Genomic DNA, 72,089 nt, shown 5'->3' on the forward strand with positions numbered 1-72,089 from the left:
AAACGACTGCCCGAATGTATTGGATTCATTCGGACGTAAAATGCAGCCGGCAGTGACCCACGGCAACCCGACGCGCCGCCACGTTCACGTAGCCGCTGAGGCCGGCATTGAGCAGAGTTTTTCATCCTACCAACGCCTGGGACCGCTGCGATCGCAGCGCGTGCATACGCTACCATAAGGCTTTCATATTCCTCGCGTTTTCATTATAACGTGGAAGAAATATTTACGCGACACGTAACACACTGGTAAATGAATGCGGTGTTAGAAAGTAACGTTCTTGTCTATAAAAATTCCCGCCCTCCAATGAGGGAATGGAAAAGGTACGTTAATTATGCTGATGTATAGTTAATAATTGAATTGGAAATTCTCCTGGGGACCTAATATCTTTGGTTGTATCCTAGATATTGCATATCTTATTTTTGGAGCTTGACCAACGTTACTTGGTACTCCCTAAAAAAAAAAGAACACTTAGCATATTTGACTGGGTTAATTTTGGCAGAATTACAGGGGGCACGAAGATAACATTTTCCATAAAGAGGCTTATCAGTAGTTGAAGTGATGGACCAGTTGGTAGCGAGGATTGTAGAGTTACATACTGAGGCTTTCTTATGCAGACAATTGGGGAGACAAAAATGGCAATAAAGGCATAAGTGATGCGTACTGATCCGTGAAAATAAAAGCATAAAGGACAGATTACGGGCTTGTTTTATTAGCTGGGTTGTAGATTACACAACATTCACACACTACTTGCACCATTCATTTGCTCTGCCGTGTCTCCCGATTTATTCTATTCTTCCTTGTCTCCCGATTTAATTGACTCTTCCTTGTCTCCCGATTTAATTGACTCTTCCTTGTCTCCCGATTTAATTGACTCTTCCTTGTCTCCCGATTTAATTGACTCTTCCTTGTCTCCCGATTTAATTGACTCTTCCTTGTCTCCCGATTTAATTGACTCTTCCTGTGCCATTTCTTCTTCCTGGTCGTCCGATGTCATTTGTTCTTCTGTTGCCATTGGCTCTTCGCCTTTCGATTCTTCAGAGATTGGAGGAGATTGAATGAGCTGCTCCCAGCGCAGCTGAATGATTTTGACGGCGTCTGTGAATACTTCAAAGAAGTAGGGAAGCGCCTCTGAGACCCGACCGTAATAACCTAGCAAGGCGGGAAACTTGGCTATGTCGATGAAGCCGTTCTGGAAAAGAGTAAAAATTGTAAGAGAACAACGCCGTTCGCACTTCCCCTCATATCAGCGAAGTAGTTCATCGCGCGTGGAATCGCATTTTCTATAACAAACATTCACTGGCCGGAACATGGCTTCGTTGCGCGGACGTTTTCCCCGTAAAAAATCTACGCCTCTAAACGGTAGTAACAAGCAATGGAGCAAAGTGTAAGGACCGTCTGAGTGAGTTATAGTTGCATACCTGTAGGTACTAGCGAACGCAAGGAAGTATTCTACACGAGGGAACGGAAGGTAGAAATCGTGCGAAGGAAAGCTGGGAAAATGCGCATTGGAACCGGCTTTGGAAGTTTCTCGGCCATAGAGTGCAACGCTCCGTTTTGACTGCTGCATAGAAGATCGTTATGCTAAAACGCATAGATCGAAAGAGCACCGTTAAGCCGAATGTGCCGTAGGCAAGAAACAATGCTGCACCCACATCAGTGTGAATGACAATGCAGGACGAATGCGCAAGTTGTACTTACTGTGAAAGCCACAGTAAGGTTGGCGATGATGTACAGATCGGCGAGCGTAAGGTTGTCACCGGTTGCGAACGTTCCTTCGCCAACGAGATGATCTAGCCCTTTAATGACGGTCTCCTCGAACGCGGCTATTTCCATTGTGGTGGGCTCGCTGTTGTCGCAGAAGATGCGGCGCTGCATAAAGACATCAAACACTACGAATGAACAGATTACGTAAAGAAAGGCTACCGGTACTTAAAGGGAAGCTGAAGAGTGACGAATTCAATAAGACGCTCATATAAACGGATGCGGGAACCTTATAAACCATGTAGGTAAAATTTGTTGTTTTTTTTCAATTAGGAGCGAAGTAATCGTCGGTTGAAATTGCGCTGTAGCTCCACCCCCCGTTGAGTGTGCCAGCGGAGCGGAGACCGGAAACCGCGGTGTTGTGACGTCAACTCTGTTTCGTTCCTTCGCAGCGTCCGCGACCGTGCCTGACCACGCTTGTTTCTGCGTGCGTGCCATCGTAATCTGCTTCGATCGACCCTGCATTCCTTTGTTGGTGCGTCTGCGTGTATGCAGAGTGGTAATCAACGTGAGCGGTAGTCAACAGATGGTCACTACACGTACTGCATGAACCGGGAAGCTTTTCACGCGTTTATACCGTCTTTGTAGATTGCCGACAGCTTTGGACAGCGCACAAATGCTGGCGATCGCATCCCCGCTTACGTTCCACGAGGAGGCATGCAGGAACACAACACTACAGTTGCTTGACCGGAAACGAGCTCACTAGATCGCTTTGCAAAAAACACTCACCAAAGAGCATTTCCAACACGAGGAGATCCCAAGACTTTGCTTTCGTTGGCGTCGAAAGCACTGCTCGCACCAGCATGGTTTGCTTCTTCGAGAGGCCGGCTCTTCGCAATCGGCTCGTACATGTAGGGAGTAACGCCGAACTCCTCAGAAAAACGCAGTCTCTCTAAATTTTCCATTACCGTCGCAGAAAAACAGCACCAAACTACCTGGCATCGCGCTTCATGTGTAACGGCAGCGGTCGGTTACTGGAGTTGACGTCACGAGGCGCACCGACCAATCACAGGCGGAAACGAGACGCGCCAGCTGGGCGTGTCCGCTGGCATCGCGCTTCATGTGTAACGGCAGCGGTCGGTTACTGGAGTTGACGTCACGAGGCGCACCGACCAATCACAGGCGGAAACGAGACGCGCGAGCTGGGCGTGTCCGCTCCTGCACTTTTCGTCGAAATAAAATATATTTGCGCTTTCTTTCGCTCAATTTCGATACGATATTCGAATTCGGAGGGTTGAAAACCATTATGTACAGATGTTCACTCATTTTTTCTGGAAAATCTTGCAGCTTCCCTTTAAGAGCACACGGAACGTGCAACGATAATCGCCCGCAGCGTACCCGAAGATGTTGGAACTTCAAGCATATCGATTCAGGCCATATTAAGGACCGAGTCTAGACTGGAAGCTTAGTAATATTACCTGACCAAGTTTCGTTATTTTACAAGGAAAATACCACACAGTGAATACTGCTTCAGCTACTTCGTGGTGTCGACAAGCACAGTGATTTTATTTGTCAATGCTGTAGGCCCCACCAGGCCTATACAGGACAGGGCACAGAAGCATACATATATCAGAAGGTACCATTCAACTTAACGACTAGTCATCAAAATAAAAGAAAACTTAGATTATCAGACAATGACTAACAATCAGATGTAATCAATGGTATATCAACTTGAACATATTGAAGCACAGTACAGAAGACTGAAAAGGCAACTTCAAAGTAGGTGAGACGAGCAGTGATGCAACGCGGAGAACAAATGTGACCATAGGTATTGTTACATTACAGCAATGTCACTTGCTCATCTGGAATAGACAAAAATGAGCACGCTTAACAATTAATGGTTGGTGTAAGGTATTGTCACCTACAACGTGCACCAAACGCTCGTCAACACAGGAATTACTCCAACTGAAAATAGGGTTCTAAACGTGATACGAACGTATCGACCGTTCCGACGCTCACTAAATCATTGGCATGGTATTTGACGCTTCCAAGGATGCTTGAATGTGTTACGACATGAAAAAAAAAACAATGGACGAATGCATTTTCTGTGATTAGTCCTAAATATTCCTACACGAGTGACGATTCATAAAATTGAAGTATCCGTCCTTATTCATTGAAGCCATGATGCGGAAGCAATTAAAAGAAACGGTAGAGTATTTTAGTTCTTGACGGGTTCCGGTGGTTCTAACTGAAAGCTCTTTTCAAACGTAATAAAATGGATGCCTTCACCTGTAAGGTGCGTGAGCAACCGACAGTCAAAGTAAATCGGCGAGGGTGCTCCGAAACTTCTGTTGGAAAAATCCGTAGGTTGCGTGTTCCAGCTGAAGAGCATACTTACTAGAATAACTTGGCCTAACGTTAGAACCTCTTGAAGCGACTCTCAACGAATCGAAAAACTGCTCTTGCAATAAAAGCATACCAATGAATAACTTTCAACCCCTAAGCTTCCCTTCAGAATATTTACACACTGAGCCGACTGTGGGCGCTGAAGCTCTGACAAAAGTGACGAATTGGCATTACTGTAAAAAATTGCGCAAAGTAGGAAGACAGGGCGGACACACGCTTTGGTGTGACCTACATGCTGGCTGGTCAATGAAAAACAACGCGCTAACGAATGGAAAACTCGCAAGCACTCGCTTCAAAATGACACACAAGGATAAGAAAAAGCAACAAAACTCATGCGCAAGCTCTAGATGTCGGGGGGGGGGGGGGGCAGGATTAACACTGCGTTTTCCAGCACATTCACTTAATTATTTCACAGAATTAGCGAACGGAGGTTAACGCACGTGTTGCCATTGATCGGTATTATGTTTTCTTTCTCAATTTACGTATCTTTTGTACTCGTGTGTCAAATTTCTGAAGTGAACGCTCGTATGACCCTTTTCTCACCGTTTGCTCGTTTCTTCTTTCCCGGCCGCTCTCTGAAGCTATCCCATGAGGATGAATAGTATTCAAAAGTAATGTTCTTTCAAACCGCCATTCTGTGTGCACATAACTTTTTGCTATGCTCCCTACTGCAAAAGAACTGCGTCTTCCAGTGCGAAACCAGCGCGTATTTTTTTGACACTAGAGATGCTGACGATCGCTGCGGGACTCGCTAGGACACCAGTGAGAACGGTGGGTAAGAGTTGGGTCACACTGAACGAGACGCTGGTTCCACTGCCATGACGCTGGGGCGGACTGGTTTGTGTTCTACAGGCGCTGGTTCGCACTGGGAACTGCGCTGGTTGTATTTGTGCCGCGCTGGTTCCAGTGTGAAAGGACGAGCGCTGCTGAATATTAAACGCTTTATACAATTTCATCGCGTGATACTAGTCTCTTGTCCTAAATAACGCTATATCTTGGGGTCATAAAACTATTTCGTGTCGAAGATTGGAATAAAGGTGAGTGAGCTGCCCTGTTTATGCATGCACATTTGACACTGAAGATCACTTTCGCTATTGGCACTTTCCCTTTTGAGTGGGTGGATATCTAAATTCTTCAACAAAACCACGCAACCGCAGAGAATGCCTCGCTTTTTAGTAGTTTGGAAGTAACCGATCACTGCTTCTTGTTGCCGCTGCCGCAGTGTTGTGGAGTGAACATGAAATCCAGAAGTCGTTCAGACGCGCTCGAACTGACCCCGAGTTCGAAGGGTACCGCTGATTGATATTACCGCTCTAATAACGAAGCTGAGGCGATTCTTGCGCTACCACTTTCCCTATTGCACTGAAGGTTCTGAGGCTCAAATACACATTTTAGCTTTCGCAAGCTGCCCGCGCCGAGATTTAAGGCTAAACCCCGTGAGCGCGATTGTGTGCGCGACAGCGACGGATCGGGCCGTCGTGTGAACAGATCGCTCGGTCTTGTCGTGCGATCGCTCGGTTCTGCAAATCTAGAATTCGTCGCCCGGAAGTGCTATGAGCGTCGAGCCAATAACGCGAAGCCGGAACTGGATATATATAACTCAAGTACTTCCGATTGTCGCACAAAACTAGCAAACGATTGAATTTTTATACCTGGATAAGAACCTACTGCAAGACTTTCAGAAATATGTTGTGCTGCTTTTTACAATGAAATATATCAACTTAAGTTAACGAAGTACGCGGCACGCTAGTTTCGGCGCCTATATTGCTGCGCTCATACTGGCAACACTGGGGAGACGTCGCTCGAAGTCATCGCTCGCATAGGGTGTACAAGACTTGTAGGCGACGAGCGAACGCGACAGCCATCTCCATCGCGTCGCTTGTCGCGCGACAAATCGCCTGCATGGGGTGTATACTTAACACGAATAAATCACTATATTTCCAGCCACGACCACCAGACCCAGCTCCGGGCCGTCCAGAGGGCTCGCGAAAGGGCGGAGGTTCACGGGCTTCCCGTCCCAACGTGGGTGCGGCCCGCGACCCCTGCCGACCACTAAACCAAGAATGGGTGGGGAGGGGTTACTCAGGACCCAATAAAGTTCTTTCCTCCTTCAGCTTTCGCTTTGGTGGTCTTAAACCATTTTTCCTCGTCTATAGTGCCAGCACAAGTGATGAGCGCCGATGTGACGCGTCATATATGTGTGTTGTCGCCGAACGCTGCCAGCAGTAGCCTGCGCTTCTGAAGGAGAAATGACTAGACAGACGTGTGGATTGAAAGGCATCACTGAACTAAGAAAACGGTACGTATTCCTTCGTGAAGAGCAAGAATCGGCTATCGAAATCGGCAGTAACAGCCTATACAGCTTCTCCTGGGTGGGCGGTTCATTTAGTACATTTTTCGAAGTTGAAGTACTAATCGTAAGTGTAAAATCAATGTTGTGGCACATCCAAGCACACTACTGAATACAGACAGCAACTTTTTCTTTGTGGTACAGGCGTGAGTTTTGGCTGCTGGGTGATAGCTCATCTACCATCTCTGTGCGAGACTTATCTGCGATACCAAAATTGTTTTGGCCCGTCCACGTTACCGGCACGCCAACTCGCCGGACGCCGTTTCTCTTCGCGGGCCGCCGTTCGACGGTGGTTTTGCTAGCGAACGGCAAGATTTGTTTGCCGTAGAGAGGATGGGCCGGGACCCATTTGTGCGGCAGCCGTACAGCGAAGTGCCCAATCAGCGACCGACTCTGGCACCGGCGGCAGCCTCACCGCGGCTGATGGCTCGGCCGCGCCGATATCGTCGATAGGCCTTGTCTTCACTTCAAAGCTAAAGCGGATGGCGCTTCGGAATGAATCACCGACGATTACAAGCCGCAAGAATACAAAAAAATGCGCTAATATTAGCGGTGCCGTCACCGGCTGCGACATGGCTGCGATGGGAGCACAGCCGAGCCGGTCGTCTGCCGTCGGTGGCCGCGCACTGCAGCCGAGCTCGAGAAGTAGTACCCGAGCTCTCGTTCGTGTTTAACGTCTGACAGTGAATATCGCGTTTCATAAAATGTACAATTTGCGCATCACTTTACCTGGCGGAAATTTTGCTTGGAGCAGAAGCAAAATGTTTGCGACGCCGGTATCGGAGGCGCGCATCTTCGCGGCCGTCGATTGGCCCGTCCGTGCGGCCGGCGGTGCTCCGGACAAACTCCCGTCTACTTTGGCCACCTCTCGCACGGCAGACGTTTTACAGCACGAAGACTGATGCGCCGTTACGGCTTGTTTGCCGCTGGCGTGGACGTGCCTTTTCTCGATCGTGACATAACAAGTTACCCATGTATGCCCATATGTTAGCGTTCGTTCCTCTCAAAAATATAGCCAGTAAAACATACGATTTGTTTGCGAAATTGGGAATTTAGTAATTACGCGGAAGTCGGATGACCGACAGACATGCCCAGCCACCTCGCTCTACAAGGTCTATCTATCGAGAAGAGACTGCTCAAATGTGTAGTTTGGTTGCTACCTTTGATCCTGTACCTGAATGGATTTCGCGTCTGGGCGCATGTGTTTGCCAGAAGCTGGAACTTTCATTGGACAGCATGCCATGTGTGCATTTGGTTCTCATGTATGTTCAAATGTAATCCAACTGGCTTGACACTGCTCGTAATTCCATGCAATAAAGCAAAATAAAAGCTGGCTTGGCGTAGTGGTAAAGTACCGGCTTGGATCTGTAGGTCCGACAATCGAATACCTGGTAGAGGCATTTTTATTTTGACTTTTTTTTATTGAACTAAAACGCTGCTGCTTTCAGTATTCAAAAATTATATACGGTGGCCAGGCACCGCGTATTTAACGCGCTAGAGCTGTTGTTCACACGAGTACCCAGCGCCTCCCAGTACTCCAGCGCACGACGCTGGGCCCAATAATCCGGCGCGGCACTGGAGACTGGGTTTTGCAATAGGGCTACCCTCGACAAGAGTCCAAGATCGCCGTCGCGTCATCCCAGAATCGAAATCCCTCAGGGAGCATCTGTCTGCGTAGCTTGTGAATGGTGAAGTGCAGAACGAACATTGGGCGAAAGACCACGTCTAAGATTTACGACGGAAATACGGATGTGCATCGCATTTGCTTGTGTACTAATTTAAGGGCTGCACGATTGCTTCGCTTCACGCAGATTAGGAAATGTATGCGGATTTTTTTTTTTTGGGGGGGGGGGGGGTTCTACAACGTTACTCGTGCCTGCAGCTTCGATACTTGCATTGGACTTGTCAGCCAGGAGGCTACCTCTGTACTATTTTAGAGATTGCTGGCATATTCCGAGTTTTAGAGCCTGATGTACAGACAACACAATAATTGTAGGGGAGCGAGCGCTTCCGAAAATTTTGCGAATGTGTACAGCGTAAGAGGTCAGATACAAGAGGACCGTGCCAAAAGGACTTTAGGCCGAAATACCTGAAGGGCACCGGCCGCGTCAGAAGGGAAGTTTCTTTCCGCGGTTTAACAGACAGTACGATGTGAAAAAAAAGGGGGGGGAGAGAGTTCGTGGGAGAATTCACACGACGCGTACGCCATTTTGTAGTCCTATTCACGCATTTCGCCCATGCTGCTAGAGATAAGAGGATTTAAGTAACACCGGGCTTTTCACCGCGCCAGCCGTAGTACAATCTGGCGATCTGGATGACGTCAGCGCAGATCTGCCAGTGGCGCCCTGAAAACGCCGAATTTGCGAAACTCCAAGACAGATCTTAACAAAGTCGAATAAGACTGCTGAACTAGGAAGCCAACGCGCATTCTCAAGTAACTCGTGCTCGTGGCGGCAATTCCAGAAGCAACCTCCGGCATCTCGTGCGATGGGCCTTTCAACTTAGAAGAGAGGGACAGTGCCATCGTAAACATTGGAAAAATAAGGAAAAAATTCCAAGCCCAGGCGGCGTAGAAACGCAACGTTGCATGCACGTAAGAGCCTTGACAACGAGTGGGTCACGGGGGTAAGGCGAACGTGCCACACGTACGAGTGAACGACAGCGTACATTTCTGTAATAACTGGGGTGTCAGAAATTTTGTCGGGTAGTAAGCGCAGAAGGGTGTACGAGGATATTTTGAGTGCTTACGAAAAATTCCACAACATGAGGCCGGATAGAGCTGGCGATTGTGGCGAGGATCTGGTCGATACGGGCGCGCAGTCTCGGGCTCGGGGGGTACAGCTGGGACTGAGGAGCATACTTGCTGAGCAGGTAGTAGGCGATAGCAGTGCTGTGGAAGAAGTGTTGACATGAGGTATAGGTGTCCGCCATAGAGAAAGCGTGCATCAGTGAGTACCAAATGCCGAACACTTCGCAGCAGCAGGCGCGTACAATTCATTTTAGTAAATAAAATTCTTGGCTATCATAGCCAGGAGTGGAAGAAATATTCATTAGGTAGGACAAAAAATCTAATAAAGTGATAGCGCACAGAGGGGCATGTTGTCTCACCCTCGTCCGTGATGTGCGAGTACATTTTTAAACACTGAAAAAGCCACTAATGAGAGTACAAATACGCAGTGCCTGGCGAAGACAGGAAGAACAAAACGCCGGGCGCATCCTGTGGGCTATGTTTTTGGAATCTCATTTCCATCTGGCGATTTGAATCGGGAATCCGCACCAATTCTGCAACATTGCAGCCAGTTTACATGAAAGCAAGGCTTGGAAATACATTTTATAATAGTCGCCCTGTAGAGTACGAAATAGGTATAACCACGCGAAAGATTGCCTGAATAATAATCCCATCAAGAGAGCTTGCGATTGAGTTTGCGATTGTTACAGGAATAGAACAAGTCCTCGAGGGCGACATTTCTATATTTTTTTTTATTGTAATGGCATGCCGACAGGACTTGCCCGGGATGCGGCGGTCCCTTCCGTGCGGCAACTATTGAAAAAATGTGGAATTTAGGTGATGGCAAACCATACGAGTTACCTCTCGTGAACGACGAACCCACCATCCTCTAGAGTGGGCACCTTGAGGAAGGGATTAAGCTGCAAGAAAAAAAAAGTCAATGCGATCGCCATAGAATGGGAAGTAAACAAATATGTTGTGAATACCACTCGGAAACACCTCGCTCAACGTGAAATTGTGCCGCTCCAACACATTTGACAGAAAGCCGTCTATGGCACATGTCGCATACCGAGAAGTGCAAACGACGCGCTTTGAAAGTACTTGTGTGCATAAAAACACGACTTGACGTGGTTCCACTGCCGAGTCGCCAGTGCATATCAACGCAATCTGCATTCGCTTTTACGAGAAATTGCGTACTCACGTTCTAAGCAGCTACTGGGCGAAATGTTCACCGCGCTTACTGCGCTCATGAGAGCCACGAAGCGTTGACGCCGTGTTTATGGCCAGCATGTGCTCGCGTTCTAAACTGCGCTTCGTGGCCTATTGACGACGTTCCCACTCTGCTCGACGATTATGCGCAGCCTTTGCATTCTACGCAGGCGGAAGGTGGTGCTAAAAACTTTATTTCGTCAACAGAAAGGAGTTGGTTGGCTTAAGTGGGCTTCCAATGTGCGTGAGGTGGCCGCCCGAGGAGTTCTTCCACTGCCACCTGGTATGGTCGTGAGACCCTGTCTGTCGGCGACTTGCAAAGGCTGCGGTTGAACCACTGGGTCCGAGCCGGACACTGCATTATCTACTGTCACAGAGAGCGGTCCATCGTGAAAGATAGGAGGCAACCCTCGGAAACAAGGCGCAAAATGAAGGTCCGCTTCAAAGTGGTGCGAGCGCACAGGCGCAACGAGCCAGCTAAGCACCGCGACATCTGAAGGCATGACGGAAGGCGTACTCTGCGGCTGGGTGATCACGCAACAGCCCCTCCAAAACCGCTAAGAAAAAAAAAATAATCGTGCAGTGTGGAGAAGAAATCGCATAGAAAAACAATACCGACTTGCGCGATATTAAAGTAACACAACCGTCGAAAGCTCGTAGTTAACGCACGCTCGTTATGCGCTTCGTGAAACGCATAGAACGGTTTCAAGCGCGTCTATCAGTGATTTTCTATGAAGCACCAAGGATCGAGGCAGCTTTAATTTGCCCGCAAAAAATTATACATACTCGTAATGACATTGCAAAATGAAAGCCTTTGCTATATTTAGTTCTACCTTGATAACGCAGAACTTCACATCCTTCGCGTAATGCCACGCAAGAGAAGAATTAGTGCTTAGCAATTAAATACATTTGGTAATTGAAAACAGCCCTTGTAATCCCGCTGCCCGGTTCAGTTCCGGAAGAAAGGAAAAACCAGCCCGCCTGGCTTTCGAGCACCTCTATTTGAAGTAACAGTACAGTCGTGAAAGGCAAGGATACATCTATATGCATAGTAGTGAGCCAGCTAGCTAGCTTTTACAGCAGAAAACAGTCAGGAACATTGGTACTGAAGACAAAAACTGGGGCGCTATTCTGGACATTCCGCCATTTTCTTCGGTGCGTGACGTAGGCGCGACGCAAACAAAATGGCGCTGGTGGCCCAGTTTTGCTTACGTAACGTGACTCCAACTTGACGTTTCGCCTAAGAAACTGAAATGAAGACACTGAATGTAGCGTTATCGGTAAAGCAAAACAGTTTTGCGCCGCAGTAAAAATAAAGCGGCTATCTCAAAGCGTATGATTGTTCCGTCGAAAACGCTTCGCGCTTCCGTCGTCTGCTACGTACAAGCCGTCGTCTGCTTCAATAGCTAGGATGCGTGTCCCCGGAAAATGCAATGAGTCATCGCATGTTGGCGCCAACGCGCTTGTTTTCTTGCTTGAGACAACATACGCGACCTACCAGTGGTGATGCGCGCACGTTCTAGGCCACGTTATCGCTATTTCGTGAAATGTAAGTGACTCAGCCCGACTCGGCTGGCTGAGAAACGGCCGAATATCACCGATAGCGTTGCGGGCGCCAGAGATAACCACTAGCGCGAAGCAAGCGCCGGCGCTGCCATCTCTTGTTCATTTCGCTGGTTACTCGCACCGCGGGAGGAAACTTCAAGGCGCCGCCTTGCGTACATTTCTTTTTATAAATTAGAAAGAGGTCGTTGTCATAACGTCTGATTGTGCGAAAAGGCATTAATCTCGATTACAATACAAATGCAGCAGTGAAAAGTGGACAACATTGCTGAAAGTTTGCTATGTTCAACAAATATTATTTTGTATAAACGCGTTCTTTAAAAAAACGATGGCCCAAAACACAAATGCCAGCACCAACCGAGAGCGATGCAAATACTATGAGCACGCGTTATGAACAAATGATTTTCGTGGTGCCAAACGACGGGGAAAATGTGGCAATACGCATTCCTCTGGGCTGCCACTGCATATGGCTGCCCATTAGCATAATTCGCGCGGCTCGTTGCAGCAAAAATTATGGCGGAAAATCTCAGCAATGGCGGCCCTGCGCAACGTCACGCATCGTCGAAATGACGTTTACGAAACAGCCCTTCCTGTGACGCTCCTCACGAGATATTCCTTCAGCCAATCAGCAAGCTGGCATGGCGCATATCTTGAATCGCCACCACATATTCGCGCAATTGCAGATGTATTGCACTGGCTTCTGCACGCTACCGCTCACATTCTTTTTGAAGCCCTAACATCACGATATATCTGCCAAGGACCAAAAAAATGTATTAGTCCATAAAATTTGCAGCTCCACGTCACGTTTCGTCATCTTGATGAAAACACAAAATTGCATTTTGCAATACTTCCGCTTCCCAGCACAAATTTCAAAACACGTGACCTTTCGACAGCCAATCAGAGAGTAAACATGGCGGATAATGGCGGCCGTGCAGCCGCCATGCGTGTCCAGAATAGAGCCCCTGAATGCTAGACGTATATAAGTGATAAGAGATGTACGATACAGGCGAAGCGCTATTACTCGCTGGGATGAAGTTGTAGACTAAAATGCTTGAACTGTAACGTAATCGCGAAGGACATGGAAGCTGTACGTATTCCATATAGCGGAAACGTCGATCCTGTGGCATCTTTGTCGAGTCCAGGCGAGTACGGCTGCAGTACGCGCAAGCGCACAAAGCACAGGAATGCAAACGCAGCGTGCTACGCTTGGTGTTTAAGAAATGCACCCGCCTTGCGTTTTCCGTGAGGCCCCATCGACCACATGAATTCGTTACTACAACATGCGTGCGAATAAACTCCATGGCAGACGCAAATGCAGAGAGACGATAGAAGAATGTAAAGTGCATTGCATATGACACCTCTTTCCTGCATGTACTCTGCAAATTTCTGTGAAGAGTAACGTTTGCTGTCGGACTAGTTGGTACATAGTTTTCAGAAATGGTTTTAGGTGGAAAAGAAATGAGACGCCTGTCCGTCTCTTCCATTCTGTTGTCCGTGTCCTTTTTGCGCCTAAAACCATGTCTAATAATATTCTGCCAACAGGACCCCGCATAGTGCTGGCAGGGACTTTGAAGTCCCTAACCGAACCGCTAAGCAAAAGACGTTCACTTGGGATGGAGGTGTACGCGACTGCGTGGGCAATCACCAATGTCGCGGGTTGCGGCCTGTGGAAGGCGCCGACATGTGCGGTCGATGTTCCCAAGCTAAGAAAAATTCGTTAGTCCCGTATTGTATCCATTGGACTAAGTGCAAGTATTCACGGTGATGTAGACGTCTTCCGCGTCAAGGTGAAAGTGATGAAACAAGGAGCGACGTGTGGCATCGATCAGCCTAAAATAAATGAAGCATGCGATACTCGTAAAGCAAGGCTGTGCTTTCATGACGACAACATAGTCTGCGGAACCCTGGCTTGGCTAGTTGTACATTAAGGACTAATTTAGTTGAAATGATGGGGAACCGAAGTACCCGATCTATTTAGCGTTGATGGAGTTGCACAACGAAGCGCAAGAACGCTCGTGTACCGTACATGGGGTGTACGTTAAAGAACCCCAGGTGGTCAATGTGAATCGGTAGTCCACCACCAAGACTTTCCTCATAATCAGGTCGTCGATTTGGCACGTAATATCACTGAATTTAATTTGTAAATTGAACGCCAGGTCACAAGGAAATCAAGTGTACTGAAGCTGCAAACAAACAGGTGGCATCGTACGGAGATAAAACAGTCAGGCAATAGTAAAACGTCGTTCATCTTCTGAATAGCCTCGAGACTACAGAGGTTCAGCTTGACAATACAAATGAAAGCAGTTTAAGCCTAGAGAGTGTTGCAGCCTTTACTGGAAGTTCGCAAATGCAGATAAAGTGAGCGAGACCTACCGCAACTGCAAACAAATGAATAAATTAAGAACCGAATGGTATCGACTGCCGAAGTGGTACAGAAGCCGTTGGTGTTTGACCTTCTAAATACGCTAGCAAAGGGTGCCACAAATAATTGGCGGATAGCATGCAGATGCAGGGAAGAATTTACCCTGCTGATACAAGTCCGTTGCTAATGGCAATGACGCCGAGGAGAAAATGTTCACGCAGAAAAATCGAGTCCAGTGTGAAAAATCGATGGGTGAAGGAAGAAAGCACGACACTGAACCATTTCAGAAGAGCACTTCTGAGCGATTTTGCAGAGGCGACCATAGCAATGTTGTTGGCCAACGTCCCTTGGGAACGACAGCATCACAAAATTTTCGGGCTACGGCCAAGGTTACCGAGCAGCAACAGTCTACCGTGAACGTGCCAGTTTTATACGCGAAAAGTAAGGAAAATGCAACCGGAAAATCACGTGCACATTTGCCATTCGATTTACAGCGTGGAACTAACTTATGCGGAGTCTATCACCTGATCAGTACATTCTGCTAACCACCCCGCTAGCGAACGGTTCCCGGATGTACTACAGTGCTCAGCGATCGAAACGCGATAGCCGAAACGTATGGCTCCCGGCACTGTTTGCGCTACCAGATGAAGCTGGGGCCCGCCGAGTCCATGCATTTGGCATACAACTAAAGCGTGAACCTTTACGATGCATTGCGAGCGTAGTTGGTCCCCCAGCAACCATCAAGCGCTCACTGTTGCGCAAAGAGCGGCAGTCATCGTGCGGCCCGATTGCCGCGTTTGACTCGCTGAGCACTGCGCGCGGCACCACCTTGAACGCCAACAATTAATAAAACATGAACAAGACGCGCCATGTAAGAGTACAGCGGTAAACAGTAACGAAAGCGGCCACAAACCTTCACGTATTCGTCGTCGAGGTGTTCTTCTTTAGAGAAATCCAGATTCCTGACACATAGATCGATGTTAATATGTTTCGCAACTGAACGGACAAAGCCGCAGGACGGGCTTGTGGGAACGCTGTACAGGTTGGCAGACATTGCGGAGGAACGAAAAAGCACAGCACACCTTCGCGTACTACGTCCACAAAACTAAGTGTGAAGCTAAGACAGGGCGCGCGCTTCTCTTTAAGGGAGCGTGTGAGGGGGCGTTTACAGCGGAGCCGCGCGTGGTGCGCGCCCTCCTGTGTCGCCGAATGATTGGCTTAGCTACGTGAGAGGATGATCCTGTGCTATTTGCTGTGACGTGCGGCATATGTCATTCAAGCTGTGGACATGATGGCAGCAATAAGGCGTGATAAACACGGGAAAGTGTACATTGTGCATTTTTGAAATAGAATGGCGTGATAACGGTTTAGCGAGCTATTCGGGAAATTTTTGTTTTGAAACAGCATCAGTGCACTTCAAAAGAGACTAATCATTCAACTCATATGCTGAAATCGTGTCTGCAATAATGACAGATTGAGAGGCGCAGCCGTTTAAACAAAGCAGACTCATTCACCCTGCATTATTGCTCTAAAGAGGCTGTGACATCATCAGTTTGCTATCGCTCTTGAATATACGCATGAAGCATGCTCACAAGTGTCGATTCAATAAAATGAAGCCTCAGAAAAAAAAGTTGATAGTCACTTTCGCAAACAGTAAAAAGTGTGAAGCCTACACGCTCACGAGGCGTTCATTAAGTTACATTGATATTCTCATTCGGATGCGTTGTTACTTCCTATCACTTGTTTTCTCTTTACTTGTTTCTATCTTTTTTGGTCGCCTAAACATAACCACTGCTTGTGCGTTAGTAATGACACGTTATAACGGTCGTGACAAAAACATGAAGACGATTAAGACACATTAGCAGGTTCACTGAATGTCCTTTTTTTTTTTTTAGCAGTTTCATCGACATCGACGGGTTAGCGACATTGGCTTGTGTATATGGAGCCCTCTACTTTCTTGTAGCACAGGCAGAATGAGAGGGACACGGAAAGGCAAATTAGACAAACACACTGCGCTAACTTTCAGCATCTTTATTTCCAGTCCTCGCAGGCTACTTATACTCCTCAAAACGTCCTAAGACAAGTGTACATTGCTCGGCAAACAACAAGACCGGGAAAACCACATGCAGACACCTTTGTGGCTGCACTGATTGTTAAAGCACGGCTTTCTTTGCCACTACCTTTCTCGCGTCACGTCTTCATATGGAAAAGTGGACGTGAGTGGGCAAGGAAACGCTACTACTAATACACGACAGTGGTTGTGTGGAAGCGGCATAAATTTAAGTCCAACGCACGGTACGGTACGTTTCTGCTATTTCTGAAAAATAAACACCATGCGCATTCGTCAAGCGGTCAACTTGTACGCGGCGCGCAGAAGCAGAGCCGCATTAAAGCGCATCGTAGGGTCTCGGCGACACTACGGAAGCGGTCATATGTAGAATCAACACTTTTGTGCCCGCCGCGGTAGCTTTGCGGCTGTGGGACTGCTGGAGCTCGCGGGTTTGATCCTTACCGCGGCAGCCGGATTTAGAGGAGGGCAACAGAAAAAAAACAACGCTCGTACACTTAGATTTAAGGCCAAGTTAAAGAAACGTTGTCAAAATTAATTATAAAATAATTATGAGTCTGCGACTACGGCGTGCCTCATATTCCGATTGTGCTTTTGGCACATACATCCCAATAATTCAATTAAAGTTTACTGCTTCTGCCACGATGCGATTTCGCATGTTAGGCAATGAATATGCCCAACCCTGTCTGAGGTTAGGAAGTGTGGCGCTCAACAACGCCTCAAGCGGCCACCTGCGTATGTGTGCGACGCAAAAAGCACACTGTCAGCCGCACGAACGCCGTACCTGCCGCGTCCTGTAACGCGCTTCAGCGGCTACGCACCCGTTTCACAATGGAATCGAGGGCGCTGCGAGCGTGCAAGTGAGTAGTCGCATGTTCGCAACGCTCCGTCAATTTTTCCTAATTTTCTGAAAACGCTTTCGGAACTGGGTTCTTGGACCGGCCAGTCTACTTCACCCTGCCTCCAACATTCGTAGCAACTTTCCAACAGTTTTTGATCGCCAGATTGTCACTGACAGGCACCGAAAGGCAAGCGTAGCCGCCGTTTCGGCGATAAGCCTAACGGTGGCGGTGATCGCGGAGATGAACGGCGAACAGAGCCCCGCCGGCCCCGCTCGCCTTCCGGTTTCGGTGCCCCTCTCGCTGTCGTATGCTCCCGAGCCATCCTCTGCCGCCCTACCACCGCCTGCTGAGCCGGATGCATGCCGCCAGCAGCAATTTCTTCTCAACCCAAACATCAGCTGCGATGCCATAGAACCAGCCATTCCGCGCATCCCGGATCAGTCCCTCAACTCGGCAATCAAGCCAACCCAAGTGTGAATGGATACTACGCAAACCAAGGACCAGCCAGTGCCCAGACCTAATTCTCCCGAACTCGTAGTGGCACAGGTGATGATGGACATCACGGTCTCGCCACTAACAATCGCGCAATGAACGCTGCAACTAACTGCCTTCGAATTAACAGACACGCATGGCACATTGGTCAGTCGATTTTGTTATCCTAACCCATTCGATGTACTCAAACCCAGAAACACCACATTAGCGACAACAATTCTGCGCCGACAATCGCGCCACAATTCAAAGCAGTGTGGAGCTCCCGCGCAGCAGAAGCTGAGAACCGCCCATGGCAGCATCAGCGAAAACGCACCAAAATTCAAGCATCAAGTTTGAATGCTGCTCTGCCACCTAGGACTCGCACATGCCAAAAGGTTCTGCTCCGACCTGCTGAGCGTTTCGCTGTGTCGGAAATACCTGACGGAGCGCTGCAGGATCGTGTCATGGCCATCGGAGGCACTCAAACACAAGATTACCGCCTCCGCGCTCAGCCCAAGGCAACTCTTATCGCCATTGACGCATCAAACCCCTTACTCATACCCCGTTTTCTCGTGCTAGCAGCCATTAAAGACGGAGTTCGAACTTTCGCATTCTATGCGTACGAAGCAACGCCGCTAAACCATGCAAGGGGCATATTTCATGGTTTCGACGTTAAAGACCATGGCCCTACGCTCCTCGCACAAATTGCTTGCTGTACTCACAAGCTGGCTGCCGCACGTCCGCTCGACAAACAAGGCCGGCACGTACTGGTTACATTCGCCAAGCCCACAGTCCCGCGTATGGTCACTTACCGCCTACATAACAGGAACATTACCTGTTTTCGCCGTATGACGAGGGTCTGCACCCGTTTCCACCTGCTCGGACATACCCACGACGTGCGCCCGTCAGAGACACCGTGCTGCACCACATGTGGCCGTCCACCTCACCGTGTTGAGATAGATGGTTGCCATGAGCCTCCTATATGCAGAAATTGCCAAGGCGGGCCACATTGCCACCGATAACTCTTGCCCTTTAAAGAAACAGCTTATGAAACAGCGTCGCTCTCAGCACGAGGTACGCATCGCTCGGCATCGCCAGACATCCCCACCCACTCGCTCCCGTGCTCCCAAAGTACCCACAAATAATAACAATGAAATAATTGTTAACACATCTCCACTAGGAGACGACAGCTCTCAGTATCCACCTCCATTGAGCCGCCATACCGTCGACTCACCGGAGTGGCCAAGACTCCCTTATCATCCACACCTTGATAAGGCAGCAGCCTCGACTTCAACAGTAACCAATAAATCTCAGCCAGTTTATTCTCACAATAAACTGGCTAAGAAACCAAACTCACCAAACTTGCGTGCACAGACACCTGCAGTCTCTAGGCCTGGTGCATCAACGTCATCCGTAGCGGAACCAAAACCAATACTGATGGCTCCTATGCGCGAGTCCCACCGAGCAGGCCTGGCATCGCTTGAGGAAAGGCTAAACCATCGCCTACAAGACAAACTCATTCGCCTAACCACCCAGCTCACTCAAACAGTGGAAAATGTTTTGCCCAGGATGATGAGCATGATTTCCCCTCTCCTAAACGTCGCGGCACAACATGGCTTCAGAACCTAAGGGGAATACCTTACACTATCATTCAAAGAGACTGTCGTGGCAAAATTCTCAATTTGGATCGCTCAAGACCCCAGTCCCGGATATATATATTGCTGCAAGAAGCTGACCTCTCGCCCCTCACCTTGAGGGGTCACCGCGTGTTCAAGCAGCCTATACCACCCCGCTATGCTCGCCAACAAACTCTGCCTCCTCCAGGTCTTCCTCACGTTCTGGTGAAACGCTCAATACCAGCAACGCAAGTATGAACGTCTCACCTAAACACAGTGACTCGCGAAATCACAACAGTGCTTGTGTAACTTGGCTCCCATCCACTGTCTGTGTCGTCGTCGGTGGGCTAGAAACCTGCTCCCGGTGACACGGACGTGTCATGGCTTGCCTAAATTTCAAACCTCATTCCCATGTCTGTGTCATTGGAGGTGATTTCAATACTGCACATTGCGCGTGGAGCTATGGAGACGATAGTGCGCGCCGTTCATCGACTTTACAAGCTGCAAAGCGAGTTCACCGTTCATTACTCAATTCGCCAGACAGGCCCACCTGTTATCCTCTACATGCGGGTCAATCAGCTACCACACCAGAACTTACGTTGCTCTCCCAGAAATTTTCGGGTACCTGGAATGTCCTTGCAGACTCCAGGGGCAGCGACCAATTCCCTATTCGAATACAACTCACGTCTTTGAGCCGCGCAACGGCACGCTCACCTGTTTCCATTGATAAGTGGGACGCATTCAGAGCTGCACTCAGGGATCTCTGGCCCGAGTGACCATTGTTTCACCGCTTGCAATAGGCCAGATGATCTGCCACACGGACTTTGCAACACACCGACTCCACGCCAGTCCCCGACCAATATACCTTCCACATTCGGGTGGCCAGACAAGAAGCCCAAGATATCTTTCTAGCCCGCGGAAAAACCATGCTTGACAGAATTCGCCGTTACCGCGCAACTGCCGACTCAACCGCATAGGCCAACCAACTGGCTAGTGAAAATTGCCAACGGCATTTCGAATTCTTCGACAGACACACAGGAGCCGACCGCGTTTGTCGCACCTTCAGAGGACTATCCCAACGCAGCCACCTTCGTACAGCAGGAGAAGACATAGCTCTTTCCCTGCGAATCACCGCACAGGAAGTTGGAGACGTCGCCGGAACCGCTTTTTTCCCAGTGAATCACCATTCTCCTACGATCCTTCGAATATTACTTAAAACGCAAGCCAACGTACGATGTATCTCACCTTTCACCAAACCTGAAATTCGCGCTGCACTGCTTTCCACTAAGACGTCCAGCGCACCAGGCCCGGACGGCGTCCGAGCCTGGTGCGACAATACCCTGGAGGAACCTCTTCATCTTTTTACTCAGGTTTGGGACAGTGGAAGCTGCACAATTTGTGACAGCTATCAACGATCATCCCCATTCTGAGGCCTGGAAAATCGCCCTTTGTTCTGAGAAACCTTCGGCCTACATCATTGACTTGCCAGGCTGGAAAACTTATGGAAAAAATGTCATTGCGTCGCCTTGACTGGCACGTCGAAAGCAACATGCAGCATCCTCCATGCCTGCCAAACTGGCCTCCGCCATCGGCACAGCACGCAAGACAGTTTGGCACTACTCTCGCAGGACTTTATACACACGCCATCGCTTGGATGTGAATCTTTTGGTTGCGGTCGGCATACGCAAGGCGTTTCATTCCGTACCTCACCCCTCAATCCTCGCTTCCGCAGCTGGCGCCGGTATCACAGCAAACCCTGGCCATACATACGCGGCTTTCTCTATGACCAAGATTTTCCAGCTGGCGTAGGGCAGACTCTCTCCGCACTGAAGGAATCACGAGTGGGAGTGCTGCAATGCGCAGTCCTCTCACCATTACTATTCAACTTGGTGTTGTTGTTATCACCTGGCCGAGATACCTGGACTTCGCTTTAGTGTGTATGTGGGACGACGTCACAATATGGACCAACGGGGGCTCCGACGGCGAGCAGTCCGATGCCCGTTCAAGCCGGACTCGACACCATTGCCACGTTTCTGAAGGAGGTCGAACTCATGCCTTCTGCTGACAAAACTAAGTTCGTGGTACTAGCCGCGAAAGCAGCCTTTTCTGCCTCGCAATTTTCGTTCACCTGTGACGGCGAGCAAATATTTCCGTAAGACAGTGTTCGACTTCTAGGCATCTACGTCGATGTAGATGGTGGCGCAGGAACATGATTGCACAACATCACTCAGACCTGTCATCAGATACTCCACCTAATCCGCCGCATCGTGTCCAATAACTGAGGAATTGAGGAGCGAACTCTCCGTCGCTTCGTGACTGCTCTACTAGTAGATATGTTCCCCGTTTCTCTGAGCGCATGTTTGTTTATGCTTTTCTGATTTTTCACTGTGTTATACAATATGATCACTTTATTGGGTTTTTTTAACCCCCAATGTAATGCCCGTAAAGGGCCCCTAGGGTATGTGAATAAAAAAAATTCACGCGCTGTATACGGCTATAACTTCTACAGCCTTACTCAAAAGCAACTACGAAAACTCGAATCGCTCCATCACAAAGCCATGAGGGCTGTCACGGCCTGCCGCGTTTCCGCCCCTTATACCGCCTTGCCCAAATGGCCCAGATGAATCCGATCGATGCAATAGCCTAGGCTGCCGAGAATTCACATCTGTTCCGACTAAGATCCACGATATCTTGGTCGCAGCATCCTCTCGCTCCTTCATCTGCCAGTCCCCTCAATGCCTCGGCCCTACTGCCCTGCTCCGTGGGACTGTCCCTTGACCGGGTACTTTGCACCGATTCCCCAAAACGTGAATGCCGATCACGCAGAGAGGCAGATTACGCAAGGCGGCATGAAGCAGAAGTTGGCGACGCTGCTCCCCATCATTACGCTGTCTACACCGACGCCACCTTCAGCGACGAAGCTCCAGCCATAGCGTACTATTGTCCATGTACCGCCACGGGCAACTGCTCCTGCTGCCCTGCCTGCAATGACCCATTAGCGGTGAAACTAGCTGCGATATCCGCTGCATGTGACACCGTCCTTAAGCCTCCTTTTGCAGCCTTCACGCTTCACTCTGTTTACACAGACTCCATGGCTTCCATAAAGGCCTGCGCCCGGCTGGCCTCGCGCAATGGTGCTGTTCACTCGATACAACGGGCCATACGAATCGCCGACGAGGCTGGCCACACTGTCCGCCTCGCATGGGTGCCACGTCACGCTGGGGTCGCTAGCAATCGAATGGCCGACTCTCTGGCAAGGGAGCTTCTTTCCTGCCCCCCAGGGACTCGACCACAATTGCCTGACGACTCATACCCCATCGACCCGGACACAGGCCTGGCAGAGGCGAAGGTGGCTCGAAGCGCCGCGCTCCGGAACATCCTCCCAGAAAACGCTAAGCCTCTGCCACACGCCTGCCATGCACCGTCACAGAGACAGCAGTGACACGAGCGCGCCGCGCCAGGATGCGCCTCCAGACCTGGCAATCAGCCACTGGCCGTTCCTGCAGAGGGAGCCAACTGGTGGATCAGCAACATATACTCTGTGGCTACTCGGCTCTTGCCGAGCACCGTAGAAGAGCGATAGCCACCCTCCAGCCTACTCTGAGGCCTCCGGATTTGCACGCCTGGTCCCCCCGAGAGCCAGCGCCTCATATTCAGGTCATTACTTCGATTTCTACATGACTCAAGAATGGTCGATTATATCTGAACTGACCGCCGCCTTCGTCCCCGTCCCCCCGCCCTCACGGATCCACTTCGTGGGGGCGCAAACCTCTTTTGGTTATTTTAATAAATCTTTTAACAACACAATGGAATCCTATTTTCGGGTATGATAAGTATTTTGTTCAGTGTGACTGATGTGCTGAGTACCATTATTGTCTCCAATTTCCTGGAGACCCGTCCTATATCAGTTTCGCAAATGCAGCATCAAAACTTCAGTGGAAGTATCTTTTTGCTCATGGTCAGGTGGTCAGGCAGGCCTGGTCAGGCAGGTCATGTTCAGAACATGGTCAGGCGCACGCAGGCCTGGTTTCTGTGTTGGTTTAGGATGTGCGAGCAGCGGCGAATTCTTCCTGGTTTTCATCATTTCCCGCGTTTTTTTGCTGCTGCCAGGTCTAAATGTGCACCCTTGTGTATTCTCGGGCTCCTGACAAAGTATTGCACGTTAAATTCGAATTAACTTGAATTCTTCGTTGTGTCAGAAGGCTGTTCATCTACGGATCACTGATCCACTTCCTGCCCCTTCGCTTGCCTTCCTATATGGCACGCTTCTATGGTACAGACATTCTTTTCATGTTTTTCAAGCGAAGCTTGTATTGCGTCACTCGTGTCGGTGTTGCTGTACGAAAAGAACTGAAGCCACGCGAAAATTAAAACTGCTTGTCAGGATGCGCATTCGAACCACTCACCTCTGGGTTGCAAGACGACTACGCTAACGGATTCAGTCACTGTCAGCTTTTTTTTCCTTCTTTCATGGGATTTATTATAATAGCAATCCACCCTACATCGACCAGTTGTTCATAGTCAGAGAAAGGAGGGCACAATGAAAGTCACAAAGAGAAAAGGCATCGTTCATACTGTGGGTAGGGTTCAACATATGCTTCCTTTACATGGAGGTTTTATATGCATGAAGAAGTAGAGAAAGCGTAAGGCGCGAGCCAATTAAGGCGTCCCCTCCCTTCGCTACTTCGCCCTAGTTCAGGCCCGGCTGTCAGATGGGTATGGACGCCGCCGGGAACTTGCTCGAGAAAGGGCTCGTTTTCGACGTGCCGACTTCGCCGTGAGGGAGCGCGAAGCCGAGGCTTTACGAAAACGAAGAGCCGCGCATCCTGAGCTTCGCCTGCACCCCTTCTCACAGTAGTGGGAGGGCGGTCCCTTTTTAATATTTACCTGAAATTAAAAACTGCGTATTCGCAACAAAGGGCCAGTGGTGTCAGTTGTACACAGAGGCAAGCATATGGGCTTTCGCACCCCCAGACAACAGTAAGCAAGCGCGAACTCTCGGTTGCGCATAGCGTCAGATTTTTTGCCGAGCATAGCTGTTCACTTTCTGTTAAACTGTGAGCAGTATCTTCTCAAGAGATCAAAACAATGAAATCGTTATTGCAAGGGCTGCTTCCGTAATGACACGTAATGACTTCGTTTAATGACAAACAAAAGGAAACTGAGCTGCTTCCTGCACTTCAGATTGCTAGGCAAAGCGATGCCATTTCTGAACGACATTAAGTTAGCCTAATGTAAGACAAACCACACAATTAATTGTCTTCGGTGCGGCTTTTGGTATAGAATTAAGCTAAACGTGAAGTCTTAGGACCTCTACAGTTGAAACTGTATTGTAGTTATGCAATTGTCTTTGCAAGCAGTCGTTTAGCAGCGCTAGTAAGCCCAACGCTTATTCACGTTGTTGGTGCTCTCAACGCAGAAACGACGAGAGTAGGTATTTTTGTTCTTAATGCGCAAATATTTGCAAGAGGTTAAAATATTCTAACCACGAATCCTGGTATATTGGTCATGGTCCAAAAAACGAAAAAGAAACAGTTCGATAATTCACTTAGAAAAATAAATAAAACATGTTGGTGCAAGAACATCACACAAGCCCGATCATTTATTTATTATGTAATGTAAACGAAATACCGAACATAAAGAGGCCTCCGGCTACTAATGCTCCACCATTCTCAATGCAAGACGTTTGTTAAAAGCATGACAGAAAGAAAGAACACCAAAACATGGAAGATATGCATTGGAGCGCAGGAAATACCAGCTAACGAATACCAATAAATACAGAATGCATAATAGATTGTCTTTATACACAAGAACACGCAAAGCATAAGCATTTTATAACTAATGCCAAGTCAACTCTTCAACGAACGCAAGTTGCCACAGCACCAATACCGCAGCTTTTTCTTGCCGAGACAATTAAAAAAAAAACATGGCGTTCTTCAATTGTGCCCGACGACTCAGGTGGTTTTTTTGCATAGCGGTTGAACTGTCGAAAAGCGGGACTGAGGTTCAGGCTTCATGAGATACGCTGAAAAGCCTAAAAAATCGTTGAGACCGGGGTAGGCTCCAGCGTCGGCTTTCAACGCCCGAGGGACACGGCGTCGCAGTGTATAAGAAATTGTAGGCAGTGATGATATCCGAGGCATCGAAGCGTTCCGCATACAAACGCATATATTTTCATTCAAAGGTAGAACCACCACTTTCCTGCAGCGGTATGGCCCGCTTCCATTTCTAGCGCTGTTGTCTTCCACAGCTGGCGCCGATGCCGCTCATTATACAAAAAAGGCAAAGTTAATTGAGATAGAGTTAATTCTGGCACTCGAACTTTCGAGCTTATGTGGAAGTCGAACCCCCGCCGTTTGGCGTTAAGGCGAAGGCAAGTAGGGCACTGCTAATTAATATATATTGATTACTGCAATCAAGCACGTGACCTGTGGTGTTAATTAGAGCGACGGTAATTAAGGCACATATCATTAGGTTGCGTCAATTACGACACTCAAACCCATGACTCTTGATGGGAGAAAAGCAATAAGAAGTAATAACCCATTCGAATGGGAATGTCATTTAATGAATGCCTCTTCAGTGTGCAGGCTTTCGCATTCATCCTCTTGGGCGTGTGCTAAAGTGACTGGCAAGTTTTCGTTGTTTCCAGTTATCGTGGGGCTGCATAAAGAGGCTTCAGCCAGATCGAGGCGAAATCGAGATTGGTATTCTAACACACGTACAAAAATGACTGTTGATTAACCATTGATATATTATCGGGTAATTGTTGAAACAACGGACTTCAACAAATTTTCAAGAGCAATTAAGTTCACTCAACCCTTGCACAACAATATTACCGTTGAGTGTTCTCAATGAACAATTTATTGGGTAATTTCTGTTGATTTTTCGAGTTGTTTTTTTGTTGTGTAGCAATTGAGTCCAGTATACAATAATTAGGACTCGCATAAGAAGACATTCCAAAAATTTATTGCGAAGCGTTCCAAACTCATTCCTGTCACTTTGCGGCAGGTAGGTTCTTCTTTCGCCTCACTTTCATTAAACGAAATAATGTGTGACCGATGGGGTGGAATCGAACGTCGGCCGTCGAGCCCGGTACTCTAACCAATAGGCCACGAGCGCGCGCATACTCTTCTCATTCGAAAGCCAGTAAGTTCTTAAATGCTTGGCGCGTGCGCCGCGTGCCACTTCCTCGTGCTGTCGCTACATCTGGTGCTTTGAAGCGCCTATCTCCAGGACCACCCCACTTTCGTAACCGTTTTCGCTACGTAAAAACTGCAACGTTAGACTAGATTCATGACCACCCAAGTTCATGACGATCCATTTCTTCGCCGGTGTACAAATGCCATCGTCGTATTAAAATACACCAAATGACATAGCCATTGGTACGATCCAAAATGAGCACGTTTAGGGGAGGAGAAGAATGCGAAATTCACTTGCAAACACGGTGACTAAGGGCATGTGCAGTTCCCCAAAAGTAGACACGGCGGCAGCGCGGCCGGCGATAAGACAGGCGCCGACACGCGACGACGCTACCTTCGAGCATCGGACACGCTGTGGAAACCGTAGGATGCAAGCCCGCACAGGCTACAAACACACACGTGTGAGGTCTTCGAATTTCTTGCGACGTACCCTCTGTCCGTAAAGCTAATATAGTTTTTTTTATCCAATGGCCGTGGTACTAGAGATCAAAGAAAGAACGCGCTTTGAGATCGCAGCGCGTAAGCGCTATAACCATTAGAGAGTTTTAGTGTAGGGGACGCAAGCGGCTTCCGTACGCAATAACTAGGGGCGACGTTACTTCGCATGCGCAGGCCGCTACGTCTACTTGCGTCCTTGGGCTGTTGGAGCGGCCGAAAACATCGCTGCTCCTAAGAGGTCACGTTACCCACGTGACTCTCGCGGTGTACGAGAACTTACGAGAAGCGAGACGAGCCGAGTCAAACCGTGCTCCATGCGCATCTCGCCAGACAGACGGAGAACATGACTGCACCAACTGCGCCGGCGAGGACGGGTGCGCGTGTGCACTTCACAGCCGACGTGGACGTCCAAGTTCTGCGCGAAGTCAGGGCGGTCAACCCATTCGAGGAAGTGTCGCGGTGGGCGGTGATCGCAAATAACCTCCTGCTGGCGATTCGACTGAATTTGTCAGCCCGGAGCCTGCGGGACCGCATAGACCTGCTTCTCGCGCAGTTCCCCGCACGTGACTGAGCGAACCTAAGAAACTAAGTGTGCTGTTCACTCCGCTGCTTCCAGCAATTCTTCTCCGAGTTTGTGTTGCCAAGTTGCAACCTTACCTGTGGAACCGTCTTTTAGGTCCGGAACCGAGGAGGACTGTGACGACAAGGCACAACTTCTGGCGGAGGTCTATGAACTCGCACAAGAGAGTGCCTACAAACTCAAGCACTCCGCTGTGTGCAAAGTTGCGGCGACACGGCGGCAACAGCAGCAGCAGGGACAGTCCCGGCGGCCGGCCACGCATAAAAGCATAGCGTCGGCTGTCCGGGACCATGCTGCCTCGGAAGTACGCACCGAGTCTGATGATGGGGCCACCTCTTGTGACGACGACAACCTTGTAAGTTTTTCGTTAATCACCAAGAAATAATGCTTGTGTTAGTAACCCTAGTATTACTAGTATAGTATCTAACGGTTGTTTAGCTTATATGCTGGCAGTTAAAGGCCTGTATTTGTTGAGGCTAAAATATCGGGATGAAACGGCCGTGCTGTGCACAAGTGTCGCGGTGTTACATACATTTTGAACGTATTAGCCTACCTTTCCGTCGTGCTCCATGTGAAACCAAGATTGTACTGCCACTATTGCAGCAGTCTTTTCCTTTTCCTTAATTAGTGAACAAGGTCGAGCCATTGTTTTCTCCTGATTATAGAGCTAGTGGCAGCTCATCCTCCATGCTCCCATTGACGGAAAAGAAAATATTGTGGTAAAGCCTTCATATGGTCAGTATGGATGGAAGCTTGGGCTAGTTGGTTTGCCATTGGAAACGATTAAGTAGCGCAAAAAACAAACGAAGGCATATGTGCATTCACATTGCCTGCTTGTGTCTGTAGGTCACATTTTATATCTGTGTCAATTGCTGAACGCCCTATTCATTACATATATATGTACCGTCTCTTTCAGGGTCTGCAAGTGGCAATGATGCAGCAGTGGTGTCCGAGGCAGAGCCCCTTCACGGTGACTACGAAATGCTGGCCATAGCTACAGAGCTACATGCCAATGCTTCAGTACGTATGTCACCGTGGAGGGCAACCTCTACAACCTCTTTTTGCCCCATGCGAGGCTCCACCACTAGCCCGACACCTGGCACTACCCCTGGACCCACACCTGACGCTACCCCTGGACCCAGCCCAGGCCCTATTCGTAACCTCAGCCCAGGCCCTATCCATAACCCCACCCCAGGCCCTATCCATAACCCCACCCCAGGCCCTATCCATAACCTCAGCTCAGGCCCCCCTATCCATAACCCCACCCCAGGCCCTATCCATAACCCCACCCCTGTCCGCCTCTCGGCTACCACCCCTGCAAGCACCACGACTCCAACTGGCACGCACCGGCAAAGTCGTACGTTTTAGTAAATCATTGATAGAGCTTCATGAGATGGTGTGCACCAGCCATCAGCTGTTGGGCGCAAGGACACGGCATGCTGGGGTGGAGCATCTTCTTTGGCGGCGCCGAGTGTGCTACAGTTTGCTTTGTATGGGCGCGGAATTTTGACCGCTTGTAGCAGTATAATTTATGTGCAAGGGTTTTTGTTTTTATTCAGCTGTTCTGTACACAGTGTGATATATTCCGGTGTTTTTCTATGCCTTTTTATCAAACTTTGGTTGTGGTGTGCCCAAAATGAATTTAGCCCTAAGTAACATTTGCGCTTGTCTCATCAGGTTTAGTACTACCAGTACTTTTGCGCCTGTGACAACTAGCACAATTCTAGCCCTTGAGCTGATCTACTCGAAGGGGCAGACATTACTTGCACAAGAAATCGAAGTGCTTAATCTACTTCACGAATGAAGATTTTAACTAATTGCCTTGCATCTCATGTTGCAATTAACAAATTTTGGCTTGTGATACTGGCATTCTGTGGATAACATCATTTTTAAGATATGCACCATCAAACTTGCTGTAGAAATGAACTGTCATTCCTGTTACATTTTAAACGAAACTCCATTTTGTGCATTAAAGCACAAAAGTAACTGCACCACTAATGCATTTCTTTGGAACGTTTGCGAATTTGTGTATCAAAACTGCTGTTATCGTGATCATTTGTTACAATTGGATCTCCCTTGTGAACTCTCAGGCTTGAATTTGCAAATTGCAGTATGTGTGATAATCGGTGAAAAACTTTGTGTATTATTTTAATTATTCAATAATGCATTTTGATTTCTAGTCCCAGTAGTGTCTGCCTGTTTGGCCAATCCAGCCTAATGATTATAATTGTGCTATCTGCCACAGATTACTTTTAAAAAAGTTACCAAACACCCAAGATTTGACTACCTAGATTAACAACCATGTCTTGGTCAGGTGTATACTGCCTGTACCGCAACTATACATACGCTGGGGGAAGTGGGCAGACAAGCACGATAACTTCTCCGAGAGATATCATTAATAAAAAAATGTATTATTGCTTTTAAAGCATACACATTTGTACGCAAAATCATGGGTCTTGGCCCACAGTGATGTTTTCGGACACGGGCATATGTACTTAATTGATATTAGAGCGGCAAATGACAGTAACAAAAAAAAGACACAAGATGACCGCTGTGTGTCCTTTTTGGGATGCCATCATGTACCGCGCTGATGTCAGCTATGCACCCATTCAAAGTAGTCGTATGGCGAGCAGCGCATACGGCGTCACAATGTAAATCTTCAGCGCTTAGCAGGCTTGAACATGAAAGGTATTCCTCCCAGTAAGGTTGAAGGGCTCATTCATTGCTGGTGTGCTTCATTCCCAAGCACATGAGCTCCCATCTGTTACTTCGTTGGTCCAATCGAGTCATTGTATTTGCCTGTGTATATGTACAGTCTGTTTCACACTTAGGGGAAAACTCGGAGCGCGTTGCATCGGCGATGCGGCGAGCGCTGGAGTCGCGCGGCGGAAGAAGCCTGCGCAGGCGCAGACGCTCTAGGGGCGGAGTCGTGATCTGCGTCGTCTCCTACGGCGGCGCACACTGGCCGCATTGTCGGGAAGAGTGCTACGGTTAGAGGCAGTGCGCGTATTCCATTGTTACTGCGGGAACTGAGCCGATATTCCTTATTAAGCGTTGTGCGACGCCAAACTCTGAGCTTTCATTGGCCACGTTTGAGTTCTACGAACTTCTTTTGACGATATGCTGCTTTCGTTCTTTCGAAAGGCCGGGGTACTTAGTGCGTGCACGTATATTTCTTCGCTGTGTGTGTTACCGTAACACGCAACGACAAGAAAGGGACACCGAAATGTCCGCGCAACGTGCTCGGTCTTTATTTGGCGCGAAAGGAAAACAGAACACTCAATATAATGACTGTGCGAGTCGAACACGATGAAACAAACGGATACGAATAAAAGAATACTTTAGGTTAAGGCATTGAGCTGAAAGTGTTTCTTCTCGACAATAGTTCATTACACAAGACAGGCTCTGTCAACCGACAAGGAAATGCACGCGTCCCGCTCCGAACATCACTTCGTACCTCGTCATGTCCCCAGCGGCAGCGATGACAGCGCTCATTCTGGAGTGCAGTGAGTTGCAAGTTGAGTCGGTAAGTCATGTGTTCATTCGCAGCATGTCCCACTCGCTGACGATGGTCGACATTGTGGTGATTTGGCGCTCTTTAAACTTCTGAAGATAAAATGTAAATGACCTTGAAAAGCCAATGCAGCGTCATCTCCTTCCTTCGCTCATTGTTGATCGAAGAACGGTGTGGCTTTCTACAGATACAGGAAGGTTTAAAGGATTCAAGATTGATCTGAATATAGCTGTCGCTTGTCCGTCTTCATTCCAGCTTTTTCATCTGACCAGAACGGTGCTTAATCGTTAGCCTTGTTCACATCGCCCGTGTACCGGAGAAAGAACGACTGAAGATTATTGAACTGGGTTCTAGGAACTACACTCAAAAGAAGATATCAGAGATGACAGGACGGTCGCTTAAAGCTGTGAATAGGATACTGCAGGCCTACAACAAAGAAGGGCGCATCTAGGATGCCCCTCGCGGACGTCCACCAAGGGCCACAACGGACGAGGAGGATTTGTCCATTGTTGCGACTGCTGTGGACAGCGGTCGCAACGCTTCGCTTCAAGAGCTACGACAAAGCTTCAAGCTGAAGGCTTCGAGGTCTACCGTGAGGCGGCGGCTCAACGAAGCCGGCCTAAGGAGCAGATCAGCCGCGCAAAAGCCATTACTTAGGGCCACAAACAGAGTAAAGCGGCTCCGTTTTGCACAAAAACATGAAGGGTGGACTGTGTCACAACGGAAAAACGTTGTATTCAATGATGAATCCACGTTTACGACCGCTGGCGACCAGCGAGACCGAATTTGGCGCCCTGCCAAGACACGGTAAGTTATTTTCTGGCACCAATTGTTACTCAGCCATTCAAGTAAAACAGTAGTTCATAATACTTAGGTGCGTTTACCTCGCATGCAGATCCAGCCTAATTTTACTTGCTTTGGGAAGACGAATAATTCAGTGTAAAGATATTTCTCCACTTAAGTAAAAATTGCAGCTATATTAGGCTAACATATTTGCCTAATAATGTGGGCCTCTGCACCACGATTGAACAACTTATTGCGGTAAGTATTGAAGTTTGACCATCGCAGGCAGTGCATGCGCTTGTGATTCGAACCAGTGCTCGCAATGCATGCTGTAAACATGAACTTCTGTGAGGTTGGTCCAGATTCTTAAACAAGTTCATTAGCTAATCTAAAATACCCGTAATCAATAGATGCTTCCTTTTCTTGTCCCAGCTATATGCCGTGGTACCTGCAACGGGTCGCTGTGAGCGGGCGCACTAGTGTGAGCGTGTGGGCTTGCATTACCAAAGATGGTCTTCGCCAACTGATACGCTTAGAAGGCAGGTTCACCGCTGAAAGGTATGGGGTAGTCATAGACGATGTACTCGTTCCCTACGTTCTTGACGGCCCGTTCCCGGAAGGCGACTATATATTCCAACATGATAGGTCACCGATCCACACTGCTCGTGTTGTCCAAGAACTGCTGCATGAGCGCGGCAACACTGTCCTGGAGTGGCCGCCCCAATCCCCGCACCTCAACATCATTGAAAATCCTGGGGCTTATTGAAATTATCGCTGGCGCACCATCCTCTGCATGGGTTGTCCGAGGACACTCTGGTCCACCATCGTGAGCTAGTGGGACGTGCTCCGAATGAACACATGACTTACCGACTCAACTTGCAACTCACTACCATCCAGAATGAGCGCTGTCATTGCTGCCGCTGGGGATATGACGAGGTACTAAGTGATGTTCGGAGCGGGACGCGTGCATTTCCTTGTCGGCTGGCAGAGCCTGTCTTGTGTAAAGAACTATTGTCGAGAAGAACCACTTTCAGCTCAATGCCTTAATCTAAAGTATTCTTTTATTCTTATCCGTTTGTTTCATGTGTTCGACGCGCATAGTCATTATATTGAGTGGTCTGTTTTCCTTTCGCGTCAAGTAAAGACCGAGCACGTTGCGCGCACAGTTCGGTGTCCCTTTCTTGTCGTTGCGTGTTACGGTAACACACACAGCGAAGAAATATACGTGCACGCACTAAGTACCCCGGCCTTCCGAAAGAACGAAAGAAGCATGTCGTCAAAAGAAGTTCGTAGAACTCGAATGTGCCCAATGAAAGCTCAGAGTTTGGCGTCGCACAACGCTTAATAAGGAATATCGGCTGAGTTCCCGTAGTAGCAATGGAATACGCACACTGCCTCTGACCGTAGCACTTTTCCCGACAATGCGGTCAGCGTGCGCCGCCGTAGCAGACGACGCAGATCACGACTCCGCCCCTAGAGCGTCTGCGCCTGCGCGAGCTGCTTCCGCCGCGCGACTCCAGCGCTCGCCGCATCGCCGTGCAACGCGCTCCGAGTTTTCCCCTAAGTGTGAAACAGACTGTACATGCTGTTTCATATGTGCACAACTGTGATGTAAGCATCTAGTGCAAAGTTCTGTTAGCCTTGCCATGAGTTGTTGCTTCTGGATTACTTCGTGGCTGAATGGAGATCAAACACAATCAAATTAATGAGCCTCATCTGTCTTGTAGTGGGAGACAGCGCAAGAAATGGACAAAAAATACACAAGCGCTGTGTTGCGTATTTGACACGTTGAGCAAGGTAGTAAATAAGCATGAATTTCGACAAGAAAGGCTACAGCCAAGCGGCATGTCTGGGACATTTCGCATGCAATGACTAGCATATACGTCCCACTTGTAAAGGCCATATCTCGTATCCAGTCACAAGGCAAGCAAGAAAATATTTTCTGTCACTTTCACACAGGCTGTGCAGCTCATTTGACGAGTACAAGTGGTGGTGATGATCTTGTGTAGAGAGGTTTTGCGGCACCCACTCTTAGTGACTGCTGATGTGCAGAACATTTGCATTGACCCTCTTGGCATGTAACCATAATCTACACATATCTGTTTTGTTTACAGGAAAACGGCATGGAGACCTTCATTTGCAGTTTTTTTTTAAAAAAGCTGCAGATGGAGAAAGGGACGAGAGGAAGATAAATGGACCTTGAGAGGAGTCGCCTTGCTCGTGAAAATAGGCGTATTCGTCTTGAAGAAGACAGACTCTCCTTTGAAAAAGAGCAGTTTCTACAGAAGAAGCGCGAGTGGGAGGAGGCCCAAGAGCAGAAAAAAGAGCGTCTCCAGCAGCTCAAAGAAAGGAGGCAGGAGCGAGAGTTCTTTCTCAGTCAGCAGCAAGCTCGGCTGGAAATTATAAAATCATGGTCACCAAATTTGAAGCAAACATCTGGTTGACAAGCAAAAGTTGAACGAGGGATGTCTCTGGAGCCAGTGTTTCAACAAGTGGACTTGTCTTTACCGGGGAAACAATTGCTTTCCTTGAGGCCATTTATGTACTTTCCTCTCGAACAACCCCTAGGGGGAGAATAAAAAGGGGCCCATAGAGAAGAGTAAGGCACTTTGTAATTTTTCGATGTGCTTTACGCTACTCTGTGCACCTCTCTTTATTCTCCTCCCCCGTAAGGGGTGTTAGAGAGAAAGGTACATAAACACTGTCACAGAAAGCAATTGTTTCCCTGGCAAAGACAAGTCCCTTTGTTGAAACACTGGCTCCCGAGACATCCCTCGTTCAACCTCTGTTGACCACTTCGTTCACGGCTTCCAACAGTTCAACCAGTTCAGCAGCCTCGGTCTGGCAAGCAACACAAAACGTTCCTTATCAGGACCACCCTTCATATCTGCTTCGGCCACGGGGTCACATGAGACTCCGCACTCCACCGGTACCCTTTTTGCATGCTCGGCAGAGCTTTATATTGCACATATTTTTATGAGAATAAAGTAAGTTGTGATAGATTCCCTATCCTACTGTTTGTTTCTTCTTGCTCTGATGCTTTTGGTACACTCTTGGTCTGTCTGTATGTCTGTGCGTGGTGAACTGGCTGCTTTGGAGGCGAGGTGGTACCTATACTCTATCTCAGTAGTTCTTTGCAGCGCTGTGGAAGGTACACGAATTAACCAATAGGACGGTCGAATGCCCCTCGAGACGTGCTCATCTGCTACGCATCGTCTGCTCAGCGTCCGCTTGCCATCCTGTCCATACAGGCATGGTTGGGGGGTTGACGAAAAAAAGGTTGTGTCACCATAATCATAACCTCCATTTTCATGGATGCAAACGAAGGGCGCTTCACTTCAGCTGTATGCTTTCCTTGCAGTTACTCTGCAGCCTCCGTAACAAGTAATGAGGGTGAACGCCCTCATAAATGTTCACCTGTGGCACAGCGTCTACTTGGCGTTTCCTCGCTACCTTCATCACATGCCATGCTAGAGCGGGATAGGAAATTAATGATGCAGTGAACAGTTTGGTCTTTATTGTTTCCACATCATCAACATATCACCAGTGTTAATGGTATGGCACCATCTGCTAACTAGAAATCAAATCAGTTTTACGGCCTAGACGCCGTGTCTGCAGTCTTAGCAGCGCGACAATAAACTGCCGATGTCAACAAATATGAAAAACATAACTAATGCTTTGACCTCAGCTTGAGATGAGACAGCAATGACTGCTTTCACCATTTGTTTCTTGCTGACAGGACGGAGAGCCACTAAAAAGTGCGAATTCAAATCGAAACGGGTAGTCGGTGCTGTAAGGGCGCTGCCATGTTGTTATAGTTGATAACGGTGAGGGTGGCTATTACGGTTAGCAGGGTTAACTGCCATATACGACAGGTATGCACAAAGGCCCCGGCATAAGGAGACGTAAAGCGTATTCTTCTGGCAACAGAAGAATACGCTTTCAGGCAACATTTATAATTTTCAGGTTGGAAAACCTTACGTTCAGATTCACGAGTTTAACTCAACGAATTACCATCTGCTGTGATGGCAGAGTGGCAATTGTGTTCTGTTGATTCAGTGCAAAAACATGTGAATGCAAAGGCATTATCTTGTGCTACATGCCTGTTTCAGTGTTATTTAATAGGTCTACAAATATCACACCTGGGTAGCAAATGGCACGAGACACCATTGCGATGTTCTATTATTGCATAACATTACTTGTAATTAAAATTCGGATAATTACTATTCATAGGGGAAAATTCAGGCTATAAGAGGTTTAAGGAAAAGTGACAGATAGCAAGGGTCCAAACTAAGCTAGCCCACAATACTTCATATTTAACAAGTAGAGATGACAGAAACAAACCAACAATTGTTTATTCTTACACACCTGCTTTTTCTTGATGACACGAGAGCAAACCCATCGCTTCTTTATCTATGTATGTGAGCAATCTCACATTCTGTTTATGCAGTGGTGCGATAGTTAACGTATATATTTTCGTAAGCCCGCCTGATGGTGTGGGTAATTGAAGTTTTGAAAACGAATGGAAATATTACAAACTGATCGTATTTGAAACTTCACGATTTGCTACATTTCAAATTAATGAAATATTTTGCAACCAACACCTCTTAAAGTCTGGTTACTGCTTTCCATATGTTAAACGAAATATTACAAATTGTCAGAAGTGAAGCAAGAATAATTTTCGGAGCAATGCAGAAAGAAAGAGTAATGCAACCTTTGTTTATGCTTTTGTGGTAAAAGCCTATATCACATTCTGACTTTCACTTGTAATCTATCATCCAGTGTTTTTGGCAGTCTATTCAGAGGCAGATGTATCTTTTAAGCTACAACAAAGGATGTTTTTCTTGCAATGGGTCCTCTTGCCTGTCACATGACAAACAACCTTCAGAAGTTGTTTTTTTAATAGTTCAATGTTCTTGGGAAAGTACTCATACAGAAGCAATGCGTTGTTGGAAGGTATGTTTGACATCAGGCCCTAAAATGTCGCGAATGACCAGTGCGATGAATTATGCAAGCAGGTTGCACAATGTACGGTGGGTGATTAAGGGAGCTGTAAAAAAATTACCGGAAGAGAGAGAGGGTAGTGACCTGTTGACGGTAAGAAAGCGTTGCCAAGCCAGATTCCGCTTGCAACGATGAAATGCTGATATATGAATATGATGAGTGAATAAATCTAGTAGCACGATTTTGTAGCGACTCGAGTTCATTCATGATATAAGCTTGATGCAGGCTCCAGATGGGAGATGCATACTCAAGTTTTGATCTTACAAATCATTCATAGGAAAACATTTTTTACTTTTCGTGGAGTATGACGTAGATGTCTCCTAAGCAATCACAGTGATTTATTAGCAGCTCAGATTATGTTAGTGGTGTGCAAGCGCCAGTGCAGATCAGAAGACAGAGTGACACCAAGGTATTTGAATGATTCGACTGATTCCATTGGAGTATATGCAATGGAATAGGTGAATCTATAGGGCGCCTGCCGAGGTTACGGCCAAGAGTTCTTGCCTCTCGGCGGCTCTCTCGGCCCGCTGGACTGCCCAGAGTTGGTCTTCCATGTTCGAGCTGAGCAGCGCGGCCTGCCATCACGCGCGGAGGCTGTTGATGGAGGCTTCGCTCTGATTGTCCTGTATTAGTGCCTAGCATTCCCGTAGCATGCGTTCTAGCGTGGCTCTGGTGCTACACCCTTTTCATCTATCTGTTGAGTGTATGTCTGGATAAATAGCACGCATTAGTATTGGACTCTTCTATAATTTGGTTTGTTGTTATCGCCACTGGACAGCTTGCAATCTACTGAGTTGTGGATAGGGTGGCGGATAAGTGCATCTTTGCATCTTGTAATGGTTGGTTATGTCGTTGAACCTGGTCATTCTGTCTTCCCATTCCCATACTTCGGAGGGCCCTGTCGAGGGGTCTATGTTTGTCGCAGCTCTGAAAGCGAGTCCTTGAACTACGTTGTGTGCTGCCGCATTAGGGTTGTCCTCTCCCGTTGAGTCGGTGGTGAGGGCTGACATCCGTAGGATTTGGACGCATCTGTCTTCCCTTATTTGTTTTGCCTTTTCTCAGTATGTTTAGCGCCTCAGCTGAGATCCGGCCATTCGCGAAGTTGCGTACTGCCATCTGGGAATCTCTGATCATATAGTATGTGTTAGTTTCTGCTATGGCTAACGCTATAGCCGCTTCCTCCGCTGTTTCGATGCGTGTTTTGTTTATAGTCAAGCTTGTGTAGCATTATCTGTTGTGGTTACGTACTGCTGCGACAAAGCTGCGTTTGTGTTTGTAAGGTGCAGCGTCTACAAAGACCGCATCCTCGTTTCTTCCGTAGCTCTTCGCCATGTTCTTTGCCCTGGATTTTTTCCTGCCCTCGTAACATATTCTTGGGCAAGGTGGATACCGTGAGTTTGGCCCTTATTTCTTTGGGTGTGTCCCATTTGTCTCCGTGTTGTTTGTGGTAGCGGATCCCTAATTTATCTAGGATGTGTCTGCCCGCCGTCGTTTTGGAGAGGCATTCATATTGCACTATACATTGCGCTTCTATTAGCTCATCTAGCGTGTTGGCAGACCCAGCTCAAGGAGTTTCGCCGTGCTTGTCCTTAGCATGAGTCCAATCGCTTGTTTATATATCTTCCTAATCGGGCCCTCTAGTTTCTGCTATTCTGCAGCGCACCATCTGTGGTATGCCGCCACATACATGATCTGACTTATGATGAACACCTGGATGATTCTCATGATGCTTGCTTCTTTCATTCCCTCGTGCCTGTTGGTGATTCTCTTGATCAATCGGATCGTCTGAGAAACTTGGGCTTCGATTTTGCGAGTGGTGTCCCCATTGGTGCCCTTGGATTCTATGATTAATCCCAACACCCTTATCTTCTTGACTTTGGGTATGGGTCGCCGATCTTGGGTCATGAGTTGTATGTCTTTGTAGGTTTGTGTGTTGTGGTTCTTGGGAGGTATTGGTCTGTACAGCAACAGTTCAACTTTTTTGGTCGAGCATGTTAGACGGGTGCCTTCTAGATATTTCTCGACTGTTTGAACTGCTTCTTGTAATCTCTCTTCAATCGATCCATCACTGCCATCGCTAATCCATAGCGTCATGTCATCTGCATAGATTGTGTGGTCAAGTCCTTTGACTCTTTATAATTTGCTAGGAAGACCCATTAGAGCCAGGTTAAAGAGCATAGGCGATATAACCGATCCCTGCGGTGTGCCTGCACTCCCAATAGGCACTTTCTCGGACATCAGATCTCCTATCGTGATTTTTGCCTTCTCTATCCGTTAAGAAGTTTCGTACATAGTTGTACGTCCGCTCGCCCAAGCCAAGGTTGCTGATTTGGTGCAGTATGGTTTGGTGTGTCACATTGTGGAATGCCTTCTTGAGATCTAGACCGAGGATGGCTCGAGTCGATCTCCCTGGTTCGTCTATTACTTGGTGCTTCAGTTGCAGCATGGCAACTTGTGTAGACAGGTTTCTTTGGAGTCCTATCATCATGTTTGGGAGTAAGTCGTTGTCTTCTATGTAGTTGGTGAGCCTCGCGCGGAAGGCATGCTCCATTAATTTGCCCACCCAGGAAGTTAAATATATGGGTCTTAGGTTCCCGAGTTGTAGTTGTTTGCCAGGCCTTGGTATTAAGATGAGTTGTGCTGTCTTCCACTGCTGCGGTAGCTTTCCATGTTTCCAGCACTCGTTGATGTATTCTGTTAGTTTGCCAATGGACGCGTCGTCCAGGTTTCTGAGTGTCTTGTTTGTAAGGGCGTCAGGGCATGGTGCCGCTTTGGTGTTGAGTTTGTGCAGGACTGCTGTTATTTCTTCATCGCTAAACGCTTCATCAAAGTCGGAGTTCTGTTCCCCCTCGTATTCGGAATGAATACATAGCGATGCCTGTGATATGTATGCGAGTTCAACCTCTCAAGAATTCTTGCTCTGTTCCTTTATACGCGTATAGGATCTTGTGCTTGTTTTGCCTGTGCACCGTTTTTGTTTGGTCTGGGCTAAGGAGATATTTGAGTAACCTCCATGTCTTGCTCGTGCGCTCATGCTAAGTTGCTGATCCATCTCCGTACATAGTTCCTCCCATTGTCGTCATTGGAGCTGTTGTGCATATTGTTCTATTTCTTTGTTTAGTAAGGCTATCTTCTTCCTTAATCTTGTGTTTCTACGTTTTCCATTGTTGCAGCCCTTTTTTGGCCTCCCAGATGTGAGGGAAGCCTGCTGTCTATCGCTTCTAGCTGAGCCTCTTGTGGGTTCACCTCCATTCATTTGGAGACATCTTTCTTTAGGTTGGCTGTCCAGTGATCAATGTCTGTAATGGTTTCTATATTCATCTCTTCCCTTATTTTCCTGAATTTCACCCAATCAACTAATTTGAGTTGATTATCCTTGATGGTATACTTTCAATTAGTATGTTGTCTATGTCTGTGACTCGTGTATCATGTACAACCGCATGGTCTCTTCCGACTAGGGTGGTAAGGACCTTGGCACCTCCTACGGCATTGCCTATGGGTTGGTACTCTGATAGTCTGGCGAGACCATTCGTTTCTTGTGGAATTATGTCTGGATTTTCTTTCATTTTTAGACATTGATGGAGATTCAATTTTTTATTTCGGATACTTCTGCAATTCCATTGCCATATGGTATATCTACGTTTTCTTTGCCTGGCCATGATGATGCTGTGATTTTAGAGGTTGTTGGATCTAGTATCGACGGCTTGAGCAGTAAAGAAGACTTGGGAGTTGCCTGGACTGTTTCTATTTCCTTTGCAGGGCCTACAGCGTCCATCCTTTCTTCTAACCTCATTACTCTTATGTTTATATTCTCAGGATGTTGGTGTACGGTTTGTAGCTGTGTGACTATGCTAACCATGGCCGCCTCAATTGATTCTTCCATCTGGCACATGTGCTCTTCTATCTTTTTGTCAAGTCTATGGTTCAAATTCTTCTAGACGTTCCTTTGTTATGCTTGCGGTTTTAGTTTTCTTGTGTTTGGTCCCATTGTCCTCAATAATCTCTGCGGTCTTGCGTTTAAGTTGTGGAGTATCGCCGTTTTCTTCCATGTTCACATTCTTGCTCTCCATTGTTTGTTGTACATTCACTCTGTTTTCGTTTTTCAACTTAGTGTCTGTAGACTTCTTTTAATCTCCTGTTCTCTTCACTCAATACTGCCATTTGTTGTTTCATTGCTGCAACAACTTGATTTAGCTGTGCCAGCTCTTCCTCTAATTTGTGATTAGCTAAAGCCTCCTCCTCCGCGCGCTTCCCCTTAACCGCACTTGCTCAGCTCACCTTTAGAGTCTGTTAGAATAATGGTTATTAACGAAGACAAACTGAGAGCGGTTATTCAAGAATGTTTCAATCCACATTACCACATCAGGGCGTAAATTTAACTGAGACAGTTTTGGGAGTAAACATTTATGAAGAACCGTGTCAAATGCTTTAGAGAAATCCAGGAATATGGCATCAGTCTGAAGGTTATGGTCAAGATTAACATACAGGTCGTGAAGGAAAATGGCCAGATGGTGTCCTGCTGTAAATGTATCTGTTTGCATTTGAATACATGTACTATTATATATTCGATAAACAGTATTTGAAAAGTTGGTATTCGCCCATTTCAACAATAACACAATATTGTTGGAGTGCATGCGAATGCTTAGAAAAATGCTTGTACACAAAAATGCAGCAGCCAAACACAAAACATCCCAAGTTTATTGATGCAAAGAACAAGCATGCTATTGGAGAACTCCTTGAAGGCCACTTCATGCTTGGACATGAGCGCAGTGTATCACAAACAAGGTACCTTTAATGTTAGAATGAATTTTTTCACGTGAATCTACCGTATAAACCGGAATATAAGTCGATATTTTTTCTTAAAGACAGCGAGTGAAAGTCGCCCCTTGTCTTACATAGCGGCCATTAGCAGAGCTTGAGTCGCAGTCTGGCAACCCGCGGCGTACCTGTTCGCGAACGGATAGCCAAAGCCGTATCGACATCCAAACGCGATTCCTTCCATTGTTTTTTTTCGTTCCCTGGCTGTTAGTCTTCGCGTGCGCTGTTTTCTTTGACCTCGAGTGCAATTCCGCGTTAGTAATGAGTAGCGCCACGCGGAGGCAGCTTACAGCTGCTTTCAAGAAGAAAGTTCGCAGAAGTGAACGGGAACATGGCCGCTCAGCGCATGTTCGTCGTTTCGGAGAAGAGCGTGCGGTATTGGCGCGGACAGGAAGTTGTTTGCGTGCAAACCGAGCAAAATGTCCTTTCGCGGACGTCGTGCTGTACATCCACAGCTTGAGGACGTACTTGCGGACTTTGTGCGGCACCTTCGTGCGCGGTCATTACTCGTGATTGTGCATTCAATTCAACGCAAAGCCTCGGAGCTTGCGCGTGAAGCGGGACTACGCCGAGAAGAGTTCAGCGCACCTAAGTCATGGGTGCGTCGTTTTATGAGGCGCAAGGGATTTTCTCTCTGCCGTCGCACATCTTCCTATATGTCAGAAGCTGCCAGAGGGGTTCGCCGATAAGCTCGTCAGCTTCCAGTGATATGTGATTCAGCTTCAAGAGGAGCACGATTACATGCTCGGACAAACTGCAAACGCCGACAAGACCGCTGTCTCGTTTGATATGCTTTCGACTACCACGGTCAGCGAACGCGGCGCCAAAGAAGTGAAACTTCTGTCGACAGGAAGTGAGCACTCGCACTTCACTGTCATGCTTGCGTGCACGGCAGATGGCAGAAAGTTGCCTCCTTTTGTCATTTTCAAAATGAAAAGCATGCCGAAGGAAGCCTTTCCTTCAGGTGGTGTTGTGCGCGTGAATGAGAAAGGGTACATGGACGAGGCTATGATGATTGAATGGGTTCGTGTGGTGTGGAAACACCGGCCCGGTGCACTGCTGCGTCATCGGAGCATGTTGGTTTTGGATGCGTTTCGCGGTCACCCGACAGAATTAGTAAAGCGCGCGCTCACGGAAGCTAGGACCAACCTCGTCATCATTCCTGGTGGAATGACGTCTACTCCTCATCCACTCGACGTCGTACTAAACAAGCCTTTTAAGGACAGAGTGCGACAGGAGTACAATGAGTGGGTGGCCGGCAGCAATCCGAAGACGCCGACGGGTCGCCTACAAAGGCCTCCGCTTGCGACCATTTGCAGCTGGGTGTTGTCGGCCTGGCGTTCTTTGCCAGATGCCATGGTGCAGAAGACTTTTAAGAAGTGCGGCATAAGCAACACGCTGGATGGAACCGAGGACGACGCACTGTGGGAGGCGGTGAGCGACAAAGAACCGTCTTCGGACGACGCTGATGAAAGTTCGGACTAAAGCCGGAGCTCTGGTGGTCCAGGGACGCAGCCGACATTGCAAATAAATCCGTTTCGGCAATATTTGCTTCTTTTCTATTTTTCTATTTTCTTCACTTCAAGGTAAGGGGGTCGACCTACATTCCCACTCGACCTCTACACGGTTTATACGGTAAAAGGTGTCAGCTACACCCTGGGGCATCAAATGAATAGATATACAGATAAATATTGCATGGCACTGCGAACAGACATGCTGAGTTCAGATTGTGAAAGCATGCAGACACAACATATTTTTCACTATTTTGCACTAGAACAGCAGCAGCAGCAGCAGCTTAATAGTTATTTTCTCACATCACACGGTGAGACAAGTTCGCACTGAAAATGAAGACATCTCAATGATCTGCTGATTTTCTCCCAACACGTACAATGTCGTAAAAAATGGGGGACAAACACTGGAAACGAAATGTTATCATGCTGATCTTGAATGTGTCGCCCGTAAATTCATGTAAAGCAGATTCTACATAATGTCGATAAGTAGACACAAATAATATATCTCGACTACTGACAATGAACATTTCTGCGGCTGATTCCACAGGCATCATATTGAAAATAGCTACAAATGTTCGTGTGCACCTTCACTTAGGCTAAATTTTTGAGTGCTTTGTAATGGAGCATTTACTAATAGCACTCTTCTTTATATGGCGACGCAGACACAGCGAGTTAACCGGCAATGGCTGTACCAGCGCGAGTCTTGCACTGTCAAAATGTCTTCTTTCTGCATAAGCAGCGCCCTCTGCTTCTACAAGTAGCACCGGTCTTCATTACATTCACTTCCCGTCCAGAAAAGAGCCATCCTGGTGACTTAGGGGCTCAACACGACTGTAGGGTCATTGTAAGGCTTTGGCCAGTCTATATGAACAATCTCACACCCTCACCGTTGAGGAAGGCTTCGAGACGTCTCGATGGTGTTTTTGCTGTCCCCGCAGCACAGGTCGTCGTGTTTACTCTTTCTGGTTAGCATTCAGTTTTGAAGAAATGGTGTCCAGCTCAGCGGCCTCAACCACCTCTCCTATGTGCATTTTTTGAAGGTTCGTACATCGAAGTTGACACGGCATGCCAGCAAGTAATTGCAAATGTGTAAGCCCAGACAAGGAAGCGTTTTCCGGAGAAGTACATCCGGGAAGTACCGTGTTGTGAGTGAGGACATTGGAGTATCTCCCCACACCGTCATCAAATCCAAGGCGGAGCGTCTGTGTGGGCCTTTCGCATCTCCAAAGAAAAGACCTCACAACATAAATATTTCAAGCTGGCGAACCATCAAGCTAGCTTCTCAGTCCATGTCATCTATCTGAAAGTGCACAGCATGTACATGAAGAGGGAGGAGCAAAAGGCTGTCAACGAAGACCGATCTGCCGAACTTCAACAATACGATGGACATCGGAATAAGGGGCGATCTAACAATCTGAGAGCAGCGCTTTCAGTGCAGTTGGCACGGTACATTGGTGTTTCGGAGAGTGGCGTGTCATAGTGCTATGGACGCAGCCTGTTGTAGCTTGATACCAGGCACGGGTTAGAAGATGCTTTATTATCGAGGCGCATGCTGGCAGACTCAAGTCAACCACAAGAAGAGAACACAACGATACTCGGGCTCCTAATAATCACACGTCATCTCTTGGCGCATGCGCAGCCAGCAGTAGCTTGCGAGCACACAAATATGCCATGCAAATGACTAATGACGTTACAACATTTCCTTCACGCACAGTTTTAGAAATGATAAGTTAGGCAATCAGGTGGGCGCCAATCCCTTGTGCTCCTTCGTAGGGTTACCGGCTGCTCACGACTGCCGGAATGCAATGCAGTCGCTGCTGGCGATGATTACTCCTGGCTTTGGTCCGTGGTCGGTGTAGTATCAGTGATGTCAGGTGCATGCGGCAGTTCTACTTCAACCAGTGGGTCACGTATTGTTGGATCTATGTTTAATGGTCGCAGGTGGTCCGCGTGCACGAGCCGCAATTTCTTTCGCACATTCACTAGATATGTTGAAGACCACTTCTCCGCGCACAGAACGCACTAGTACACGATCACCTACAGCAAAGACTCGCGGCGAACCTCTGCGCATATCAGGGAAGGTGTTCTGCAGGAGTCCACCTAGTGGACTGTCCATTTTGGGCGCTGCTGATTGGATGCAGCTGTACGAGGGAGGAGGAGATGAGCGGCCCCGGCCAATTAGCAGCGGCCGAAATGGACAGTCCACTAGGTGGATTCCTGCAGAATAGCTCCCCAGGAGACGTTCTTATTTTGGCAGTCTTAGCGCTCATTGCATCTTTTACGTCTAGGTGTAGCAGCGACAACCGGGTCCGCAGCTTCCCGTGTGAAGGTGTGATGCATTGTTCAATAACAGAATACAATGTTATCTATTCTGTGTTGAAGTGTTCTATTAGTGCCCTTTTCTGTCTTCTAGCACTTGTTTGAGCAGTGCTTCTTTAGTTGTCTGAACTGCGCGCTCCGCCGCACTGTTAGGCTGCGGGTGGTACAGGGACATCAGTGTGTGCCGCACACCATTAGCTTGCAGGAAATCTTTGAACTCAGCAGCTCAAAAGTCTGGCCCGTTGTCCGTCACTACCTCCAGAGGTAGGCCATGTGCTGCGAACCAAGAGTGCACCACTGTCTTCAACTGTCTTCGAGGTGGTTGTTTCATTCATTATCTTAATTTCCAACACTTGGGAATACGTGTCAATAGCCACAAGAAATGTCTTCCCTTTTTCTTGGGTGCAATCTAAACACACTTGTTCCCACAGAGTTTGACACACTTTCCACGGTAATAAAGGTACGGGTGGCACTACAAGGTGTACAGTCTGGCATATTTCACATTTGTGCACAATGTTTTTGAGGGCCTTGTCCATTCCAGGCCACCGTACTATTTACCTTGCTAATACTTTCATTTCGGTTATTACCAAGTGCTGTTCATGCAGCAATTGCAGAAGACCAATTGCAGGTCCAACTGGCATATCCAGAATGGCTTTAGCTCCCCGGACACTGCTTTGGGCCAGCCATGCCAAATCATGTCACGCACAGCTCTCAGCATTTCATTGCGTCCCGTTTCCGGGCTGACATCCTTTGATGTTAATGGCAACTCACTTGGGGCCGGAAAGTAAAAGATTTCCTCAGGGTTGCTGCCTGTGTTGGGTAGGGGTAAGCGGGACAATGCGTCGGTATGCTGGATAGCCAATCCTGGCTTGTGTTCGGTTCTATAGGTGTAGTCGGCCAAAAATATCAACCAGCGATGCACTCTTGCAGTGGCCACTGCACTGCCCGGCTGTTTAGGATCAAACAAAATTGTCAAGGGCTGGCGATCGGTAATTATACCAAAACACCGTCCGTACAGGTACTTGTGAAATTTTTTTACAGCAAGCACGATACTAAGTGCTTCTTTTTCAATTTGCCCGTAGTTACTTTCGGACACAAACAGTGACCGTGAAGCAAAAGCAACTGACTTTTCCTCTCCGCTCACCACGTGCGATAGCACAGCACGTAACCCATAATCGGATGCATCACATGTGATCGAATTTTTTTTGCACATCACAGAGTTACAGCATACTCTTATCAGTCAACATTTCTTTGCATCTGCCGAATGCCTCATCACATTCACGTGACCAGTGCCGTTTGGTTTCTTTTTGAAGCAAGCAGTGCAATGGTTCCACGCCGAAGGCCAAATTTGGCAAAAAGTTTCCCATAGCAGTTAACCAAACCCAAAATAGCCTTCAGCTGGGTCACGCTAGTGGGCCTTCGTCCGTTTTCTAATGGCTTCTACCTTTTCCGCCGTTGGGTGCAAGCCATTCTTGTCGATCTCGTGCCCCAAATATGTGACGCACTGCTGGAAGAGACTGCATTTCTTAGCGTTCAATTTTATGCTGTGTTCACTTAGGCGTCGAAGCACTTGCTCCACTCTGCTGTAGCGCTCTTTGCAATTGTCAGCTGCAATGACTACATCTAAGTAGCAGGCGGTCCTCGGCATATTGCGCTGTATCTGCACCACCAGTGCTTGCAAGCGGCGTTGCCCAAGTACTGTGTCTGACCTTGTATATGACACGAGCTGTTTCTAGCTTGACCAATTTTTGCTCAACTCCCTCGCGCAAAGCATGTGGCACTGGTCGTGCTTTGATGAATACAGGACACACCTCATTCTTCAATTCAATGTTGCATCCAGCCCCTAATGGCACCAAAACCCGCATCAAACACTTTTAGAAATTTCTCAGCAAGCGACGTCTCCTTATGCAAAGCCTTTACGGACAAGACTTTAGGGCAATTTATTTTCATTTTAGAAAGCCACACAATGTAGGCATTCTTCGCCCTGCACTTCTTTCACTATGACCAGAGGCAATTCGGAGCACTGCTCTCCGTATTGCACCTTTACATCCGTGACGCCTACCGTAGGGACTGCCGTGTCATTGCACATAGCTAATTTGACATTTGCTTGTCTGCAAGAGGCATTTGGAAAGTGTTTCGCACACTCTACTTCTGGCATTATTGACACTACTGCACCCGTGGCAAGTTCCATGCGTATCACTTTATCATTAGAACCTCAAGTAAAATGGCGGGCATGCCTTTCTTGTGATTCACCTGGCACAAAGTGAGTTCGTTGTTGCACTCTTCACTCTCTACATTGCGGACAAGCTTAGATTTGCAAATTTTGGCAACATGCTCCTTTTTCGTAGGCCTATAGCAGGCGCTGTAGCTGCCGGCAGATGGCAACACAAGGTTATGGTCACGCCGTCAAGGCAGCTGCACTTTTTTCAGAAGTGTTACACTGAACACTGTAGACTCTAAAATGTGGTCCTTCTGCAAAATTTTAGCAATAACAGTCCAGCAGTAAGCACAAATCTTATTTCGAACCCGCTAAGCGAACTATGCAGGACCCTGTCTGCTAATCAGCCCCAAACCACTATAAACAATTTACTGTTAGGCCTATCCCACAACCATCTTGGTTTACTTTCCCAGGAGAGCTATGTGGCCAACCATCATGACGCAAACGGTGGTGGTAGTCAAATTGGAGCAGGCCATTGTGAAATTGTTGCATTTTCTTCAACTTGTGATCAGGGGGTTTGTTATAGGCAGGTTGCGAACGTAGTTCCCGCTCCTACAAGGCCGCCCCTCGCGGCGCGAAGCGCGGAACTGGCAGGATACGATCGGCCCGCTTGCGTTCGGAAAGCCTGCCTGCGCATTGTTTCGCGCGTAGCTGTTGCCTTTTCTGAGCAATGGCGAAGTGCAACACGAGCTGTTGCGTAGTGTGCTGCAACAGCACGTACACCAACTCACGAGAAGCAAAGTTTTACAGGTTTCCAAGCCGACCGTATGACGGGACACCTGCAGTGTGTACCAGGATATGCAGCAAACAAAGTGGTTTGTTTCCACACTGTACCGCAGTAAAGCAGTGGAACTCTTTCCCAATCCTCTCCCATTCAAAGAGTGCTAGGGCTTGCTGAGAGATTTGAGGAGGGGTTGCAGCTGTTTGAGCTGGAACCCCTCCCTTCTGCGCCCAGCATATCAACTAAGGGGCAGTTGAGATCACCAAAATTTTTGACGGCGTGGTCTATTGGAACCTTCTTTGCACGCACTGGAAAATCGCAACATAAAAGTATCGCACTTCCAGTAACTTGGGCGAAAATATTTTCCCAGCGTAGTCTAACACAACTGGTAAGCTCCTCCCCTTTTATTGTGTTTGGGGAGAGCAACGTTAGAATACCTCGGGTAGGTCTTACGAGTCGTTCGTACGCCCCACGTTCTTGGAAGAGATGTTTTGTATTCGTATTTGCCGTCCTGTATGTACAGGGAAACTACCGCGGCGTCCTTGCACTTCCCTGCTATGGCAGCAGGGCAATCGCAGCTCCCCGCTAGGATTTGTCTGCTGTCGCTGATCTTCAAGAATCAATGTCGCCTACAATTTCATGCGTCCACACCGTAGATAACGAAGTAACTTACGCTGAGCTTCACGCATCTCGCTGGTGCGTTATTTTTCGTTTGCGGAATACACCTAGCAGTCACTTCCGATGAGTGCGAGTTCAACACTTCCCTCACGTCGTAGACGTGCCCCACTTCAAATAGACGACTTCCTTTCTCTAAATTCTTTTCACAAAAAAAGCTATGAAGATCTTGTAATTCCCGAAACCCGGATAAATTAATATCGGCACGCTGTTTCGCGCCATCGCTACCGTTTGAAAGGACGCCAAACACGCAGCGCGGGCTGCTGACGCCGCGAGTAATCCTACCACATTCGCGCAATTATTCGTCAGATGGCGCTAGGGGTCGGAAAGACAGGGCGCCGCCTAGCACTTGCAACGTGCCCATGCTGCTACACTGAGCTGCGCAATGAACAGCAGCAGCATAGCAGATGACCGAGCAAGCTGCAGTGTGTGCGAAACTGCCAAGATGCTCTGTTGCCATGTCACCACCCTTCATATCGTGATGTCGTGCAACGGAGCAGATGAAGAAAATTATTTAGGGTACTCCGAGGCTTGTTAATATACTTTGTGAGGTTTCGAGCTCAAGTACCTTCATTTGAAGGGACACTAAAGAGAAAAATGATTTCTTCTGCATCAGTAAACTACCGTTCTACAACACCAAAAACACCACTCTTACAACGATATGACATTTGGTAAGCCAGAAAAGCGCAAGAACAAAATACGGGTGGCGACACCTACTTAAATTCCCGCACCTGGGGGCTGTGACGTCTTGCATTTTGATGGCATCTTCTAGGGCCTACTAATTATATATATAGCGGTACAGATTGACTACATTGTGTTCTAAAGGAACCAAATATTAAACATGGCAAGTTTCGGGAACCTTTATTCAGCCAACGCGGCCCAAATGCGAAAACACTTTGGAATCCCTGACGTCACGCTGACGAACCAGCGCTGGGGTTTTGGCGCGAAATTCAAATACTCATACTTGGACCTTCATTTTCTCATCTAATAATCAAACTATTATTTTTAAATGACTGCCTGCAGGGTTCTCAAACAATGCTTCATTAGTCTAAACTGATTTATTGTTTCGGTTTAGTGTCCCTTAAAAAAACCACGAGGAGTCAAATATCACCTTGGTACTCCTTTAGAGCCCCAAATATTCATGCAGTTCAGGTGCACGGATACCAAAAACATGTCAGTGTGACTTCCATGGATACATGTGTGGCAGTTCGCAAGCAAAGTTCCGACAAGGTACATCTGCCCAAGGTTTTGCAGCAGCAGCTTTTGATTTTTTTTTTGAGATCAAGGAATGAAAACTCAGCCACAGCCTTGCCGCATCCCCATTCCACTGCTTGACGAACTGTGCTCATTTGCTTGTTGAAGAGTTCTTGCTGGCGAGTGAGGGCAGCACTGCCGTAAGGCCTCATCAGGAGAGGGCGCAAAGGATACGCAGGGTCACCATAGATGCAGTAAGAGTTACCCTGCACTAGCCTCTCCAACTTCTCGTAGAGGCCACTGTCGCACAGGATACCTGTGTAAAAACAGAACAAATGCTTTTAAAGATGGCCATGAAGTTGTGTATCTTCACTACAGCGTGGCTCTAGCTCTGGCACTGTTACAGGCAGTGCTTCAATAGGTTGTGATGGCCCGCACCATAGAACAATTCGTAGCAGATGGATATAGCTCAACATTTCGGACAATAAAATCAATTATGGGTGGTTGCCTTTTCCAAATTACAACCTGTATGTGTGTTTAATGCATTTCCACCTCAGTGTAAGTGGCATGCTAAACAACATGCAGTAGCAATGCGGAAATGAGGCAAAAGCAGCGGTTTCATACTAGATTTTTGTGAAACTGTCACTGAAATAAACATGAAAAATTGTTTACAGATGGTTAAAATGAGGAAAAAGGGTGTAGGCAATGTGTAGGAATTATTCCAAGTGTGTGGGAGTCTAGTAGGGTTAGAGAAGTTGGTTCTAGATAAGGGGGACAAAAGTGGCTCCCATGTGCAATATCTAAACTCTGCTTGGGTCTCGCTTGAACCCAAGAAGTTTGCACACACAATTCGTTTGTGTCTGCAAATGTAAACATTTGTATTAAGGGCAACGTTATAGCTGACGTTCAACAAGAGAAAGACACCATACGACAGACAAAGCACTGACTTTAAACTAGCATATTTCATTAGGTAAATGTTTATATATGTCACATGCAAAGTGCACAACTCATTATAGCAGGAAGCAAGAATGCAAGAAAGCATGGAAAAGGACACAAATAACTGGGATAACAGCATGCACTGCAGTACCTGTAGAGCAATAACACCCGTGGTCTTGCATTATCATGAAAGATCTTAAGGTATTTCACGGACATATGTAAACATTTACCTAATAAAATCGGTCAATTCAAAGTCGGTGCTTTATCCGTGGTATTGTGTGTTACTTTGGTTCTGTGTAAACTATAGTTCTTGCAACGCCCTAACAAACATTCTATACAGTTGATCTAGCTATAATTGTTTTACAAACTCTACATTAAACAAGGAAACACTGACCAGCGTCATGCCTGTGCCCTTCATAAGACCCATCAAGTTGCCACACAATCCCATTGGCACACATCACTGCTTGGTACTTGAGTGCGTGGTGCCTCTTATGTCCAGCAAAATACATGCGCTGGTTCACTGAAGGGCGGCAAATGGGCCTTGCCGTGCCATCTACAAAGCCCAAACAATTGCGAAGGGCAGCACCTCTCTCATACACAGCCTGTAAAGACAAACAAAACCGCCTCAGTCAAAACTTGCTATACACGCTGAATTTTAGCGGTAACGCTGAGCTTAGTGTCACAATATATTTTAGCTTGCAGTAAACATTTGCTGCTGAAACAGTTAATTATTTTCTGGCAATCGCATTGTGCCAGCTATGAGCTGGAGAAAAAAATTGTAATACCTCGTATCAAGTAAACATTTACTTGTTGCACTAAAACAAAAGCACAAGAAAGGGTGCAGTGCAAGAACATAAGTGTGCGAAAGCAAATCACACCTATACAATTTTCGCCCACTTACTTTTGAAAAATCCTCCAGATCACAGAGACGCAGTCAGCTGTGGTTATTCATGTCGTTCAGCAGATGCCCGAAGGAGCTGTCAATATGATTGAACAATATGCTCAAGATGCTTGACATTGCGGACGCGTGACGGCCGGACAAGGGCTCTAATTCCCACCATCTATTGGGGTATGCAAGTCTGCGCAGGCCCATCAAGAGAGCTTCGTCTGCCGACACAGTGACTCCCTCGCTGCTCCGGATTTCCGGTATGCGCAAGGCATCCTTGAGCATGTGGAGGTCGCCCTTCTCAAATCGGACCAGCCTCCGAAAAGTCTGGTCGTCCATTGCCGCAGCGTCCACGGAACTGGTGAACGACATCCTCTTCCTTTCCGTGGGCGCGTGGCGTACAAGGAACAAATCTTCTATATCTGTCCACGACAGATCAAGGTGAAGAAGCTCGTCGCAGAGCACACGGGCACGCTGTCGCCGCAACGGCATCATGTCAAAATTTGCAGGAGGCTCTAAATAAACAAAACACAGACCACGACGGATTACGCTGCACGAGAAGCCTAACAGCTTACCAAACGTATGTTTGGATTGCTTCGGCTCGGCCTCAGTCGTAACGTAAGCGCGTAGATAATCTCATAGATCTTTTGCCTAGTGTCGACAGACATCGTTTTCATATATATTAGCTGTTTCTAATAAAAAGAGTTTAATTTACTTTACTTCATATGCTTGATTTCATATTTCATAAAATTAACATTAAATAATGGGGTTCAACGTGCCAAAACCACTTTATGATTATGAGGCACGCCGCAGTGGAGGACTCCGGAAACTTCGACCACCTGGGGTTCTTTAACGTGCACCTAAATCTAAGTACACGGGTGTTTTCGCATTTCGCCCTCATCTATTTTATAAAATGATAACGCAGCAACGATCAGACGTTGGTGGTGCTGCGAGCGCATGCGACCTCATTGCGGCTTGCGTTTGGGGCCGCTAACCTATAACACGTTTCTGCTTGCGTACGCAAACGCAAACGCATCCAAGCGCTAGCGGCCCCAACGCCTTGCGTCCCTTAAACTAAAACTCTCTATTGACTTCAAAGAGCTTCGGATTCAGCAACAGCCGGAACAGTATCGCATCTAATCGTTGTATCTTCGGCTGCTCCCGACTCTCGCCTTGCAAGAAGCACGCGATTTATTTGAGCCTCGCCGAACTGTCGTCCTCTCATCCCTCAAGCCTGCAGGTCTCGTGTGTTCAGTTAAATAGAATAACACCAAAGGGAGATGAAAGAAATAGAGGTAACGGACTCTTATAGCTTACTTGTCACCTCGTCATCTGCAAAGGCGCTACAAACTATTGTAAAAATAGCAACATTAGTAGTAATTTTTATTTCTAGGTGGCCCTACAAACATCAAGGTAGCGTTCAGGTGTGTGTGTGTGCGTGCATGCAGTTACAACCATTGTAGCTTCGTTTTGCGCACAGTTTTGCAACAGTACACGTGGTTACCGCTAGTTTCGTAGTCGAATTTTTTGGTCTTAGTATTTATTGTTTACGATACAAATTAGGTTGTTCTTAATAAGTTATGAAGGTTAGTAGATGAAAAATTATTGCTGTATAATTAGCGGTTTTTGAGTGCAGTTATATTGTGTTTGAAAGGTTCTTATAACTCAATACGGATAGAAGCTGTGAACGGCTTTCGGACTCAGTTACTTGGTTGCAGTTGTGCGGTGGTTCACGCCTCGTGCTTTTTGATGAAAGTGTTTTTTTCTTTTCGGACATCATGACGCACATTTTAGTGAAATGCTTTAACGACGATAAGTGGGATGTTTATCCGTTGAAGTCGTTGGCTCACCCAGCTACTAGTCTTCGACTGACGTGCGAGCCTGGTTGTTTTGATGAGTTGCTCCGCAGAAGTCATGATGCCTGTTGGAGAGAAGGCACCCCTAAACAGTCGTAGCCGAACTTCTGCAGATAGGTAAGTAATCTGGTTTTCTTGAGCACGTAGCCTTTTTTTTCCCCATTTTGACATTGACAAGCGTGAGATGTTGGGCACACCGTTCACTTTCTTCAAACAAACCGCATGCCCCGGAGCAAAAGCGCGCGATACTAACTCTCGCTGCCGCCGTCACTTCGTTTGAAACAATGGTAGGCGAAGAAGCAGCGGCGCCCCACGTGCGTCAAATCTCATTGCTTCATGTGTTCCTGTCTAATAACGTTTCCTTCATTTGTATGAGAGAACACAATTGGAACATAAGGATCGGCTTCTCAGCGCAGTGATAATTTTGTACAGTGGCCCCATCATCTTTCATAGGGGCTCACGTGGGCCGTCTAAGCGCTTGTTATCGCGTTCCGATACGTGAGAGGCGCGCGGCCTTTCAAGGTATTTAGGCAGGCACTACGAGCTTAAGAGAACGGTGACAAATAATTGTGCAGCAGGTCTGACTCTTTGCTACGCTTGTACCACACTGGCACCGGAAGGCAGTGTTGCACTTCACGTTTACGCATTTCGTAACTATGGCGGCCGCCGTGGCAATTTCGGGCTCGAGGTCGTGGATACGATCCCTGCAGCGGCCGCATTCCAAAGGAGCGCAATGCGAAATCGCCCGTGCATTGTGCATTGTATGCATGTAAAAATTTCCAGGAAGTCAAAATAATACGGAAACCCCAACTACGACCTGCCTCATAATCAGATCGTTGGTTTGGCACGTAGGACATCAGAATTATTTTTTTTAATATCCGTAGTGGCTCGTCGTATACCATACAGTTAGTGTGATCATCTTTTGTGCCGTAGCGGTTAAGTGAGCCTTGATTTAGGTTGCGGCTAATGATGCGGCGCACCGCAAAATATATTTCGCCTCTTTGGGATTTGCGGAGAATGGCCAAGCGATTAGTTACGGCTTCCGCGCGGTGATTGTGCACGGATACACAGCGCAAATGAACAGAGGTGTCATAGAGAAAGAAATTCAACAAGAGGGGACACTCTTCAAAAACTGGCAACAGGAAACACGTCACGCCTAGTTTCAACAGCATCCGTTAGTTGACGCGAGCATCAGACAAAAAGAATGTGAAATAAACTTCCAGACAACGTTTTATTTTTTATTCCCTCGCACTAGAAGTGAAAAAGTTTTGGGTGTAAATAAACTTATACTTTGCAACTTTTTCGTGCGTTGCCTAGCAACAAGCTAGCGGTACGCCAGACACGCGTGCATACGTCATGCGCGGCGCCAGATAAGCTGCAGGAGTGAGCGGGGACGGTCGTACGTGCGAAGCTCGCTTGCTCGGCGACCCGTATGTTTTGGATATAGCCCAGTTTTTTTGGGCTCCCGGCCTTCTCTATGCTTCTCTTGCGTGTCGTCTGCATTTCGACACGGCACCACTGCACTACTGGACTACGGAAAGGTGAGAAATTCTGTTGGACAGTGTGCTGCGCATTTTACTCACATTACGCTTAGTTCGAGTGGCGCAGTTAGCGACAAACAGCACACAGCCGTCCTGGCGCAGTTAATTTGAGCTAATGCCTCGTCCTGGGAGATGTATGCGACGCTTTCTATGAGCCCCAACATTACTGTAACTTATTTCGGCAGTTTTTGGGCACGGTTGCCGCGCCCGGCTTATTGACGCAGTAAGCGAAAACCAGCTCGGCCGTGTGACGCATTTGCGCGTGTACTACGTCGTAGCGCCTAACACAGGCAAGTTTTCGCGCATTCTGTGGCCCCCAACGTTATTGTAACTAACGTAGTTATATTTGGGGGCAGTTTAGAAGCACGGTTGCCGCGCCCGGCTTATTGTCTCACTAAGTGAAAACCAGCTCGGCCGTGTGACGCATTTGCGCGTGTACTACGTCGTAGCGCCTAAGACAGGCAAGTTTTCGCGCATTCTGTGGCCCCCAACGTTATTGTAACTAACGTCGTTATATTTGGGGGTAGTTTAGAAGCACGGTTGCCGCGCCCGACTTATTGACGCAGTAAGCGACAACCAGCTCGGCCGTGTGACGCATTTGCGCGTGTACTACGTCGTAGCGCCTAAGACAGGCAAGTTTTCGCGCATTCTGTGGCCCCCAACGTTATTGTAACTAACGTCGTTATATTTGGGGGTAGTTTAGAAGCACGGTTGCTGCGCCCGACTTATTGACGCAGTAAGCGAAAACCAGCTCGGCCGTGTGACGCAGTTGCGCGTGTACTACGTCGTAGCGCCTAAGACAGGCAAGTTTTCGCGCATTCTGTGGCCCCCAACGTTATTGTCACTAACGTCGTTATATTTGGGGTAGTTTAGAAGCACGGTTGCCGCGCCCGGCTTATTGACGCAGTTGCGAGTGTACTGAATCTTAATGCGAGAAGTTCGTAATTTCTCAGGCCCCAATATTGTAATTTATTTTTTTACACTTAAATGCTAAAGTACCAGAACTTGCTTAAAGCTAATTGCCCTTGAGCGTAATTTTGGCCGTTCACCACTTTCGCACGTATTTCCTTCCCAAGCTGTTTATGTATTATATATGTTGTAATTTAAGTTTTTCAACAGATGGCCTCTTGCAAAGCATCGTACGGCAGCTACTGTTGTGTAGCGTGGCGTACAAACAACGGAAGAACGCGAAAGAAGCCCGGAACCCACTTTTTTCGAATCCCACAGGACCACAGGTTGGCTGCGTTAAGCTCTGTTTCTCCTGATTTAAATGAAGATATCTAGCGTTTTTGAAGTACTTTCGCCCGGTTATAACCCGCGTTGCGCCGGTGAGAGGCATAACGGATCAGTTTGGGAGTCTTAAAAGTGGTGTGCATTTGATTGTTGCAGCAAATGCATTTTATTTTTTTGTGGTACGAGCAGTATAACCATTATACCCTTGCACGTAACATGTTGTGCCTCTTTGTCGGCATTTTTTGTGGTTATGTAAAATTTGCAATATGAAATATTTTATCGTTCCAAGCTAGACATGGTGCAAGCGCCTACATCTGTTCGGTAATTGCAAAAGCAGTGTACACTTGTTTTTTTTTTTCAGAATAATGTATGGTTTCTTAGATGCCTGATGCATCATGCGTGTACGCACTCGTGTTGGGCTGTCATGAAATATTGAATGCTTACTGATTGAGTGATACAACACACTTTTTTTAAAACGTCCGCAGGTCGACGGCATGGGTGACATACACCCGAAGGGCTGACCTTATGGAAAAGCCAGTAAATCTATTGTACACATCATACAAGATTTGCAGTGACCATTTTACTGCGCAAGACTTCATGGACCCAGGGCACACACGGCTCACTAAAATGGCCGTGCCAACAGTTAACTCAGGTGCGCAATGGAACAGTTGCAGCGCTAGCACTATCTTAATGCACCTTTGCCGTGGTTAACGTATGTGACAATGTCTTCATAAAATAGTTAGCAGTAGCAGTTTTTGTAGCATTAATTGCAGCATAAACCAGCATCACGTGGACATTTATTTATATTTAAATATTTTATATTCTGCTCGTGTGGCACCTGCCAAAGCTTTTGTATTTAATTCACCTGAAAACAATGCACCAGAGGACTATCCGGTAGAAGCTTTAGGCATCAGCATGTAGTCTGAAGGCCTGCCGTGCTAGGTGCTAGCAGTACTCGCAGTAAAACTAGCAGTACAGTGCTAGTTTTCCACTGCTGCTAGCAGTGCTAGCAGCAGTGGAAAATAGCACGGGTGGTTCCCGTATATAAAAAAAGTGATCGATTGTCTGTTTCAAATTATCGGCCTGTTTCCATAACATCCAGTTGCTGTAAGATGTTGGAGCATATTGTAGCCGGTTACCTGCGAAAGTTCCTGAGCGATCATAATCTTTTGTCGGATAATCAGCACGGGTTTCGGCAGGGGTTATCCACAGTTACTCAGACTGTTTTGTCTGTGCATGAATTTGCGCGGGTGCTTGATATGTCCGGACAAACGGACGTGGTTTTCTTTGATTTTAGCAAGGCCTTCGATAAGGTGCCACATGGCAAACTTCTCTATAAAATGGAATGTATGGGTATACCATTTTTTATTATTCAATGGATTCAAGACTACCTTACAGACAGACGGCAATATGTGGAAATTAATAAGACCGCTTCTAGTGTTGTTAATGTTCATTCAGGAGTTCCTCAGGGAAGTCTGCTGGGACCTTTGTTGTTTTTAATATATGTAAATGATTTAGTTGCGGTTGTTCCTAAAGATGTCTCTGTTAAGTTGTTTGCAGACGACTGTGTTGTGTTTAAACAAATTTCATCCGAACATGACCACATCTCTGTTCAAAAAGCAGTTTTTGCTATTGAAGAATGGTGTCTGAAATGGGCTATGGTACTTAATAGTGAAAAAACTGTTCTTTTGCGTATAACTAGAAAAAAGTCTCCAATTTTGCTTCCTTACTTTCTTCGCGGCAACATGATTTTGGAAGTTGACAAATATAAATATTTAGGCATAACACTCGACAATAAGTTAAAATGGTCGGCTCACATTACTAATATTTCTACATCTGCATTTCGAAAGCTATGGGTTTTACGAAGAAAGCTAAAAACTGCCCCTGCACACATAAAAAAATTGGCTTACGAAACTTGTGTGCGGTCTTTACTTGAATATGCTTCAGTAGTGTGGGACCCATACACAAAAAAAGATATAATGATCCTTGAAAAAGTCAATAGGAAAGCGGTTAGGTTTATATACGGAAAATACAAAAGGGAAGACTCTCCTTCGCAGTTAATGATCTCAAATAACATTCATACACTAGAAACCCGCAGAAAGATTAATAGATTGATATTCTTGAACAATAGTTTAACAGGAAAAAATAAGCTCCAGCTTCCAGAGTGCATTAAGCGTCCTCTAGTGAGAAGGACTCGGAGCGTTCATGAGCATTCACTTGCCCCCATCTTCGCCAAAACTAACAGCTTTAAGTACAGTTTTTTCCCTAGAACAGTACAAGATTGGAATTCGTTACCGGCATCTGTTTTTTCCTCACAAAATTTTTCTGATGCGTTACATCGTCTACTTACCTGATATGTATGTTTTGTATCCTTGTGCTGCTAATATTGTATAATTTTATTCTTTGGTATCCGTATGCTGCTAATATTGTACAATTTTATTCTTTTGGTTTATTCTTTTGATATATGTGTGCTGCTAACATTGTATAAATTTTATTCTCTTGGTTATGTAACAATGTAAATTCATTCCTGCTAGGGCCAAGCAATGGCCTGCAGTATTCTGAAATAAATAAATAATACCTAGAGTTTGCTAATGGCAACCTCACTAACATGCAAATTTTTAAACCCATGCAGGTTACGTCCATCCTGTAACTGAGGGGCAAGCTGGCGAATGTGTCGGGCAGGAGGACAAGAAAGTATTCATCGTGACGGCGAGCTATGTTGCCGAAGGTGAGTTTGGCGTCAAGCTTTACTTAACAAATTGGCAATGAGTCATTTTCCAGGAAACCTACCAGGCTACGTTGCTCCCGTGAGCGAGCTAGATGCTGCAGACTCCCAAATGGACATCTCTGGCAGCAGTTCGACTGGAGCTGAGCTTTGTGCTGCTGATGGTAACTATCACACCAAGTGTCACTCTCAACCTTTGTGTAGACACTACAGTGCACGGCACCCTTGCGTAAAACGCGGGAACGTCGTTCCCACGCTCTACACAAGGCGACACGTGCGGTAACCGGAAGGTCAAGGTGCAATCTTTACCCAATGCTATACCTAATTAGATGTGCTGATATCTTTATGGTAGCCTCGAAAAGGCCAATATATTTTAGGGCGATTCTTGATACGACATAATTTTTTATTGATATATAGTTTCGTATTAATGTATCTATATGTTAAGGCTTCATGCGTTTGAAAGGAGCGGCTGCACAATTTCTAGCACTACTCCTCGTATCACCAATTGACGTAGCTTTATAGCATGAATTTGTGCAAAACCATGACCTTTGTAAATGCATAGGGCGATTTCTGTTTAACGAATTGTATAACCACATGGCCTACAATCTATAAAATGACGCAATGTATTCTTCGTTTGAAGACCATGATGGTAACTGTTAATGCTTTGGATTTGGTTATCTTGTGCAACAAGTTAGAAAATACTTGCCAACAAGTGAGCTACCATTGCTGTGTACTGTCGCATATATAGGCAGTGGGAGTGAAGTACCGCAAAATTGTGCTGGACATGTTCTTGTTAGTGTTGTAGCCCGTGGAATGCATGTGACGCATAAGATTTTCGGTAGAACGCTTGCACTGCAGTATATTATCTGTAGGATATTCAAGTTGTCTGCCAGCGGGGCAAATTATCTTGTTCTTTGTGTTTGTGCAGATGATGCGTCCGAGGCCTCCCCAAGTGCCAGCAGCTTTCTTGATTCAGCCTCAAGCTCAGTAGGAGGCTTCCCTGGTAAGTGTTCGTGTAATGCTAGTAAATAGATTTGTAGACTACCCAGCTAGAGGAATGTGCACCAGGCCGACCTATTTGTATTGCATATCATGAAACTTTTCTGTCTCTCTCTATAAGATAGTGGCTGTTATTTGGCTCATTGTGTTAATGCAAAGTTTGAAGAACAGTCAAACCAATCATTTGATATTCTTGCTGTGTAGTCAAGTATTATCACGAGTTAATACGTACGGCTTTGACAAAGAAATTTTGATCTTGTTCTGATTGTGGTCATAGTGCCTCTATTTAGGAATACTGTTTGTGAATTAAAATAATTGCTTAAATGTCTGTTTCTGCTTTAGTCTCTTATGCACTCTTGCAAATGAGGCAACCAATAAATTAGGATTGTATGAAGGACTAGTACCCATAACTTAATACATGTATACTGTTTGTCTGTTACAGTTGCTTGCAACAGTGCAGCAAAGGGCTCTCCATCGAAGAAATTTAGGAGGACCATCCGACGACTGCAGTCTAAAGTAGCAAGCTGCCAGCGGACTATCTCACGGTTGCGGAAGAACCAGCGCAAGCTACCACCGTCCATTTCAAAGGCACTAAGCATTAGCCATCCACATGTGACAGAGGAGGTTTATAAACTGCTGTGTACACACATGCGGTTGCAGCAGAGGGGTAAAGGCAAGCGCTTCCCTGTTTGGCTTAAGAAATTTGCATTACATTTAAACTTTCGGGGACCACGAGCATACCGTTTTTTGGCACCATTTTTCTCTCTACCTACACAACGGTCACTGAGACGTTGGTTGAGCAACATTAGAATGTCACCAGGTGTAATTCCTGGAATAATACAGAGTGTTTCAGCTAGCACTCGAGCTTGGAATGTGCGCGATCGAGTGTGCACCCTGATTTTTGACGAAATAATCTTAAAAAAGAACTTGTCTTATGATGCGGGTCAGGATGTTGTCCATGGATTTGTAGATGATGGCATGGAACGGTCATCGACTATTGCTGACAGGGCACTGGTTGTGCTTCTCGCTGGTGTTTCCAAGAGGTGGGTGCAACCAGTCGCATTTACAGTAGGACACACACTGACATCAGCAAGCATTATGGCTAAATTACTCAACTCAATTATTATGCAACCGAAAGCCGACCAAATTATTGTGAAAGCATTAGTTTGTGATCAAGGTACATCTAATGTAAGCCTAGCTCAGCAGTTGGGCATTACTGTTGAAAAACCGTTTTTTGAGGTTCTGGGTGAGCGAGTCTATTTCATTTTTGATGTGCCTCATTTGGTCAAAACCACACGTAACAATGTCCAAGCTCATAAGCTACTAATTGGGAACGAGGTTGTCGATTGGTCGTACATTGAACACCTCTACAAATCGACGCATGAACTGCGGTTGCGATTGGCTCCGAAGCTGACAGAGCGGCACATCTACCAGAAACCTTTTTCCAACATGAAAGTTAGCCGAGCGGCACAAGTACTTAGTTCATCCGTTAGCATAGCAATTATGGCATTAGTTTATGTGAATGAACTCCCAGCATCAGCCATAGCTACAGCAAATTTCTGTGAGCGTATAGATAAGATCTTTGATGCTCTGAACAGTTCAAGCCCCCATAAAAATGCACAAAAGTGTCGATACGGAATTAAAAAGGGTGACAATGAATTAATTCAATTTCTTCAAGAACAGCTTCTGTGGTTCCGATCATGGAAATTTTCTGCAAAACGTCAGCCACGAACAGTCATTGGATGGCAGATCACTATTCAGGCAATTCTCTATCTTTGGGAAGACCTCTCAAGAAATTATGAATTTATTTATTTGCTAACTCGTCGGCTGCAGCAGGAGCCCCTTGAAAATTTGTTTGGGCACATCAGGCAGCAACAAGGGTGCAACGCTAACCCCAATGTAGCACAATTTATTTCTGGTTTGAAACATATTTGCATTCAAAAAGCTTTTAAACTCTCCGAGAAAGCAAATGTAGAAGATGATGAAACTGAACTCCTTAAGGAAGTGTCGCCGTTCTCCCTGAAGAGTTCTTCTCTGGTTGACATTGTGGAATGGGTTAAGCCAGACGACTTTCCATGTCTTGAGGACATTTCAGAACTGGCAGCCCACATTGACTCTCATATAATCGATGAATCCGCAGCTTATTACGTCGCTGGCTTCCTGGTGAAATTATTTGTTACAAGGACTGTGAAAGATTGCACTTGTCGCCACTTGTTACTGGGTGAAGAAAACACACTGAGTGGAGAGCACCAATATTTCACAATGTTAAAAGCATATCACGTACCAAGCAAACTTTTTGGCAATCTCACTGTGCCATCACAAAGGGTATTTACTTTTGTTCAGGAATTGGAGACCCACATCCTTGCCATGATCGAGGCTACAGCGCATCTTGCATCTGTCTGTGATGTTTTGTTTCAGTACCTGTCTCGCGTTGGGGACATGGAATTTTGTTCCGTTGAGTGTCGGCAGAGGTTTGTCAAAATGTATTGCCGGATCCGTTTGTGTTGGCATATCCGATTTGTCAACCGTAATTTAGATAAATTTCGCTTTCAGTCATCTGTTTCTGGCGTGCAGCTTGAAAAATTCAAAGGTTGAAAAATGCAAATTTCAAGGAATTAGGACTTCCGTTAAACCAGTGAACACATAATTTTTCTAACATAAAATTGCTGTTTCAGGTCTGCTACTGCTTGCTTGTTCACACTGGATCGCAATTCGGAAGGGTCAGTCGTACAACAGTGACGTGTGGTGGTGGTGGTGTGTTAGAGGGGGGCGGTGGGGGTGGTGGCGGTGGTGGGGTGTGGTGGGGTGGCTGTGGTGGGTGGTGGCTCCCTCCAGAGGTGCAACAGCACTTCCGGAGGAGGGGGGGGCAACATGGACCTTCCAAATGCTATTAATTGCGACCAAGTAATCCGCAGCAGGTTTTGAAATATTTTTCACAGTCGCCGAGTTCCTAAGGGGGAGGAGGTAAAAGCATACGAAGTGTTTTTGCAAGGTTACTCAGCCTGGGTCCGGCTTAGATTAGTGTGCGTTATTTTTTGCTCACGTAACAGCTGACGAGAAAGGGGGTGGGTAAGGATGTAAAGTGATGTAAATGCAAATCACTCTGGGTGGCCTCTAGAAGGCTTGCTCCTGCTTGTTAACAATGGGATACTTAATGCCAAAAGTATACGGTTTTTTTTTTCTTGGGGGGGGGGGGGAGAGCTTGCGGAACGAGGGATTGGGGGGGGAGGGGGTGTGGATTTTAAGTGCAAATCACAGTGCGCGGTCTTGGGAAGGCTTGCGCGTGCTTGTTACCGATTGGATACTCAATGCCAAAAGTATACATGGGTTTTCGTCGTGGGGGGGAGGGGCGGAGCTTGCAGAATGAGGGATTGGGGGGAGGGGGGCTTGGATTTTGAGTGCAAATCACTCTGGGTGGCCTCGAGAAGGCTTGCTCCTGCTTGTTAACAATCGGATACTTAATGCCAAAAGTATACGGTTGTTTTTTTTTTTGGGGGGGGGGAGCTTGCGGAATGAGGGATTGAGCGCGCATGAGCGCGCGCGTTTTGACTTCTAGCTGGTGCGCGTCAGGCCGGCTCCGTTCTTTTTTTTGCTTTTGCAGCAAATATATATTTACATATTTATTTTTTATTTAATAAATATTTATGTGCAAATTTTTTTATAAAGTAAAATTGATTGCGAACGATCTTCACAAACCTCCATTGAATATGTGCCCCGTGCAATTTCATAAAGACGCAAGACACCTTGTGAAATGTGGAAAAATTAACGTTTATTTTATTCTTTGTAAATGCTCGTCGCGGGCTTTTTGTGCATTCATCCAGGGTTGTGGCACCAGGTAAGCAGCAGTAGTTTCCGCAGGAAGCTCCACCAGACGACTGAGCTGAAAAAAATTACAAGCGTTATTTTGGTATTAACATCTAAGAATAATGCCTGTAGAGGCGAAGCGTGCGAAAGTGGTGAGTGGGTGGCATTACAAACAAAAGCAGTTCGTATTTACACACACGGCGTAGAAAATACCCGACTCATCCCAAGCAATACCGTACATACCACAAACACATTCTAATTCCAAACATTCCCCTCTTCCCGATACTTATTTCCTGCACTTTAATGGCACGAATGCGTGGGCAACGGCGCGTTTCGCGAACTTGGCTACAACCGACGCGATAGTACGCTACGAATACACAGAGGTGGCCACAACACAGGCTCTCAACCAGAGCATGCTGGACGCTCGCAGAATTCCTTCTACTCGCACCCGAGACAAAATGCGGGGGTGCCGTTCAGGAGAGAATTTTCGAGTTACTAGTTCCTGGCGTTTGAATACCTTGGCTTATCACTTGTGCGTTCTGCAGGCGCAAGCAACGCACTCCCGTGTTATCACTCTTGACGATTGCTCGTCGCGTTTTCGACAAGCGTGGGTACCGACAGAAGGCTTAAATTGTTGCGGGGACATAAAAATTGCGACAAATTTGTCGGAGTAAGATTCAGTACGCGCCAAACTAACTGTCACCACGGCCGAGCTGCTTTTCGCTGCGTCACAACAGGCGCGGCGAGCGGGCCTCATAACATAAAAGTATCGAAAATAATTTTCAACAATGTTGAGCGTCAGAGAAAGAAAAGCGCCATGAACTTGTCAGTGCATTAAAGCGCGAAACCGCGCACCTCGGCCGAGCTGATTTTCGCTAACCGAGTCACAGCGCCAGGCGCACCCACTGTGTTCGAAAGGTAGCCCGAAAAGTAATGAAATTAGTTTCAATAATGTTGGCAGTCAGAGAAAGCGCCAAAACTTGTCGCAGTAAAATTCAGTACACGCGAAACTGCGTCACAGCACGCTGTGCGACTAGCGTGCCCAAAAACTACCGAAATTAGTTAAAACAACTAGGGTGGTTGCTTGGGCTAGTTGGTAATTCATGATCAAAAATAATGTACAGCGCAAAGGACAAGGACAGTGAAAGACGACATACACAGCGCTGACTTCCAACAATATTTTATTGCGTCGCCACATCGTGTGTATATATACAAGAAGAGGCATGCGCAGAAAATGCGCAGAAAGGCCACTTGGGCATTCATTGCCGGGACTGCGGCTGCGTGCCATTCTTTGAAGATACGCAAGTTTTAGCGAGACACTGCTCACAGCTCACCAGGGAAATTGTGGAAGCTGATTTCATCAGAAAACTTGGCAGTATGTGCGTTAGTGCGCCCTCAATTGCGCTGACCCCTGGTGAAATCGCGTTTCTAAACAGATAGTAATCGTATTTGCTTAATTTTTTGGTGACCATGTTCTTGTTCAATGACTTGCTGTAAGGACACCCCCTGTGACTGTCGTATATTTTCTGCGCATGCCTCTTCTTGTATATATACACACGATGTGGCGACGCAATAAAATATTGTTGGAAGTCAGCGCTGTGTATGTCGTCTTTCACTGTCCTTGTCCTTTGCGCTGTACATTATTTTTGATCATAGTTAAAACAATATTGGGGCTTACAAGAAGCGTCGCAAACATCTCCCAGTGCGATTTTTTAATTCAAATTAACTGCTCCACGACGGCCACGCTGTTTTTCGTTAACTGCGTCACAAGTCTAGCCTAGTTGCCGGGCAGTAAGCCTAATTGCTTGAAGTGCGTCGCACACTGTCGAACAATGTTTCTCACCTTGCCGTAGTCCAATAGCGCAGTGCTCCCATGTCGAAGTTCCGAATGAACGCAATAATTCGCCGGGAGGCCACCAAACCAGGCTAAATCCCAAAATAGAAAAACAGGCAGACGGGTGCCCGAACAGTCCAACGCTCAGACGCGCGGCCGGTCTCTTCCGCTTCGGCGGTGTGTCTGCCGAATGACGCAAACATCTGGCTCATGTCTGGCTCGTCATTCGCCGGTTCGCCTGTCGCTAGGCAACGGAAGTAAGCCGCAAAGTTTAATTTAATTTATACGCAGATATTTTTAATTTTTCCGGGAAAGAATAAAAAAAATAAAACAATTTCTGTTAATCTCATTTCACATTCTTCTTTTTTTTTTTCGATGCTCGCGACCCCAATTCGTCGATGTTAAAAGTATAGCGTGACGTGTTTCCTGTTTCCAATTTTCGCCGAGTGTCCGCTCTTGTTCAATCCCTTTCTCTATGGCTTGTCTGGCGCATGACGTAAGCACGCGCGCCTGGCGTGCCGCAAGCTTGTTGCTAGGCAACGCAACAAAAATATGTCGCAAAGTATGAGTTCATTTAGGCGCAAAACTTTTTCACTTTTAGTTGGAAAGAATAAAAAAAATAAAACGTCTGTAAGTTTATTTCACGTTCTTTTTTTTTCTGATGTTCACGTCAAATAACGGATGGAGTTGAAACTAGGCGTGATGTGTTTCCTGTTGCCAGTTTTTGAAGAGTGTCCCCTCATGTTAACTTTATTTCTCTATGGGTGCATTTTCTCCCTCGTACACGCACGCTCACGCTCGCATCGCTCTCGTTGTATCTTTAGGTCATTCCTTCTGCTGGACTTCTACCCAAAAATTCGATATCGGCTGTGCACTGTCGCGTGGTCTTTGGTTCTGCGAGAGAGCCGGAAATATTTTTATACAAATATACAGTTCCTCCAGAAATGCACACTTTAACAAGGGAACATACAGCAAAGATTAAGACAGCAGTAGATTCTTGTGCAGGCATTTGAATTTGAATGTCGTGTGCCTACAGACACCCTGTGAGCCTGTAGGCAAGAATCTAGGCAACTAACATATTGGTGTTTGTTGTATTCACACAGGGAGACGTAGGCTTCAAGAAATTGTTTTATTTTCCGTGCTGCATACTGGCAGCATGAAAGCAACAATTGATGATAGTGCAGTACACAAACAACAATATATATACACCAAGATACAGTCATACATGGAACATCATGGTGACATTCATTAGCCAGGTCATTGTCCTGATTACCAGCTAAGAAGGCATGCAATGTCACATTTGTCTGCTGGTGAGGCCGATTTGCCAGTGCACCACAAGGCATGTGGCTGCAGCAGTGAATTAAAAGAAATGTTCATTACTCGGTGTGCTAAGGAAAAGAAGCAACTAGAGGTTGAAGTGGCAGCAATGCTTGGGTTGGGGCTTGGACGTCCGTGTTAGCATGCCATCGTTTCACTGACAGAAAAATAAAGTCTTGAGAAGCAGATATGGCCCTTTGGGCATGTGCAATACACAGTTTTTTGCAAATTATTTTTCTTGTATATGTGACGTTGGCTTTGCATGTAGTGTTTGATTACCATGTTCGTAAGAGTGATTATGGTTGGCCTTGTTCGTGCAGTGTACTCCACTAGGTTTTCATCAAATTTTGAGTTGTCAGCCAGTGCTTGTGTAACATGTAGTCCTTAAGTCCTGTCTGTATAATTGTATTTTACCTGGAATGAAAAGTAGCTGTGGTGTAGTGGTAGGGCACTTGTTTCAGAGTTTTGCTAGTGTGTAGATGTGCTTAGCAGACGACAAAAGAAAGAATGAGATGCGCACAGCTGGTGTGTTACGCGTGTCTCGTCATGTCTTCTGTAATGTCTGGTAAGCACATGAACATGCACGATTGCAATTCTCAACTCGCCCAACTAGCTGTATTGACCTGTTTGGCAGTCATGAGGTTCTTTGCTCAAGCCAACGAAAATTCATGAACCTTTTCTTCCTTTTCACTTCTGACAGTTCAAGTTTGATGTTACCAGGGGCCATGATGTAAAAGGGATACACTCATAATTGCTTAGCACACTAAAAATGTTCAACACTGCTACTGACATGTGATCTATGGAAGAATTTCAGAGCAAAAAGCATGATATCAATAATAAGCATGAGGCTCTCTAAGTGTTTCTACATTGAACTCATGCGATGGAAGCTTGTGCACATAGCATCTCCATTTTTCTTTCTACTTTTCTGAAGGTACTGCTATGGAACCAACAGCAAGGGCAACATTCGAGAGAAAAAAATTGGTGCTAGGGTAACCCAGGTTTGTAACTACATTCATCATCATCATCAGCCTACTTTACGTCCACAGGAGGACGAAAGCCTCTCCCTGCGATCTCCAATTACCTCTGTCCTGCGCCAACAGATTCCAACTAGCACTCGCAAATTTTCAAATTTCGTCACACCACCTAGTCTTCTGCCGTCCTCTACTGCGCTTACCTTCTCTTGGGACCTATTCTGTCACCCTAATGGTCCAACGGTTATCTAATCTGCGCATTACACGACCTGCCCTGCGCCATTTTTTCTCTTGATGTTTATTAGAATACGTTTGCTCTCTGATCCAAACCGCTCTCTTTCCGTCTCCTAAAGTTATGCCTAGCATTCTTCGTTCCATCGCTCTTTGCGCGGTCCTTAACTTGTCAAGTTTTTTTGTCAGTCTCCAAGTGTCACTCTCCCCATATTTCAGCACCGGTAAAATGCACTGATTGTATATTTTTCTTTTCAATGATAACTGTAAGCTCCCAGTCAGGAGTTCACGATGTATGCTGTATGCGATCCAACCCATTCTTATTCTTCTGTGAATTTCTTGCTCATGGTCAGGGTTCCCTGTGATTAGTTGACCTAGGTAAACGTACTCCTTCACAGACTGTAGAGGCTGACTGGCGATCCTGAACTCTTGTTCCCTTGCTCGGCTGCGTATCTACAATTGCTCGTAGGTATAGCGGGGCGTGGCACTTGCGCAGACGACGGATGTTTGCGCGCATGTGCGAGTAAGAGCGATTGCAAGAGAGGAAATGTGGGGACTTTTGCTCCTTGTATATGGGACTCTGCCTAGGCACTGCGGAGGAGTTTCTTAGGGCGTGTTCTATGTGTTTGTCCCTAGGCATGCCGGCAGAAGTCGCGGGGTGTGGTAGTGCTGAACTTAGCGTCACAAGTTGGTGGCTGGACGTAATTATATTTATTCAATCGTGTTCTGTACTAATTGAAACAACGTGCAATTATGTCGCATTATTGGCTGCAACTCCAGGACACCAAAGCGGCAACGAGGACATCAGAGCTGGAACCCAGACTGGTCTGTGGGTTGGGCTCGCCGAGTTATTCATGGGCCACCCTGCTTCCAGCTTTGATCCCCCCGCTACCCCTTGGGTGCCCTGGAAACCTGCGCCGCCTGCTTTATTATAACCGCAGGTGCTCTCCTGAGGCCTCCGTTTGCCAGTTACGTGTGCCCTCCTGGAGCAGTGCTTGTAAAAAATGCAATCTATCGTCACGACGAAAAAAACACCACAACTTATTCAACACCAGTCAGAACCTTGCCCCTTCAGACACAGCGATTACCAAATGGGGCGTCCGTGTCCTCTGCCTCACCGCTCCGGCAGCCAGCGGCGGAGTGTAAACAAACTGGACCACACTCCACAATGCCGGCATGCCTAGGAGACAAACGCATACAACACACGCTAAGAAACCTCCTCCGTAGTGCCTAGGCAGACTCACATATTCAAGGAGCAAAGGCCCCCAGATTTTCTCTCTCGCACCTGCGCAGAAACATCCAGCACCACTGTAACTACTAGCAATTGTAATAACGCTGCCTAGCTATTGATCATTATCTTTGCCTTCTACGTATTAACCTTAAACCCCACTCTTACACTCTCTCTTTTACGGTCCTCAATCATTTGTTTTAACTCGTCTGCATTGTTGCTGAATAGAACAATATCATCGGCAAACCGAAGGTTGCTGAGATATTCGCCGTCGATCCTAACTCCTATAGCCTTCCCAGTTTAATAGCTTGAATACATCTTCCAAGCATGCAGTGCATAGCATTGTAGAGATTGTGTCTCCCTTTATTTATAGGTATCTTTCTGCTTTTCTTGTGTAGTATTAAGGTAGCTGTGGAACTTCTGTAGACATTTGCCAAGGTATTTATGTAAGCGTTCTGTACACCTTGATTACGTAATGCCTTTATGACTGCTGGCATCTCTACTCAATCAAATGCTTTTTCGTAATATATGAAAGCCATATGGAGAGGCTTATTGTACTCTGTGGCTTTCTCGATAACCTGATTAATGACATGGATGTGATCCATTGCAGAGTATCCCTTCGTGAAGCCAGCCTGTTCCCTTGGTTGACTAAAGTCCAGTGTTGCCCTTATTCTACTGGAGATTACTTTGGTAAATATTTCATATAATACTGGGAGTAAGCTAATGGGTCTATAATTTTTCAGTTCTTTAACGTCTCCCTTTCCGTGGATTAGTATAATGTTCGCATTCTTTCAGTTTTCTTGGACCCTTGCAGTCGATAGACACTTCGTATAGAGAGCTGCCAGTTTTCCTAGCATTATGTCTCCTCCAACTTTGATTAAATAGACCGGTATTTCATCTTCTCCTGCCGCTTTTCTCCGTTTCATGCCTTGCAAGGCCCTACTGACCTCATCCCCAGTTATAGGTGGAGTTTCTTTATCCTATTCATTATTGTTCGGTATGGAGTACTCCTAAGTCCTCCGAGTACTGTTCAGGTCAGTATAGAATTCTTCCGCTGCTTTTATTATACCTTCGAGATTGCTAATGATATTACCCTGCTTATCTTTCAGTGCGTACATCTTGGTCAGTGCTATGCCAAGTTTCCTTCTCACTGATTTCAGGCTGCGTCCATTTTTTACGGCTTCTTCTGTCTTTCTCACGTTATAATTTCAGCTATCACTTATTTTCGTTTTGTTGATCAGTTTTGACAGTTCATCTGATCCCCTGAGTTGGACACTATCATTCTTTGTCGTTTCTTCATTCGGTCCTTTGTTACTTGGGAGAGCTTGCCGGTTGGCTTGGTGCCTTGCCTCCCACTTCAATTCCTGCCTCTGACGCCAGCTTCGTTACGGTTTCATTCATTGCCTCTATGTCATCATCATCATCTCTGTTCTAAGGCTGCATATTTGTTTGCAAGTACCAGCCTAAATTTGTCTGCTTTTACCCTTACTGTCTCTAAGTTGACCTGCTTTTTCTAGAGCGATATTACTCTTTTTCTGTTCAAACGGAGGTGAATCCTAGCCCTCACTACTCTATGATTATTGCACTTTACCCTACCTATCACTTCTACATTCTGCAGTATGCTGCTATCGGCAGAAAGTATGAAATCGATTTCATTTCTTGTTTCACCATTAGGGCTTTTCTAGGTCCACTTTCTGTCGCTACGTTTCCTAGAAAAGGTGTTCATTATTCTCAGCTTATTCCTTTCGGCGAATTCTACCAGCATCTCTCCTCTAGTGTTTCTAGAATCGACGCCATAGTTGCCAATTGGCTGTTCACCTGCCTGCTTTTCCCCCACTTTTGCATTGAAGTCACCCATTACTACTGAATAGCGAGTCTGCACTTTTCTCATCGCTAATTCAACATCTTCATAAAACTGATCTACTTCCTCATCGTCGCGGCTGGATGCTGGAGCGTAGGCTTGTGCTGCCTTTAATCTATACCTCTACTGTTACAACTACTGCTACCCTCTTCATTAAAACTTCTTTCTGGGCGAGTTGGAGCATACTTGGCATAAAAATTGTAACAGCACCAATGCATGCATCCACAAAGTAACAAGCGCGTGTGTCTCGTCCTTTGTGGATGCACGTGTTGGCGCTGTTACAATTTTCATGTCAAGTGTGTTACCCTCTCGTTAATGCTGTAGAATTCGTGAGTGTTGCCCGCTATGTTCTTATGGATTAGGAATCCTACCCCGTA

General features: G+C 46.8%; 1 protein-coding gene across 1 annotated transcript; it reads right to left on the bottom strand.

Annotated features, from left to right (window-relative positions):
- Nucleotides 1-687: 687 nt before the first annotated feature.
- Nucleotides 688-15,440, bottom strand: LOC135915754 (glutathione S-transferase 4-like). Its single transcript, XM_065448876.2, has 5 exons — nt 15,233-15,440; nt 10,047-10,105; nt 9,206-9,347; nt 1,699-1,869; nt 688-1,189 (listed from the first exon to the last, which is right to left on the bottom strand). The coding sequence occupies exons 1-5, from the start codon at nt 15,371-15,373 to the stop codon at nt 788-790; spliced, it is 915 nt and encodes a 304-aa protein (XP_065304948.1). The 5' UTR covers nt 15,374-15,440; the 3' UTR covers nt 688-787.
- Between the last annotated feature and the right edge of the window lie 56,649 nt (nt 15,441-72,089).

The sequence above is a fragment of the Dermacentor albipictus genome, unplaced genomic scaffold (assembly GCF_038994185.2).
Source record: "Dermacentor albipictus isolate Rhodes 1998 colony unplaced genomic scaffold, USDA_Dalb.pri_finalv2 scaffold_22, whole genome shotgun sequence".
In the NCBI taxonomy this organism is placed as follows: Eukaryota; Metazoa; Arthropoda; class Arachnida; order Ixodida; family Ixodidae; genus Dermacentor; species Dermacentor albipictus.

Bases quoted from the DNA above. Each gene is read 5' to 3' on its own strand.
- LOC135915754 (XM_065448876.2), bottom strand. From the start codon at position 15,373: ATGTCTGCCAACCTGTACAGCGTTCCCACAAGCCCGTCCTGCGGCTTT. The intron at 10,106-15,232 runs GTTTGTGGCCGC...TTTTTCTTGCAG, and splicing joins TCGACGACGAATACGTGAAG to CTTAATCCCTTCCTCAAGGT. The intron at 9,348-10,046 runs GTAACTCGTATG...CTTCTTCCACAG, and splicing joins GGGTTCGTCGTTCACGAGAG to CACTGCTATCGCCTACTACC.